General features: G+C 42.6%; 3 protein-coding genes across 5 annotated transcripts in view; 1 reads left to right on the forward strand and 2 right to left on the reverse strand.

The window, feature by feature from the left end:
* Window positions 1-17,356: 17,356 nt before the first annotated feature.
* On the reverse strand, window positions 17,357-28,908 carry MKRN2OS (MKRN2 opposite strand). Its single transcript, XM_089678713.1, has 4 exons — window positions 28,616-28,908; window positions 23,796-23,845; window positions 19,446-19,608; window positions 17,357-17,982 (listed from the first exon to the last, which is right to left on the reverse strand). Exons 1-4 carry the CDS (start codon window positions 28,891-28,893, stop codon window positions 17,763-17,765), a joined length of 711 nt encoding a protein of 236 aa, XP_089534839.1. The 5' UTR covers window positions 28,894-28,908; the 3' UTR covers window positions 17,357-17,762.
* A 3,378-nt stretch (window positions 28,909-32,286) lies between these two features.
* On the forward strand, window positions 32,287-53,644 carry MKRN2 (makorin ring finger protein 2). The gene is made up of 8 exons (XM_089678714.1): window positions 32,287-32,442; window positions 39,638-39,766; window positions 40,359-40,522; window positions 42,812-43,119; window positions 46,566-46,780; window positions 48,157-48,267; window positions 50,979-51,123; window positions 53,398-53,644. The coding sequence occupies exons 1-8, from the start codon at window positions 32,417-32,419 to the stop codon at window positions 53,542-53,544; spliced, it is 1,245 nt and encodes a 414-aa protein (XP_089534840.1). The 5' UTR covers window positions 32,287-32,416; the 3' UTR covers window positions 53,545-53,644.
* Window positions 53,645-70,225: 16,581 nt separating this feature from the next.
* RAF1 (Raf-1 proto-oncogene, serine/threonine kinase) overlaps window positions 70,226-72,089 on the reverse strand; it is a 179,303-nt gene continuing 177,439 nt past the window's right edge. For all 3 annotated transcript variants that reach the window (XM_089678716.1, XM_089678715.1, XM_089678718.1), the window contains one exon: window positions 70,226-71,141. In XM_089678716.1, the coding sequence (XP_089534842.1) occupies window positions 71,001-71,141 (141 nt within the window). In that variant the 3' untranslated portion in view covers window positions 70,226-71,000. The remainder of the gene's footprint in view (window positions 71,142-72,089) is intronic.

Here is a 72,089-nt window from a genome sequence, read left to right on the forward strand (position 1 = left end):
CTCATCCTTCTTCTCATCCTTCTCCTTCTTCTCATCCTTCTTCTCATCCTTCTCCTTCTTCTCATCCTTCTCCTTCTTCTCATCCTTCTCCTTCTTCTCATCCTTCTCCTTCTTCTCATCCTTCTCCTTCTCCTTCTTCTCATCCTTCTCCTTCTCCTTCTTCTCATCCTTCTCCTTCTTCTCATCCTTCTCCTTCTCCTTCTTCTCATCCTTCTCCTTCTTCTCATCCTTCTCCTTCTTCTCATCCTTCTCCTTCTTCTCATCCTTCTTCTCATCCTTCTCCTTCTTCTCATCCTTCTTCTCATCCTTCTTCTCATCCTTCTCCTTCTTCTCATCCTTCTTCTCATCCTTCTCCTTCTTCTCATCCTTCTTCTCATCCTTCTCCTTCTTCTCATCCTTCTTCTCATCCTTCTTCTCATCCTTCTCCTTCTTCTCATCCTTCTCCTTCTTCTCATCCTTCTCCTTCTTCTCATCCTTCTTCTCATCCTTCTCCTTCTTCTCATCCTTCTCCTTCTTCTCATCCTTCTCCTTCTCCTTCTTCTCATCCTTCTCCTTCTTCTCATCCTTCTCCTTCTCCTTCTTCTCATCCTTCTCCTTCTTCTCATCCTTCTCCTTCTCCTTCTTCTCATCCTTCTCCTTCTTCTCATCCTTCTCCTTCTTCTCATCCTTCTCCTTCTTCTCATCCTTCTCCTTCTTCTCATCCTTCTTCTCATCCTTCTCCTTCTTCTCATCCTTCTTCTCATCCTTCTCCTTCTTCTCATCTTTCTTCTCATCCTCATCCTTCTTCTCATCCTTCTCCTTCTTCTCATCCTTCTTCTCATCCTTCTCCTTCTTCTCATCCTTCTTCTCATCCTTCTTCTCATCCTTCTCCTTCTTCTCATCCTTCTCCTTCTTCTCATCCTTCTCCTTCTCCTTCTTCTCATCCTTCTCCTTCTTCTCATCCTTCTCCTTCTCCATCTTCTCATCCTTCTCCTTCTCCTTCTTCTCATCCTTCTCCTTCTTCTCATCCTTCTCCTTCTCCTTCTTCTCATCCTTCTCCTTCTCCTTCTTCTCATCCTTCTCCTTCTCCTTCTTCTCATCCTTCTCCTTCTCCTTCTTCTCATCCTTCTCCATCTTCTCATCCTTCTCCTTCTCCTTCTTCTCATCCTTCTCCTTCTCCTTCTTCTCCTTCTCCTTCTTCTCATCCTTCTCCTTCTTCTCATCCTTCTCCTTCTTCTCATCCTTCTCCTTCTTCTCATCCTTCTCCTTCTTCTCATCCTTCTCCTTCTCCTTCTCCTTCCTCATCTCCAAGGGCATTTAAATTAAAGGTACAGTGTTCTGCACTAATTTAAAGGCTCTCTGAAGCCTAGAAACCCTTTTTATAAGTTAACTTCGTAGCGAATAAATTCGCATCGAATCGAATTTCTTCCTGAAATTCGGCGAATCAGCCGAATCGAATTTTTGAATAATTCGCTCATCTCTAGCAGTTACTTACTAAAGCTGAATTCACACATATTGTGGTGACAGGCATTTTCCTGCATTGTAGAACATCTGTCACAACAATTGTTTCCTATGTGTCATATTCAAACTGCAACACACTGCGCTGCGGAATGCTGCGATAAAATGCAGAACAACTGCGTTTTATTGCAGCACAGCATGCCGAATTGCATAACATCACACAGCACCGCATTCAGCTACTGTACATTGCCATGAATGAAGTGTAAACTTCACATAAAGTTTGTACAAAAAAAGAAAAAAGAGGGAGCCGTGTAATGCACTGAATTGCGCACCACACTGCCCCCTACTGCAGCCAGGAATGGTCAGAAAAGCACCCCGGCAGCTGTTCACTATAGTGTGAATTTGCTGCTATATACTATCGTTCGAAACAACGTTCACTGGTGCTAAAGATACTACCATCATGTAATGAACTATTTTTGAAAGATAAATTGTTCAATGGAATTAAATTAATCGGTTTATTGTTCGATTTGGGCACATCAATTTTTCGGCTCTGAAAAGTTGAACAAGATTATCGTTTTTCACCGACTAACTAGAAAATCTTTTTACATTCAAATTGTTGGAATTTTGACTGATTTTTTTATATAATGTATGGCCAGCATAAATAAGCAATATCTGTGCGTATAGGAATCTGAATTGTGTGGTTTGTATTATGGAACTACTGTGGCCTAAGGCAGTGGTCTCCAAACGTTGTAAACAAAGGGCCAATTTACTGTTCTTTAGCCTTTAATGGGGCCAGGCCATGGCCATGGAGAGTAGAAAATGTCCTGGCATCAGTGGGAGTAAGCAATGCCCCATCTTTGGTGTCAGTGAGAGGAATTGCGCCGCATCAGTGGTGTCATTGGGAGGAACTGTGCCCCAACATTGGTGTCATTGGGCCCCATAGTTGGTATCATTGGGAGGAACTGTGCCCCAACATTGGTGTCATTGGGCCCCATTGTTGGTATCATTGGGAGGAACTGTGCCCCAACATTGGTGTCATTGGGCCCCATTGTTGGTATCATTGGGAGGAACTGTGCCCCAACATTGATGTCATTGGACCCCATTGTTGGTATCATTGGGAGGAACTGTGCCCCAACATTGATGTCATTGGACCCCATTGTTGGTATCATTGGGAGGAACTGTGCCCCAACATTGATGTCATTGGGCCCCATTGTTGGTATCATTGGGCGGAACTGTGCCCTATCATTGGTGTCATTGGTAGGAATTGTATCCCTTCCTTGGTGTTAGTGGATAAAATAGTGCCCCAGGGGCCAGATAAAAGCAAGCAAAGGGCCACATCCGGCCCCGGGAGACCACTGGTCTAAGGGATAACATGAGCGGCAGTCTCTACCACCCTCTGGAAAAAAAAGCGATCCTCAGTGGATCATTTTTCAGAGGGCAGCACCTGCCAGGGATTCAGGAAACTATACTGTTGCCTCTTGAATGTGTGCATTTGGCTCACGGTTGCGGCATAGTCAATGGGCAAATCTGACAGGCTGGGCCACCTGCCAAAATCTGCAAGCTGAATTAAACTTGCCATGCCTGCAAAATAAAGCATTGCAGTAAAGACATGTATACTACACCGTCCAGCTGCGATGTTAGGATTTAGGTGGGTGTTTGGGGGGGCGGCAAACATAAAGATCAGCTGTTTTTGCCGCCTATGTGAAATGGCCCCTAATGGTGATAACACTTTTTTAGAAGAAAGCAGATGATCTAGAAGTCTTCAATCTCTTTTTTCTGACAGCTAGAAGCCTACATAGGACGTCTTACAAATAAGCCGTGGTAAAATTGACCTCGTTTACTTTTTTTAGGCAGTTATTTTTTAATCGAGACAGAAAAAAATGTTTTATTCAGAAATATATCTAATATCACGTAGATAACTCATAAATCATTTCTAATTTAGCAATTTTTGATTCTTTAGAAAATTTGCATATAGTCTGAAGTGGAGAAAATCGCTACATTTAAAGCACATCTCTGGGCTCAGGACTCTCTCTGTATTTGCCTCCACATGCATACACATGCTAATAGAACACGGGAGGTGTTCCCAAGCGACTACTCAACTGTTTCCCAGTGCTGTTTCCACAACTTTTAGCCTACTGCTGCGACTTGTGACTTGCCTCACATAAAGTCGTGTGACAAGTCAAAACACATTCATTTCAATGGGTGCTATCAACGCGACTCGTGTCGCAGCAGCAACAAAGAAAAGGTTCCTGCGCTACTTTTCTGCTACTTTAGTGAAACTTGAGTGCCATAGACTGCAATGATAAATGACAAAAGTTACAAGCAAGTCGCTAGAAAATCGCAAGCAAGTTGCATGACTTTGGGGTCGCAGCAGTGTATTCCTCGTGTCTGTCCAGACTGTATCCAGCTCCTATGTGGCCCCGGTGATCCCCAACATTCCCCAGTGTGTACCTTGTGCCTGTGACCCCGAGTCTTCTGTGATCTTCATGTCCTGCAGCCTGTATCCTGCTCCCGGGACCCCATGCAATCCTGCTCGGATCCAGTCTTCCTTCACTTCTATGTCCCCGAGTCAGCCATCTGCACCAGTGAGTTCCTGCCAGCCTCTCATTAGCAGCACCTGTCCATTCCCAGCCTGTGTTTCCACTCTGTGCGCTGTTATCAAATGGGACGGAGTTACCTACAGCTTAGTGAATCCTATGCACCAGTGCTGCAAAGAACTTTCTCCTGCTCTCATTAGATACCTGCTTAGATGAGTTGGGGTACCACAACCTAAGAATCTCCTGCTGCATAACATCTCCACCTCTAGGAGCTCTGGTGAATACAAGGCAGTTTCTTAAAGTGGTTCAGACATGAACTATGAACAAAGCATATCCCTCTATAGTGTTTACTTGTCTCAATCTTGAGCACTAAGTGTCATTTCTGTCTGCTGCTTTGTTCCTCTGCTGTCTGCACGAGTCATTTCTGAGAAGTTTTCCTGATACCAAGTGAAAAAAGGTGACAGGGGAGGGAGCTCCAGCACACAGCCTGTGATTGACAACTAGGGCTGTGGATAAGGGGGTACCACCAGTCCTCCTGTATGGGGCCCAGATCAGCAGGGGGGCCCAGGCAGCTGGGTGAATCACATGTGGGCAGGGAGAGTGATCAGCACGGAGGGGGTGCAATTACTGGAACTGATCCCCTGTATGGCTCTCTCTGCAGCAGTTGAAAGCCGGCTTCTTCTCCTCTCCCTCCTGCTTGATTTCAGCTGCTACAGAGAGAGCCATACAGGGGATCAGTTCCAGTAATTTCCCCACTGTCGCACCTTATCACCCTCCCTGTAATGGGATCCTTTGGGATGGAGAGTGGGGGGAAAGGTTCAGTGAATACGTCACATTTTACCAGGCCCTTTCTTTCCTGAATGAACACAATGAGTGATCGGTACCGAACACACACTAAGTTCATTCATAGCTGAAGCATAGTAAACATAGTGTTTGCTTTGGTAGGGGCTGTAAGGTTGGCTGCATGGGGCCCTGTGGTTTCTAACAGCAGCCCTGTTGACAACCTCAACCTCATTTCTGTGTGCTGTGTGAAGGGGGGGTGTCTCTTCCTTCCAATCAGCTCCCCTTACTGAGCTCTGCAGTGTAACTTCAGCTCTCCACCCCCTGATTTCTGGAAGCTCAGACAAGAAGTATAAATTCTGCACTTTCAATGGATGCAGAGGAAAGATGGCTGCAGATAAACAGGTCCAACTTATGTAGGAGGATTAGTTTCATCTCTGTGGGTCACCTGAGGCCAGTCACTGCACAAGGTGTATGTAAGAGTTTACAATACATAGGGTCAGGTTTTTTATTTTTTTGATCAACTAGCAGGTTGAGTGAGAAAAACTGACCCAATTCCCCCATCCACACATTCAAGGTGGATGGAGGAATCTTCCCTGCTGTGTCGTTATAGAGAGACTTCCTCACTGTCAGAATACACAGATCAGCCCTGCAGTCTATTACAAGAGATGTTTTCCAGTGGAGAGGTTGAACAGAAATTGATTGGTAGATTGACTTTTGCTCAAACACAGTGACCATCCATGGATCAAAATTTGGCCACTTCCGGACGAACCAGCCAATTTATGATCCATGTATGGCCAGTTTTAGTCTCTGCGTCTTGGTCCTTCTTGGTGGTCTCACTACTAACAACACAGATATCTCTACTGACAGCAGGCATGAGCCAGTTTTTGTCTTCCTGCAAAGCAGGGAGACAAAAACTGTCACATCCTCTAGTAAAAGAGCACATATTGCACACATCACATATAGTTAGGCACACAGTTAACTCTTTGATTGCCCCAATAACCAAGTGTCGTTAGTACAATGTCAGTGCATTTTATTAGCACTGATCACCGTACAGTGGGGATCGAAAGTTTGGGCACCCAAGCTAAAAATTTGTATTAATGTGCATAAAGAAGCCAAGGAAAGATGGAAAAATCTCCAAAAGGCATCAAATTACAGATTAGACATTCTTATAATATGTCAACAAAAGTTAGATTTTATTTCCATCATTTACACTTTCAAAATAACAGAAAACAAAAAAATGGCGTCTGCAAAAGTTTGGGCACCCTGCAGAATTTATAGCATGCACTGCCCCCTTTGCCAAGCTGAGACCTGCCAGTGTCATGGATTGTTCTCAATCATCGTCTGGGAAGACCAGGTAATGTAAATCTCAAAGGTTTTAAATGCCCAGACTCATCTGACCTTGCCCCAACGATCAGCACCATGGGTTCTTCTAAGCAGTTGTCTAGAAAACTGAAACTGAAAATAGTTGATGCTCACAAAGCTGGAGAAGGCTATAAGAAGATAGCAAAGCGTTTTCAGATGTCAATATCCTCTGTTCGGAATGTAATTAAGAAATGGCAGTCATCAGGAACAGTGGAAGTTAAAGCAAGATCTGGAAGACCAAGAAAAATATCAGACAGAACAGCTCGCAGGATTGTGAGAAAAACAATTCAAAACCCACGTTTGACTGCACAATCCCTCCAGAAAGATCTGGCAGACACTGGAGTTGTGGTACACTATTCCACTATAAAGAGATACTTGTACAAATATGGTCTTCATGGAAGAGTCATCAGAAGAAAACCTCTTCTATGTCCTCACCACAAAAATCAACGTTTGAACTTTGCAAATGAACATATAGACAAGCCTGATGCATTTTGGAAACAAGTTCTGTGGACCGATGAGGTTAAAATTGAACTTTTTGGCCAGAATGAGCAAAGGTACGTTTGGAGAAGAAGGGGCACAGAATTTAATGAAAAGAACCTCTGTCCAACTGTTAAGCATGGGGTTGGATCAATCATGCTTTGGGGTTGTGTTGCAGCCAGTGGCACAGGGAACATCTCACGAGTAGAAGGAAAAATGGATTCAATAAAATTTCAGCAAATTTTGGATGGTAACTTGATGCCATCTGTGAAAAAGCTGAAGTTAAAGAGAGGATGGCTTCTACAAATGGATAATGATCCTAAACACATCTGAAATCCACAGGGGATTACATCAAGAGGCGTAAACTGAAGGTTTTGCCATGGCCTTCACAATCTCCTGACCTCAACATAATTGAAAATCTATGGATAGACCTTAAAAGAGCAGTGCGTGACAGACAGCCCAGAAATCTCAAAGAACTGGAAGACGTTTGTAAGGAAGAATGGGCAAAGATACCTCAAACAAGAATTGAAAGACTCTTGGCTGGCTACAAAAAGCGTTTACAAGCTGTGATACTTGCCAAAGGGGGCAGTACAAGATATTAACTCTGCAGGGTGCCCAAACTTTTGCAGACGCCATTTTTTTGTTTTCTGTTATTTTGAAAGTGTAAATGATGGAAATAAAATCTAACTTTTGTTGACATATTATAAGAATGTCTAATCTGTAATTTGATGCTTTTTGGAGATTTTTCCATCTTTCCTTGGCTTCTTTATGCACATTACAAATTTTTAGCTGGGGTGCCCAAACTTTCGATCCCCACTGTATTAGTCTCACTGGTCATGTCAGTCAGCCAGTGTCAGAATGCCCACTATACTATCACAGCTCTCCTATAAGTCTCTGATCTTCCCCATTACTAGTATAAAAAAAATCCAGTATATATACTGTCATATGTAGACGCTATATTTTCATGTAAACCAATCAATGTACACTTATTGTAATTTTACCAAAAACATGTAGCAGACAACATTTTGGCCTACATTTATGAAGAAATTAGATTTTTAAAAAATTTTCTGAGATATGTTTTACAGCAAAAAGTTATATATATATATATATATATACTGTATATATATATATATATAATTTTTTTTATTTTTACATTTTTGGTCTTTTTTCATTTAGAGCTCAAAAAGTATAAAATAAAAACAGTGGTGATCAAATACCACCAAAAAAAGCTGCATTTGTGTCGAAAAATTATATAAATTTAATTTGTGTATACCAGGGGTTTCCAAACTTTTCAACCAATGGGCCAGTTTATTGTCTTATTGTTTAGACTTTAGGGGGGCTGGATTGTGGCCAGCTAGGGTAGAAAAGCTCCTGGACCCAGCATCATTGAGAATACAGATGGCCTCAGGGTTGGTGGTCAGTAGGAGGAAGGGTAATGTTCCATCACTGGTGTCAGTGGGAGAAATAGTACATCACCATTGGTGTCAGTGGGAGGAATAGTGCTCCATTGTTGATGTCAGTGGGAAGAATAGTGTTCCATCATTGGTGTCAGTGGGAGGAATAGTGCTTCATCATTGGTGTCAGTGGGAGGAATAGTGCCCCATCATTGGTGTCAGTGGGAGGAATAGTACCCCATCCTTGGTGTCAGTGGGAGGAATAGTGCCCCATCATTGGTGTCAGTGGGAGGAATAGTGTCCCATCATTGGTGTCAGTGGGAGGAATAGTGCCCCATCATTGGTGTCAGTGGGAGGAATAGTGCCCCATCATTGGTATCAGTGGGAGGAATAGTGTCCCATCATTGATGTCAGTGGGAGGAATAGTACATCATCATTGGTCTCAGTGGAAGAAATAGTGCTCCATTGTTGATGCCAGTGGGAGGAATAGTGCCTCATATCCAGGGGCGGACTGACAACTCATGGGGCCCCTGGGCAATAGGTGATCATGAAAAAAAAAAAGCCTATGAAAAAGCATCAACAAAGCCTATGAAAAAGGTACCAGGCGCATCTCATGGGGCCCCCTACTGACCCCAGGCCCTCGGCCAGTGCTTGAGTTTCCAAATGGTCAGTCCGCCCCTGCTCATATCATTGGGAGCAATAGTGCCCCAAGGGCCGAATACAGGCTAGCAAGGGGCCACATGTGACCCCTGGTATATACTATTGCATGACCGTGCAATTGTCAGTTAAAGTGGTGCAGTGCTTGTATAGCAAAAAATTGCCTGGTCATGAAGGGGGGTATATCTTCCAGAGGGCAAGTGGTTAAGGCTCCATGCCGAAACCCGTAAGCCCAGTAATATTTTGTACCACGCCTGGATTAACAAACATATTTATTGTGGAATATTGAGCTGCCGGATTTCCTTCACCTAGATGGCTGCCCGGGTGTTAGGAGGACACTACAAGCCAATGCACCAACTTCTCACCACCTTGGGGGAATTACAACAGGTGTGTTCTACTATATTTAAGCTATAACACAGTCCTGGTCAGTCAGGTTGGCCCTGGCAGGACCGGATTCCCAATCTGTAACCCCCCCACCTCCATTGGAACACCCCCTGACCCTACTGAAGAAACGTATCCTGGGTCTGGAAGTGTGGTGGCATGTCCTCTTTGTGTTCTTCCCTCATAGATGGGTGGATTCTAAATGTTCCAGAGAGTGGTGCTGCTCTCTGATAGACCCTGCTGTGAATCCGTGGCCATGGGTGGGCCCTTAACACATCCATTTTACATAAATGTAATAAGTACTGACAGAAAGCAGTGTCTTGTCCATCACAGTGGTGAGCCACAGGAAACATGGTGACCAAAACCCTGCTGTTGAAGCTCTCTAAGGCTAGGTTCACAATTATGCAGTTTGTGTTTGATCCGTTTCTGCATTGCGTTTTGCGTTTTTGCACCTGGTTTTTTATGTGTTTTTTTTCTTGTTGCTAGGCAGATTTAAAATGCAGCAAAACCACACTACATGCTTTTCTGCAGCATTTTCATTGAAGTCTATAGAACAAACAAACGCAACTTTTTGAGCTAAAAAAAATCCCTGACCCTCTCCAAATACGCATCAGGTGACAACGTGGAGGCGTAAACCTAGGGTAAGGTCTCATTTATTTCAGGTACTTATATTGTGCCGTCAATTTACGCATCACTTTACATATATATTGTACATTCACATCAGTCCCTAACCCTCAAGGGGTGTACAATCTAAAGTCCCTAACTCACATTCATACATGCACATATTAGGGCCAGTTTAGACAGGAGCCAATTAACCTACCAGCATGTCTTTGGAGTGTGGGAGGAAACCGGAGCACCCGGAGGAAACCCACAGAGTCACAGGGAGAACATGCAAACTCATTTACACAAGTGGCAAGAGGGAAGTAAAATCAAGCAGTTGAGCTGTGCTTTTACCATTTGTCCACCTAAACAAGCTAAACACCTAAACAGGTTGATGCTTTGATGTGTTTTATGGCCATGGCATAAATGAAATGGTATGGTGCATTTGGCAAGTGGTACCACCACCAAACACAAGCCATAGGGTGAGTATTTGTAGGGTTATAACAGGCAGTGCACAGGAGACATATCACCTTCCCACTGCCTGTCAAACACCTCTGAAAAGCAATCAACAGTGGATCACTATTCATAGGGGTGGTATACGCTTGCGCACATATGAACAAGCTCCTGTGCATTGCCTACCTAATGAACTGATAGGATAAACTTTTACTGTGGGAAATGTGGATGTTTTTTTCCCCTCTAACTTGCTGTGTGTCTCTGTCTGTCTCTTGGGGGCTTTGGAAGATTTATATGACAGCCAGGCCTTCATTCTCTGACCTGCAGTTGCTTTGTCCTCTGAGAATAAATCTCATGTGTTCTATAGATGTCTGTTTACAGAAGTAAGAGAATATCAGAGTCTAACATTTAAAAGTATGAAATGACAGGGCCTGGGAAGGTAGCGTTCAGGAAGAGGGGTGACAAATGTAATTACCCCCTTTATGTTTGGATTAGTCTTCTTTATGTATTTATAGCATTCATATAGCGAGTGTGTCATGAGAATAATGTCATGTTGTGTATGCTACGGCTGCTGACCTGATTCTGAAAATGAACATTGCAGTTGTTATGCTGATCCTTTGGCTTTAGAGCCTCTGAATCGCAGACCCACAAAAAGTTGGCAGATGAAGTGTTTGAAGAATGAAGTTGATTCACATCTGATTTCAATTTTCACATTCTCATTACAAGTTAGTTTAAAGGGTAACTCCACTGTCGTAGGAAAAAGAATTAGCAAATAAAAAAAATAAATGCTTTTCACAGTTCGTTTTGCGTTTTTCTACACATGTTTTTGACGCATTTTTGATTCGTTTTTGACAAGATTTTACCACGTTTTGCAATTTGTTTTTTTTTTTTTAAATGGAATTTTTTTTTTTTGCTGGACAGAATCAAAATGTAGCTAAAACGCATCAAAAAAGCACTACCATGCATTTCAGCAGCTTCTCCATTGATCTCTAATGTAGCAAAAATGCTGCTTTTTGCTTTTGAAAAAGTCCCTGACCCTTTCCAAAAACGCAGCAGCTCAAAAAAGCATAAATGTGAACATGTGAATAAATGCAGCTCTTAAACAACGTATAAATATCAACCTAAATGTATGGTAAGAGTGAGATAAATACATGCGCTGTGGAGCGCTAAGGTCATTGACGTGAAAAAACGTCTTAATAATGACATTTAAAGTGATGATATAAAGGTGATATATATAATAAATAGGTTGCAAGTCCAAAATAAATCATTAAGTGAATTCTGTGACTCCAGTGGCTAGGAATGAATATATATTGCACTAACCGGACGGCGCAATATAATGCGCATTTGAGTACATCAGACCATTCCTGGTCATCTGGATCTGGAAAGGAGAAAATCAGGGGATTATCTGGCAAACCATCGCAAGACAAGTAATCAGCATATCATCACTATCCAGGCTCCAGGGATGCACATCCATCCAGCAGGGGGACCACTCACAATGGTAAGTATGGAGTAACAGGAATCCACCTTGGGGGGGGGGGCTCGCAATGAACAAGCCCAAGCAAAAATCTCTGATAGTATAGTTATTTTTATTATAGTATAAGCAGATACACATCAAAGCAAGAGAACTCACATCTGGCTCAATAGACTGAAATAAAGATGGCCGCCGGCCTTCCTCGTGGCCCGTGCGGCGTGATGTCACCAGCCGGACTCCTCTCTAACGTGTTTCGTGCCCGTTTTCAAAAAGCCTATTTATTCATGTTAATATTTATACGTTATTAAGCGCTGCATTTATTCACTGGTTTATGAGAAGGTTTAGAGGTTTTGCCTTTATGCTAGCTGCTCGCTATATATTATACCTAGCGCTCGTATACTCATTTCTATTTATAAATGTGAACATGTTCCATAGGAAACCATGTTAAATGGACTGTAGTGCATTTCTGTAAAAACCACTAAAAACAGCTTTGGTGTGAACGGAGCCTAATACCAAAACCAAAAATGTATTATATTGCAGCTCACCAATCATTAGATGTGGTGGCTGCATTAGTTTTCTTTTCTTTGGCTTTTTTTTCCCTGTTTTCACCTGGTGATCTGCCCAATAACACATCTGTATTAGTGAGACACCACTCTGAATGAATGAGCACTGGAGGCACATCAGACTGCAGCATGGTCACTTTGGGGGGAGCTGGGTGTTAGGTCTGGTTCACAACAGTGCGATTTTCAGTGCTTTTTGCAGAAACATGCTACAGTCCATTTAACATGGTTTCCTATTAGGCACGTTCACATCTATGCTTTTTGAGCCGCTGCATTTTTGGAAAGGATCGGTGACTTTTTAAACACAAAAAGCTGCGTTCTTGCCACAATAGAGTTCAATGGAGATGCTGCTGAAATGCACATTTGTGCATTTTTGCCGCATTTTGTGTTTTTATTCTGTCCAGCAACAAAAACATTTCCCCTTTAACAAAAATTGTAGAAAAAAAAAATCACAAAATGCAGTAAAAACGCGGTAAAAATGTGGCAAGAATGCGTGTGTTAAAACACAAAGCAAAATGCAGAAATCATTGCAAACGCGGATCAACAGCAAATTGTATTGATGTGAACCAGCCCTAAGATAGACTAGCAGATTTAAATACATTACCAAATCAAAGCCAAGCTCCAGCTAACACTTTCTAATCAGTTACAGCAAATAGTTTTTTTTTCCTTTTTGGGATAAAGGTTTTCCATAAATAAAAGCTGATCATTTTAACCCCTGGCAGTGTTAAATGGCTTGTCTCATCCAAACGTAAACATTCTGCTGAAGAGCTTGTGCTTTTGAAAAACAACAGACACTGGCTGGATCACCAGATGAAAAAAGAAGAAAGAATGCCTAAAAAAGAAAACTAATGAAGCCATCAAATCTAAGAATTGATAAGCTGCAATATAACAAATGTTTGCTTTTGGGTTTAATATACCATAGTGAGAACATTTGCAAATGATGGCGGAATCCAAGATGCAAGTGCTGGAGTGTGTGGAAATGGAGAGAAACCCTAGACTTGGAAGTTCCTCCATCTCCAGGACCTGATTGATCCACTACTGTACAGAAAGGTCTCATTCTTATCATATGTAATGCTGACACCTACTGGCAGTCCAGAGAATTGCTTCTATGCACAAAGCACTAGTACATAAAAACTGGACAGAAAGTATAGTAAGCAGCAAACATCTGGACCAGGGGCAGACTGACCATTTGGAAACTCGGGCACTGCCCGAGGGCCCGAGGTCGGTAGGGGGCCCCATGAGATGCCCCTGGTACCTTTTTCATAGGCTTTTTTGAGTTTGGGCAAGGACACAGGGGCCCCATGATCCCCTATTGCCCGGGGGCCCCATGAGTTGTCAGTCTGATTTTTTCAACCTTTACTGAATAAAATGAGAGGTGGAATGTTATTGGCTGCTAATGGCAACAACTCCTGTTACATTTCCTCATTGGCTACTTTCACTGCGCCACTCTCTGTCCTATGCATTGTGTAAAACAATTGCGAGTAATTAATCTCTTAAAAAATTATTTAGGAATGAACAGATCTGCTTGAGGCTAGGTTCACACCTATGCAGGTTGCATTTGAGCCGTTTCTGCATTGTGTTGCTTTTCTGCAGAGTTTCCATTGCAGTCTATAGAACCAAAAACGCAACTTTTTGCGTTCAAAAAAGTCCCTGAGCCTGGGTTCATACTGATGCGGTGCGGCATATCACATGTGATTCGCATAGGAACTGCACCGCATTCTGTGCAGTGCAATTTGAGCCATACATTTTGTATGGCTTAAATCACACTGCATCCGGACCAAAAAGGTGCAGGACCCTTTTTTAGTGTGCACCAGAATCAGATCGCATGGGTATTCACACCCATGCGATCCGATTCTGCACATTGCACCACATTTTGCAAACTGATTTCGGGGTGTCGTTAACTTAAAATACACACCTGCAATGGCTCGTGTGAGCAGGGTGCGGTTATGATGCGGTGCGGAAATCGCACAGAAACCAGTGCAAATTCCGCACCACATCAGTGTGAACCCAGGGTGATCCTTTCCAAAAAACACACCGGGTGAAAACGCACAGATGTGAACATGTCCTATAGGAAATCATGAGAAATGGACTATACTGCGTTTCTGCTTGCTTTGGATCCATTTGTTTTTATTCTATTGAGTGTAGCGTGAATATTCTATTAAGATTCTTTTTGTGTTGTGGTTGAACTTGAGAGACCATTCATTTAATTTGTATGTGCATGGCTCAACAAAGTCAGTTGGGAATGGGAAAATGAATTCAACTTGAAGTGTTACTAAACCCAGGACCCTGCATTCACTATATCTTCTCTTCCACAGTGCACAGAACATGGAAATGCAATTATTTGACTAAATATAAACTATTAAATATCTTTTTTTTTAACTACCCAGCAGTATATAGCAGTCTTGTGACTTCTATCGGTGTCCGGCCGAGAACTGGTTAATCTTGTAGGAGGAGTTTTCATTCTCTTCTTGAAAAAGAGGAGGGTGCCTCTAAGTGCAGTATGGACAATAGAGGGCCAGAGGTCATGTAGCCTCATAGGACAGTCAGAGGAGAATGAAAATGTATATTATATAGGGTGCGCTTGTTAGATCTCAACCTCTGTAGCTGTAAGACAAAGGTGCTAGATGGATATCAGGGTGGATGGATGGGAGCAGTAACCCTGAGGCAGCTCTTCTTAGAGTGGAAGCAAGGCTCTAAGGCAGCAAACATGAAAAAGAGAGGAGGGCGCCTCAAAGTGCATTATAGACAATTCATTAGTAAACAATAGATAAATTGCACTTACAAGATAAATAGTTAAAAAGACTCGTCCTGTGGTGTATTAAGATACAGGTGAGACATCCAGCCATCCAGCAGCAGCTCAGTCTATAGGATCAGGAAGTATGAACTAGGATGTGTCTGTGTATCAAAATGAGGCTTGGAAAGCGGAGTCGGATGTAGGAGGTGAAGGGGGGGCGGTAACACATTTTGGAGCATGCTCAGTAGGCTCCTTCTTTAGACCTCTTATCTCTCAACTCTCCAAGCCTCATTTTGGTGCGTTTGGTGCGTTCAAAAGTTCGGTGCGTTCAAAAAAACGACCTAAACTCAACTGCATGTAAAAGATGATGTGTACATGGACACATAGGAAATATTAGGGAGAGTTCAGGGGCTGCTGAAAAAAACGCAGAAAAGCTCCTGAACGTCAGTTTAGGAGCTGCAGTTTACATGAGCCCTTAGCTCTCACCACCAATGAAGGATCCTGTCTGAAGGCCATTTATGCTCCCAATATAAGAGTCTAATAATCCAAGTACCCGAAGTTCCTAAAGTGGCCCTTTTCCTCTGGATTTGTCACCTGGTAAGATGGATAGATTCTGAGTGCTCCAGTTTAAGTAAAATTTCCCTCATGGTGTGCATCTTATTATACATTCCAACCAGGAGCTATAGAAATATCCATGATATGATCACACAATTCTCATTACCTGGTATTTAAAGCAGAAATAAAGGCAAGAATACTGTAATATGGATGTAGCAGCCTCTAGTGTGCTACCAGAATAGTGTAGTATGTTATAGGCAAAATCATTGCCTATAACTCATGGTAGTTGTGTGAGTCATGTGATTAAGGTTGGGTTATTGCAGGTCAGCTGGACGACTCAACAGGTAGTGGCTCTATTGCCTCCTTCTGACTATAGAGGACTATAAAACCTTCCGGAAGTTGGTAAGAAGGAAGGGGTAGAGGTCTAATCTGCATATTCATGGAGCTCCGGCCAATCCCAGGTTTGGAAGACCTGGTAGAGTGGTGGATTTACCTACAAATATGGGGGAGTCAGGCTGACAGGGAAGTCAGGTGGAAGATGGAGTGCTTAGGAGACTCTCGGTGCCTAGGAGGGGTCTCCTAGGTCTGGTGGGGCCAGCCTTTAGGCTGGGCTCGGGCTGGCTCAGGAGGACACATTTTGAGGAGAGGTTTGAATGGGATCAAGGATTGCAGCAGCAGGGAGCAAGGAGAAAAGTGTGAGTACAGCAGCCCACTTTGGGATCTACAAGGGGAAAGACTGCCAAATGTTGCAAGCTCTCTAAGGACTGCACTGAGCTCAATCCTTGATCCTTGTCCCAGGAGATCTTCCAAGAAGCCAGGAGGACTGGTAGTGCCTGCAGGCTGTGGAGCTGCCCCACATGGAAGAAAAATTAATTTGAAATATATTTTAAAAATATTCCTCCCAAATATATTGCCATAAATTTGAAATGCTAAAACTTTTGCCATATTCAATATATTTCAATAAATATATATATATATATATATATATATATATATATATATGCATGTTGAAATGCGTTTTTATTACAAAATATATGATAAGTATTTTTAAAAATATATTTCAAATATACTGTATGTCTTTAAAAATACAAATCTACATGTTTGGAATGCATTTACAAATATATGTAAAAATATATGTTAAAATTACTTTTTTTATATGTTGAAAAAATCTGAAGAATATATTTTAAAAAAATACATTTTTTAAAGTATATTTTTTTAAATATAATCTTCAGATTTTTTTAACATATCAAAAAGTCATTTTAACATATATTTTACATATATTTGTAAATGCATTCCAAACATGTAGATTTGTATTTTTAAAGACATACAGTATATTTGAAATGTATTTTTAAAAATATTTTTCATATATTTTGTAATAAAAACGCATTTCAACATGCAGCATATATACAGTATATATATTATTGAAATATATTTTGAAATATATTGAATATGGCCAAAATTGTAGCATTTCAAATATATGGCAATATATTTGGGAAGAATATTTTAAAAATATATTTCAAATATTTTTTTCTTCCATATGGTTGGGAGCAACTCTATAAGGGGAGAGAAGACATATCTGCATGTAGCTACCAGAAGTAAAGTGATATTTGAGGGTCTGCTAGTTCCCTGCCCGTAACGGGCAGCTGCTACTGATCTGCAACGACTGACGACTTTCAGGAAAAGAACAGTCCAGAATCTGCTTTTATACATAGGACGGAAGTGACCCAATTTCATTAATTCAAGCCAACTCGGCATCCCATAATCCCTATTTCCCTATCCACGTTGATTTCTACTAATAAAACAACAAAACCAAGTCCATGAACTGGTCATTGTCTTTGGAAGCAGGTCTCTGTGTGAAATACCTGTTGCCTGGCTGTGCAGAGAGAAGCTTAGGGGTACCCACAACACAGTGGCCCTTACGAGGGTAAGAGAGTCTGGGTTCACTAGCCAGCCTCTTGTAAAAGAAAATAGTTTTTATTTGTCTCTCAAAACACACAATCACAAATAGCTTCCTTCAGAAAAAATACAGGCATAGTCCTGGTTTAACTAAAACCACAGAATGGCTCACCACCAGTATCTCTGTCTTACACCTGGGTTTAGGGTTCCCATCTGTTTTGGGGTACAAAACAAGCTGCAGGAGCTCAGTCGCCAGGCATACAATTCTATTTGTACAGCATTTACACATCTATTTGTGTTCTATTTGTATTTGTTCTGGCTTTAATTCTGCAAGCCTGTCCTGATGGAATGTTTATCAATTATTTATATCTCCGTACAATGTAGAGAACATATGTAACAAATCCAAGTATCAGTGCTTGTATAACAGGATAGTTCTGTCATTATTATACCATGTATCCATGGAAATCATCCGAGGATGGAGTTTCTGAACTGATCAGTGATGTAAAAAGCGTTCTTGGTCACCTGGTGACACAGGGTGATGTATTTTGAGGCTCGTCGAGTTCTTGGCAACACAAATTTTTCTGTAAATTCATCTTTGCTGAAAGTTTTCATCCCCTGCAGATGCAGCAGGCTATTGATAAATGTCAGAGCAAAAGTGTAACAGTTGTGGTTTTGTTCATCATATCTATAAGAGAACACAACAACTTTTTAAACCATTCATTATCCAAGACACATGTAACATGACCTTTTATCAGTGACACCAATGGGTCTATGTGTGAAAGGTTGGCTAATCCAATGTGACACACATTCACACAACTCCAATGAAATTTGCCGTATTCTGTATTATATAAGAGGAGTCTCCAAACTTTCTAAACAAAAGCCAGTTTACTGTCTCAGACTAAAGGGGCACTGGACACTCTCAAAATTGATGGTCAGTGGGAGTAATTAAATTACATAACATGTGTGGTAAGTAGGAAGAGGAAAAGTGTCCCATCGTTGGTGTCAGTGGGAAGATTAGTGCCTCACTGTTAGTGGCGGTTGAAAGAATAGTGCCCTGTTGTTGGTGCCAGTGGGAGAAATAGTGCCCCATAATTGGTGTCAGTGGAAGAAATTGCACCCCGTCCTTGGTGTCAGTGGAGGAAATAGAACCCCATTGTTGGTATTAATGGAAGGAATAGTACCCCATCATTGGTGTCAGTGGAATAGTGCCCCATCTTTGGTGTCACTGGGAATAGTACCCCATCTTTGGTGTCACTGGGAGCCATTATGCTCCACTGTTGGTGTCAGTGGAAGGAATGGTGCCTCATCATTGGTGTCAGTGTGAGGAACAGTGCCCCAAGGGCTGGATAAAGGTAAACAAAAGGCAAACCAGCCTGAAGGCTACAGTTTGGGGACCACTGTTAAGGAACTATCTCATATGATCTTAAACGCCATTTAGTGGCCATAAGACAGTATTTGTTTTTAAAATGATTGTAAAGGCTGTGTGCAGCAGCCCTCCAATACTTAACCAAGCCCTTTCTTGATTCAGCGATGTGCATGAGAGCCTTGGCCGTCCTGGGTCTCTCCCTCCTAATTGGCAGTTGGAGCCATTGGCTCCTGCTACTGTCAATCACACCCAGTGAGCCAATTAGGAGAGAGCGGGGGCAGCCTTTACAATCACTTGAAACATCTCAATCAGGAAAAAAGAAATTTTGGCCACTAGATGACGCTTACGATCATACAAGATAGTTATATAACACAGAATACAGCAAATTTCATTGGAGCTCAGCAAACTTTTTATATTTTGACCCCCCCAAGTGATCCGAAAATGTTCCAAACAACTTCCAAGCACTGCATTTTCTTTCTTCTGTATCAAGTAGAATGCTATTCTCCAAAAGGAACATGCACGTAGCCCTGAGAGCAGGGGTGGACTGACAACTCATGGGGTCCCCGGGCTATAGGGATCATGGGGCCCCTGTGTCCTTTCCCAAACTCAAAAAAGCCTATGAAAAAGGTACCAGGGGCATCTCATGGGGCCCCCTACCGACCCCAGGCCCTCGGGCAGTGCCCGAGTTTCCAAATGGTCAGTCCGCCCCAAATGGTCAGTCCGCCCCTGCCTGAGAGTCAAACTGAAAGGGTAAAATATTGAAGAGAGATCTGTGTATTTACCGGTAAGAAAGCCATTTCCCAGCAGATGAGATCTCTTCTAGATAGGAATCCCATTGGTGGATCAGAGCGTACTGATCTGGTGGAACTAGTGGTACACTCACACATTGTTCCCAGCCTGTACTGTCTTTGTGGATTCCTGATTCATTGTAATGATGAACAATTCCTGCGGAATCAACCATGAAATACATGATAAAGTTTTGTAATATTATATATATATAATAATATATGCAGAGATATTCAATGTCTAACTGCAGAGGAAATCCTAACAAGTAATCATGAAATTTGGCCCCTTCTTCTGGATCTTTACAGCATATTTAGCATTGCCTTGAAAGCAAAATATGATTTCCACTTAATCTAGCTAGTGAAGGTACTACCATCAGCTACATTTGATATTTTGGAAAAAAGGGGGAAAAAACCTGCGCTACACCCCAGACAATGCAATGTGTGAATAAATGTGTGGAAAAAAAATGTATTCTGAAACAACAGTGAAACAATTAGTGGACTGCTGCTACTCTTTCTCTGAACGGAGCTTTCTGTGATGTCACCTCGTTCCAGCCAGTGGTCTGACACCACGGGAATTTTAAATGTTTACACTGCCTTTATGTACAGTTGTGTTCAAAATAATAGCAGTGTGTTGAAAAAAGTGAATAAAGCTCAAAATCCTTCTAATAGCTTTTATTTCCATACACACAAATGCATTGGGAACACTACACATTCTATTCCAAATCAAAACATGAAGAAAAATATATCATATTTGTGTTGCTCCTCTAAAAAAATTGAAGAAAAGTGAATATTAGACTGTTCAAAAAAATAGCAGTGTTTGTATTCTTCTTTACAAACTAAAACATTCACTATATAAACTGAGAAATGTTTGAAGATTTTGCTTTCCTTTGAATCACTTAATTAATATTTAGTTGTATAAGCACTGTTTCTGAGAACTGCTGTACATCTGTGTTGCATGGAGTCACCCAACTTCTGGCACCTGTGAACAGGTATTCCAGCCCAGGATGATTGGACTACATTCCACAGTTCTTCTCTATTTCTTGGTTTTGCCTCAGAAACTGCATTTTTGATGTCACCCCACAAGTTTTCTATTGGATTAAGATCCGGGGATTGGGCTGGCCACTCCATAACGTCAATCTTGTTGGACTGGAACCAAGATGTTGCACGTTTACTGGTGTGTTTGGGATCGTTGTCTTGTTGGAACACCCATTTCAAGGGCATTTCCTCTTCAGCATAAGGCAGCATGACCTCTTCAAGTATTCTGATGTATTCAAACTGATCCATGATCCCTGGTATGCGATAAATAGGCCCAACACCGTAGTATGAGAAACATCCCCATATCATGATGCTTGCACCACCATGCTTCACTGTCTTCACAGTGTACTGTGGCTTGAATTCAGTGTTTGGGGGTCGTCTCACAAACTGTCTCCGGCCACTAGACCCAAAAAGAACAATCTTACTTTCATCAGTCCACAAAATGTTGCGCCATTTCTCTTTAGGCCAGTCAATGTGCTCTTTGGCAAATTGTAACCTCTTCAGCACGTCTTTTTTTCAACAGTGGGACTTTGCGGGGGCTTCTTGCAGATAGCTTGGCTTCACATAGGCGTCTTCTAATTGTAACAGTACTCACAGGGAACTTTACACCTTCTTTGATCTTCCTGGAGCTGATTGTTGGCTGAGTCCTTGCCATTTTGGCTATTCTTCTATCCATTTGAATGGTAGTTTTTCTCTTTCTTCCACGTCTTTCAGGTTTTGGTTGCCATTTTAAATCATTTTTGCTCAGCGCAGCCTATCATTTTCTGCACTTCTTTAAATGTTTTCCCCTCTCCAATCAACTTTTTAATCAAGGTACGCTGTAAAAATTTGTATTAATGTGCATAAAGAAGCCAAGGAAAGATGGAAAAATCTCCAAAAGGCATCAAATTACAGATTAGACATTCTTATAATATGTCAACAAAAGTTAGATTTTATTTCCATCATTTACACTTTCAAAATAACAGAAAACAAAAAAATGACGTCTGCAAAAGTTCGGGCACCCTGCAGAGTTAATATCTTGTACTGCCCCCATTGGCAAGTATCACAGCTTGTAAACGCTTTTTGTAGCCAGCCAAGAGTCTTTCAATTCTTGTTTGAGGTATCTTTGCCCATTCTTCCTTACAAAAGTCTTCCAGTTCTTTGAGATTTCTGGGCTGTCTGTCACGCACTGCTCTTTTAAGGTCTATCCATAGATTTTCAATTATGTTGAGGTCAGGAGATTGTGAAGGCCATGGCAAAACCTTCAGTTTACGCCTCTTGATGTAATCCCCCGTGGATTTCGAGGTGTGTTTAGGATCATTATCCATTTGTAGAAGCCATCCTCTCTTTAACTTCAGCTTTTTCACAGATGGCATCAAGTTACCATCCAAAATTTGCTGAAATTTTATTGAATCCATTTTTCCTTCTACTCGTGAGATGTTCCCTGTGCCACTGACTGCAACACAACCCCAAAGCATGATTGATCCAACCCCATGCTTAACAGTTGGACAGAGGTTCTTTTCATTAAATTCTGTGCCCCTTCTTCTCCAAACGTACCTTTGCTCATTCCGGCTAAAAAGTTCAATTTTAACCTCATCGGTCCACAGAACTTATTTCCAAAATGCATCAGGCTTGTCTATATGTTCATTTGCAAAGTTCAAACGATGATTTTTGTGGTGAGGACGTAGAAGAGGTTTTCTTCTGATGACTCTTCCATGACGACCATATTTGTACAAGTATCTCTTTATAGTGGAATAGTGTACCACAACTCCAGTGTCTGCCAGATCTTTCTGGAGGGATCGTGCAGTCAAACATGGGTTTTGAATTGTTTTTCTCACAATCCTGCGAGCTGTTCTGTCTGATATTTTTCTTGGTCTTCCAGATCTTGCTTTAACTTCCACTGTTCCAGATGACTGCCATTTCTTAATTACATTCCGAACAGAGGATATTGACATCTGAAAACGCTTTGCTATCTTCTTATAGCCTTCTCCAGCTTTGTGAGCGTCAACTATTTTCAGTTTCAGTTTTCTAGACAACTGCTTAGAAGAACCCATGGTGCTGATCGTTGGGGCAAGGTCAGATGAGTCTGGGCATTTAAAACCTTTGAGATTGACATCACCTGGTCTTCCCAGACGATGATTGAGAACAATGCATGACACTGGCAGGTCTCAGCTTTGCAAAGGGGGCAGTGCATGCTATAAATTCTGCAGGGTGCCCAAACTTTTGCAGACGCCATTTTTTTGTTTTCTGTTATTTTGAAAGTGTAAATGATGGAAATAAAATCTAACTTTTGTTGACATATAAGAATGTCTAATCTGTAATTTGATGCCTTTTGGAGATTTTTCCATCTTTCCTTGGCTTCTTAATGCACATTAATACAAATTTTTAGCTGGGGTGCCCAAACTTTCGATCCCCACTGTATGTCCGTGACTTACGGAAAGGTCCCGATCTCCCCTTTCGATTGGGACCTTTTCCGATCATGTGACCGCTGTGTGTGTATGTGTGTGTACTATGCACTCTCTGACGAGAATGTACCTGCATAATGGTGTAATTAGCAGTATCACAACAGTGCATTCTATTCTGACCTCTTACGTTACAATTTTGCAAATGTGGAAATAGGGAGGTTTAGTTTTTTGTCATGGTATTCATCAGCCAAGAACAGTGAACGAATGCAATTTTTTATATAAAGCCAGCCATAGATGGCTCAAATCATGTATGGGCAGGCTGAATGTACCCTAAGTTGATCGATCGATCTACTTGGATACAGCCTGCCTGTCGGATTTTACATGCAGTTATTGCTAGCAATGTGTTCTGTGTTCTCCTGGCAGGGACGGCTTCCCCTGACCCCAATTGTTCTGCAGGAGGGATTCTCAATCAACACTGTCTGTGTTGATGGAGGGAATCAGGCAATTTTGGCTGCAGCAAAGAAATTTGCTCTGTCTGAAAACTAGGATACTTGACTAATGTTCCAAGGCCAGTTTGAACCCCATTAATTAGCTGCCAATACAAACTCTAATTTACCATTTTAGACACTTCCTTTCAGGGATGCATTAGGGCTTCTACTATAACCAGTGGTGTATTTAGTTCAGGTACCGCCCTAGCAACCCCCCTGCTGCAGCCACCACAGCCCATCGCTGCAATATTCCCCTTCCCCCAACCCCACTGCATCCACCCGCAGCCAACACTACCAACTAACACACATAACACACACCCCCCCCCCCGACCCCCTTAAAATTGCCATCCTAGGCAAATGCCTTGTTTGCCGTGTGTTAAATACACCTCTGACTATAACATAATTATACAAACATATACACTGTAAATAAATGGCTTTACCTTTAGAACTGGTAATCCCAACATGGAGGTCTGAAAAGCCATCATATTCACTGCAAAAAAACCACAATCTGATCATTTATTGGATTCACATAATGGCTAATGCAGAAATAGATATGATGTTTTATTGTAGAGTCTTGTTCATAAATATGAAGCTTACATAGGAACCTTGGGAGATCTGGCAGCAGCTGAAAAGTGTGAGGATGGGAAATGCCAATTTCTTTTGATCCATATGGCTAAAATCACAATTCTAAAATGCTTTTAATGTGCTTCTACAATGCAAATATATGAATGTAGCCTACAGCCAGAAAAAAATTGTGTTGTTGTGTTTAATATACATATATATTTTGTGACAGTGTGGTGACCTGTCACAGTGTAGAAAGGATATTTAACCCGGGATTCTCAACAAGGCAGGTTGAGGAGCTCCAGGGTACTTGTTTACTGCAGAAGAAACTGGTTTTTCACTTTCCTCATTTGTTTGTAAAGTCCATTTTTGGGACCTGGAGCCTGGAGATTTCAAAGTGATTTGGGAGGGATGAAATCTCCAATCCAGGTTTTGGGAATGGCCAGGAGACTCGCCCTTTAGAGAGCGGCTACAGCGGTGTGACGTCACGCCGACCGGCGCCACGAGGGCCCCGGCGCCATTTGCATATGTATGGTGAGGGGCATTTGACCAGATCTGACCAGACCCATATAAGGATCCTTGATGTCCTGAGATTATCTGCTTTAAATGCGCATTGAGATTGCGTATCTGGTGAGTGCGCAATCCTTATATATCTATCACCTCATCCACGGATCCAGCCATTGGATTTTTTGAAGATCATTTGGGATCTTTTCTGCTCACGCTATAGACTGTATTTGGGTCTAGTGTCCAATCACCTATAGTCACCATTAGGTGACACTCTTACTTGCACCTTAATATTGTTTTATTATGCTGTTTTATTCTATTGTATTTTTGCATAAAGATGTCTATATGTCCTAAACATAACATTTTAGTGCTGCACCTTGCTTTATTTTGATTACTCTGGAGGTTTATATGGTGCCTTTTTGGTGTTCAGCTGCTATTTTCTCCTTCTATTTACCTATCATTTTACTTTAAGCGCTCACTTACCCTGCGATTTACAGTACAGTAAAAAGGTCCACCCTCCTCCTACTGGGATCTGAAGTTCTGCAGATATCTTCCAGAGTGCAGCAGTCTCTCCAATGGACTAAATGTCCCAACGTGCAATGCTGCAGCCCAATGCCCTCCTCTCCTCCTCCTCCTGAGTCTATCTGGATTTGCAGTTCAGAAAGTCAGTTCCTGCATTATACAGATGCAGCTTTGGACCACATCTCCCATAATCCCAAACACTCCGCATGACAGTCTATGATATTGCTTGGCTTGCTCCCTGATATGTCCTTTGCTCTGCTGCCAGAATGGAAGGTGTGAGCTGCGGGGATAAGTCTCACACAGGGCAGCAGCACAGCCAGCATGCGAAGGGGATTTTACATAGGCTGCTCTGCTCCTGGCGTAACAGTGTAGGTGGGTGCTTTTTTTTTCTTAGGCTTTCTGGTGATCTGCCCAGTAACACATCTCCTGTATTAGTGAGACACAACTTTGGAGGCACAACGAGAGCCACAGCGGACAGCAGCATTGTCTTTCTGGGGGGGGGGGGGGGAATAAATTGAAGCCAAACTCCAACTCACACTTTATAATCAGTTTAAAAAAAAAGGCAACCATCCCAACCTATAACCAGCCTTAGCAGCAAGGTGCACATGGAAGGGCAGTGCACATCACAAAACAAACAAAAGATTTCCCAGCAACACTTAGCAGCCAGCTTGTGAAACAACCACTTTGGCCCTGTTTATCGGAATGAGTTAAAAACAGAGGGGTTTGTTTGCACACATTTGCAAATGCATGAGTAAGCCACAGTCCACATCAAGGGTCCTCTATACTGTGCAACTAATTAAAATGTTCAAAGCCTCCATAGTAGGAGCACATGTATAGATGGATAGGTAAAGGGCAGGTGTGCCTGGAGGAGCCCATCCCTCCTTAAAGGTACAGGGACACACGTGACATAGTCAGTTACAGCAACTGTTTTTTTTCCTTTTGGGATAAAGGTTTTACATGAATAAATAAGAGCTGATCTTTTGGGGTTAACACTACCAATCACCCGCCCCCTTAAGCTGCAGTAAGCAGCAAATGGGGATGTTTACATTCCAAGGGTGCAGTGCTTCACATCCACGACAAACTTCACCCGATATGTAGCTTGCTGCCCATTGAACACTACACATTCAAGTGAAACATTAACAATAACATATAAAACCATTTATAACTCAGCCCCAAATTACATCACTGATCTAGTCTTCAAATATCACCCAAACCGTACTCTCTGCTCATCGCACAACCTCCTGCTCTATAGCTCCCTTGTCTCCTCCTTCCATGCTCATCTCTAGGGCTTCTCCAGAGCTTCCCCCATCCTCTGGAACTCTCTACCCCAATTTATCAGACTATTGCCTACTCTGCTCACTTTTAGACGCTCTCTGAAAACCTATCTCTTCAGGGAAGCCTATCCTGTCCTCAGCTAATAATGGAATCTTCTACTCCTTCTACCAGTCCATCCCCCACAGTTACTACCTTTTTGTACCACTAGCCCCTCCCTCCTAGATTGTAAGCTTCAAGGAGCAGAGCCCTCCTATCCAGGGGCGGACTGACAACTCATGGGGCCCCTGGGCAAAAGAGGATCATGGGGCCCCTGTGTCCTTGCCCAAACTTAAAAAAGCCTATAAAAAAGGTACCAGGGGCATCTCATGGGGCCCCCTACTGACCCCGGGCCCTCGGCAGTGCCCGAGTTTCCAAATGGTCAGTCCGCCCCTGCTCCTATCCCTCTTGTATTCAACTGTATTGTTGCTGTATTGTCTTCCGTTATATTGTAAAGCGTTGAGCAAACTGTTGGCGCTATATAAATCGTGTATAATAATAATAAAAATAGGGAAGTGCCGCAAACACGGTGCGATTGTTGGCAAAATGGGGGTAAAACAGGTGGTGAGGAGGCACAGCATCACTTGCTCACCACCTGACAGTACCCTCTGGAGCGCGATCAAGCTTCAGATGAAAGGCAGATATAAACCCTTGTCTACATCTATTGGTAAATGGTCTGTCTCATCCATGTAAACTGATGCATTCTTCTGGAGAGCTTGACCTTCTGAAAAAAAATTACAAACTTGCTAGCTGAGTCACCAGATAAAAATAAAAGAAAGAAAGCCTAAAAAGAAATTGAATGCAGTCATTACATCTAATTCCCCGTACGAAAATCAAACGAAAAATTTAGCTGAACCACTGATTGAACGATTTTCTCTTCGTTGATGAGCAGGATGTTTTAACCGATAACGATATTGTGAACGAAAAAATCCAGTTGAACAACAGTGAAAAATGTTGTCGTTTCACATACGACCGACCGATTTTCTATGCCATGGTATGACGGTCGTACGAAAAAATCTATCAAGCGCTATCACGCATGAGCGGAAACAGAAGATGACTCGGATGTTTATTTCCAAGGAATCTTCGTAAACATGAACGAAAAATCCAAATGTTAAAAGTAGATTGGCCTAATGAGGTAATGAAACCAGAATTCTGCATAATATATTTGTATGTATCACTATTTATGTATATAATGTAATAAACTATATTATACTCATTGCTGGTAATTGTTGTGTACATCGCTGGTTCTGGCCGGAAGGGCGTGGCTACAAAGTCACAGGCACACTGCATCACTTCCACTTGTATGGAAGACGTCAACACTACATATTGCCTGACAAATTATTTTTTTAGATCGGTTAATGTGGGCCACGATTTAGACCAACAAACTAACGCCTCTCGGTCATCGGATGACCGATTGGTTGATTTTCTAATTGTATATTCCCACCTTAACTCCTCATGCACACGGGCATTTTGATAACGCTGGTAACGTTAGCTGTGTAAAGTCAAGTTAAAACTGTGAGTTTTTCAGCTTTTTTAGCGTTTTTGATTAGTGTTTAGCAGCGTTTTGCAGTGATTAGTGGCATTTTCGTTTTTTAGCTTTTTTTAACAAAAAAAAATTTGGGGGGGTAAAAAAAGTCCAAAAAATGCCAGTTTGCTGCGTTTTTCAGCGTTAGAGCGTTTTTACAGCTAAGAAACTCCTCTAGAAACCCACTAGTTCTGGGGGTTTTTTTCCAGCCAAAAAACATTGATTACAGTCTATGTGTGCATGGATACATAGGATAACATGCTGGGAGGTTTACTGGCTGTAGAAAAAAACGTCAAAAGCCAAAAACAGCCGCTGTAAAAACGTCCAGTGTGTATGAGGACTAAGAATTGGTAAACTGCAATATAATAAATGTTTGCTTTTGGGTTTAATATCGCTTTAAAGTGTAATTATGAGCTGATAGGTCGGATTTTTATGACCCTATCGGCCTCTTCTATCATAAACCCTTTTCCATGCTATGATCCACTCAGGGTACATTTACAGCACCGCTCTGTGCCATGATGATGTGACTCCCATGGGACACCATCACAGCCTGGCCAACCAAGCGGCTGAAGAGTCGGAACCTGGTAGGAAGACTGGGAGGTGATGGCAGCACCTGTGACAGAGCAACGCTGGAGGGGATCGCTTGCTAGGTAAGGCGCTCACATACCTAAAAGCTCCCGGGGGCTCAATTAACACTTTTTGGCAGAGGTTCCATTGTGCTGGATCTTTGGTAATGTCTGGTAATAAAAGATCTACGTCCGTAATAGAGGAGCACAGCTGGGACATAATGTCCATTGTATGTGTAGTATAGAATTATGTGGTCAATGATTAGCTTACCCTATAAACCGGCCTTGTGTTGGCTTGAGTACAAAGCAGCATTTCTCACTGTGTGCATTGCTGAAAGGGCAGGGAATGGTGATCGGAGCCTGCTCCACGTCCCAGGAGCTCACTGGATTTCCCCCACAGATAGGACACTTCTGCGGAACAAAACTGCTGTAAATGTCTTTCTCACAATGAGTGAATTTTACCAGACTCGTGGCTAGAGGCACCATTGTCTTCTGCTCCTCATGATCTCTGTACCCTGTCATGGCAGCTGTGCCTGAGTCTGATGTCATATGACACGGGAGGGAACACAACACCTGATCTAGACAGACAACACGGAGAGAGCCGTGTCTGCAGCCCGGGATGAAGGATGAAACACCAAAGAAGATCACACACGTACACAAGGGGTTAACCCTTTCATTGATGGAGAAGTGTTTTGTGTTTTTTGCACCCATGTTTAGAAAATCAGTTTAGACCTGGAGATGCTCAGTTATATAAAGCCGTGTTTCTCAACCTTTTTTCAGTCAAGGCACCCTTTAAAATTATGGACAGTCCTGAGGCACCCTTTAAAATTATGGACAGTCCCGAGACATCCTTTAAAATTATGGACAGTACCGAGGCACCCTTTAAAATTATGGACAGTCCCGAGACATCCTTTAAAATTATGGACAGTACCGAGGCACCCTTTAAAATTATGGACAGTCTCGAGACACCCTTTAAAATTATGGACAGTCACGAGGCACCCTTTAAAATGATGGACAGTCACGAGGCACCCTTTAAAATTATGGACAGTCCCGAGGCACCCTTTAAAATTATGGACAATCACGAGACGTCCTTTAAAATTATGGACAGTCCCGAGGCACCCTTTAAAATTATGGACGGTCCCGAGACACCCTTTAAAATTATGGACAGTCCCGAGGCTCCCTTTAAAATTATGGACAGTCCCGAGGCTCCCTTTAAAATTATGGACAGTCCCGAGACACCCTTTAAAATTATGGACAGTCCCGAGGCTCCCTTTAAAATTATGGACAGTCCCGAGACACCCTTTAAAATTATGGACAGTCCCGAGGCACCCTTTAAAATTATGGACAGTCCCGAGGCGCCCTTTAAAATTATGAGCGGTCCTGAGACGTCCTTTAAAATTATGGACAGTCCCGAGGCGCCCTTTAAAATTATGGACAGTCCCGAGGCGCCCTTTAAAATTATGAGCGGTCCCGAGACGTCCTTTAAAATTATGGACAGTCCCGAGGCGCCCTTTAAAATTATGGACAGTCCTGAGACGCCCTTTAATATTATGGACAGTCACGAGACGTCCTTTAAAATTATGGACAGTCCCAAGACGCCCTTTAATATTATGGACAGTCACGAGACGTCCTTTAAAATTATGGACAGTCACGAGACGTCCTTTAAAATTATGGACAGTCCCGAGGCACCCTTTAAAATTATGGATAGTCTTGAGGCGCCCTTTAAAATTATGGACAGTCCCGAGGCACCCTTTAAAATTATGGATAGTCTTGAGGCATCCCATTTTAACATTTTAAATGGGGTGCTATTCTTTAAAATAGCGTATTAGCTGGCCGCTAAGGTCACTGTCAGTGAGTTCTCTGTGAAAGTTTGTGTATGCAGTTTAGTGCATCAGAGGGGCTGAGGTCTTTGAGGAGGTCGAGGCTAACAAGGGACCCATTTTAACTAGTGGCTCCTTCAGGGGTAGCACTACAGTGGTCACTGGGACAAACAGAGGGGGAATCTCCCGAACAAGTGTGAACCCAGTGTAACGGGGCACAGACAGCAATAACAACCCAACCCAATCTTTTTTTCAGTTTAGTGGGGAGAGGGATCATAATACCTGTTAGGTGTTTACTACTGTCTGTGCCCGTTACGGTAGGTTCACACTTGTGCAACCTGTGTTTTGTAGGTAGGCAGCCCATTCATGTCAATGTGCCGCTCCACCCCCATAAATGCAGGGGAAAAAGTCTCGGGCACTTTCCTTCAAGTCTTGCCACACCTGGGCCGTGGATAAGGGGGTACCACCAGTCCTCTTGTACGGGGCCCAGGCCAGCAGGGGGGCCCAGACAGCTGGGTGAATCAAATGTGGGCAGGAAGGGTGATCAGCATGACGGGGGGGGGCAATTACTGCACCCAACCCCCTGTATGGCTCTCTCTGCAACAGCTGAAAGCTGGCTTCTTCTCCCTCCCACTGACTTTCAGCTGCTGCAGAGAGCCATACAGGGGATCAGTTCCAGTAATTGCCCCCTCGCTGCACCCATCACCCTCCCTGTGCACCTTACATTTCCTCCTGCTGTCCAGGCCCCCCCTATGTGCCCCCACCCCCGCAGTGCTTCCGGCTTCCCTCCTCTCCTTCAGGATGGAGATTAGAGGAAGGGTCTGGTAAAATATGTCACATTTACCAGCCCCTTCCTTTCCTGAATGAACACAGTTAATGATCGGTACATATCACTCACTGTGTTCATTCATAACTGAAGCATAGTAAACTGTACTTTTTTTTTTCTTTGGGTGGGGGCTGTCAGGTTGGCTGAATGGGGCCCCGTGGTTTCTAACAGCAGCCCTGGCTGTGGCACCATGCTATTTGGTGATTGTGAAAATGCCCTGCATTTTCCAATGTATGAGGGTGCCGTTAAAAATGAATAGCACCCCTTGCATGTCTGCTAAAGAGCAGTGTCTTGCCTGCAGTTCAAGAACACACGTGATTATGTGAGCATCCCCGACCCACAGAAGTGTGAACCTAGACTTATGGAGATTTCTATTTGTCCCAGGGACCAAACTTGAAAGAAAACCCCAATTTTTGAGCAGTCGTTACAACAGAAGAGCTTGTTCACACTAGCAGTTGAGTCGTGTTTTTACTGCCTTCCAACCAGTCACCAGAGGCAGCAGGGGGGGGGGGGGGGGAATTGTACACATGCAGCAGCAGGAATCGTACCCACTGTCAATTTTGTTGCAGGTTGCCCACTGAGTGCAACCCATTGAAGTGATAGGGGCCACGCTACAACACCCCTCTCCCCGGCAACCACATGCAATGCTTTCTATTACAGCATGCTAGTGCGGGGTTCAATGGGTTAAAGCAGGCGGTGAGGAGATGATACACAGGCCCTCACCGCAAGCCAAATGCTCTCTAAAGAGGAATGAAAGCATGCGTGAAGGAGTCAGAAGAGAGGAGAAACCAGTTCTGGTGACACCCCAGGATTCTCACTTCCTGTTTTGGCTATGGGACAGGAAGTGAAGGGAAATCTCCCTCAATGGGACACATGGCAAAAAAAAAACTGGCAAGGGTCATCACCCTCCCTCACTCTATCCAAAATCTAGTATAGAATGTTACATTTACTTCGTGAAATATCAAACCATTGTGGACCACAGCCGGAATGTAACGGAACACAGATATAATTTTATTTATTTCTAAAAAAAAAAAAAAGCAAAACAAGGATTAGAACACCCCTTTTGCTCTAAAATTTGAAAAAGATCGTTTTGCCCTCAATTATACTTTAAGGGCCATGCTTCTCATAGACGGCCATCATCAACGTGTATTTCCTTGCAGGGACGAGCAGGAGAGCCCACTGGCCGCCTTTGTGTCCATAGACCTCTGGGTTCCCCTTCCCCACTATAACCACACGAGGCCCACATGGTGGAACTAAAGTTCCCGGTTCTTGTTGCCGGCCGGAGCGGGGCCGCGCTGCACATTTAATGATGTCATGTACTGCCGCCGGCCGGGGGCGTGTCATGGAGGGATAGGGGGAGGGACCCCGGGAGAGGAGCAGGCAATAACAACATAACCAGCGTGACGTGGGGACACCGGCTCCAGCCATGAACACCAAACACGTGACGTGCAGGTGGGAGCGGGACTCGGTCGGAGTGCGGTGGGAGGGGAGGCTTTGTTCTACCGGCAGGGAGGAGGGGGGCGCTCCACGTTGTGGGTGAAGTTGTGTGATGAGTGCAGAGTTCAGGGGTATGGGGGGTGAGAGCTCATTGTTCTCTCCTCCTCTGTGGAGATGGATATAGAGAGGGCTGTGTGATGGGAGGGAGCACTGCAACCAGCCACAATAATGAGGGCCAAGTTCAAACACCCCCCCACCCGAGACATGTGAAGGGGCCCCATTCACCTTCCGAGAGCCATGCTAAGGGCCCTTGTGCACCCCCCCCCCTTCCCTAAGCCGTGTGAGTGCCCTAATCACCCCCCAGGACCATGCAAGAGTCCCAGTTTACCCCCCCACCAAGACGTGAAGGGGCCCTGTTCACCTCCCAAGAGCCATGCAAGGGGCCCTGTTTACCCCCCATCCTTCCCTAAGCCATGTGAGGGCCCCCAGGACCCTGCAAGTGCCCCTGTTTTCCCCCCCCAACAGAGACATGTGAAGGGGCCCCGTTCACCTCCCGAGAGCCATGCAAGGGGCCCTGTTCACCCCCCCTCCCCAGAGCCATGTGATGGCCCATTCGCCCCCCAGGACTGTGTAAGGCTCCCTGTTCACCCCCCTGTGCAAGGGTCCCTGTTTACCCCCCCCCCTTCCCCAGAGCCATGTGAAAGCCCAATCCCCCCCTAGGACCGTGCAAGAGTTCCTGTTTACCCCCCCTTCCCCAGAGCCGTGTGAAGGCCCAATCACCCCCCCAGGCCATGCAAGGGTCCCTGTTCACACGCCCCCCTTCCCCAGAGTCATGTGAAGTAGTGGTGCACGGAAATTAAAATTCAAAATGCACTTGGATGAAAAAGGTTAGCAGTGTAAAGTTACAGAGGAGGTCTAGTGCTAGAATTATTGCTCTGAGGTTCATGGGCATACCTCATGTATGTGGTTTGAACATCATTTACATATGTGGGCGTGACCTACATGTGCGGTCACCACTACGTGTGAGGACGGGGGCACTTTAAACTTTTTTTTTTTTTTGTAATTATTTCATTTTTTTTGTTGCACTGTCCCTTTTTAAAAAAAATGTTATCACTTATTCTTATCACAAGAAATGCATGTATCCCTTGTGATAGAAATAATTAGTGACAGGTCCTCTTTATGGAGAGATCTGGGGTCAATAAAACCCCACATCTCTTCTACAATGTAAAGCATTATACCAAAAAAATTGATCTGGTGCTATAAAAAATGGCCAGAACGGGAAGTGACATTGCTCCGGTCCTCCAAGGGCATAGAGATGAGTGGCAGCCATCTTTCCTTCACTCAGCTCTATGCCCAGCGCCAGGATCGATGGTTTCTCAGGTAAGGCCGAGAACTACCGAGCGGCGACTGGTGGTGGCAGCAAGGGGCGGGGTTTTTCAGCACCTGTGTCGGTACTTTTTAATTTCGGCCGACTGGGTGCATCCCTAGTGTGATGACCCAATCACCCCCCAGGACTGTGCAAGGGTCCCTATTTACCCCCCCTTCCCTAGAGCCGTGTGAAGGCCCAATCACCCCCCAGGACTGTGCATGGGTCCCTATTTACCCCCCCCCCCTTTCCCCAGAGCCGTGTGAAGGCCCAGTCACCCCCCAGGACTGTGCAAGGGTCCCTGTTTACCCCCCTTCCCCAGAGCCGTGTGAAGGCCCAAACACCCCCCAGGACTGTGCAACGGTCCCTGTTTACCCCCCCCCCCCCCCCTTCCCTAGAGCCATGTGAAGGCCCAATCACCCCCCAGGACTGTGCAAGGGTCCCTGTTTACCCCCCTTCCCTAGAGCCATGTGAAGACCCAATCACCCCCAAGGACTGTGCAAGGGTCCCTGTTTACCCCCCCTTCACTAGAGCCATGTGAAGGCCCAATCACCCCCCATGCCCTGAGGCGTGTGAGGGCCCCATTTACATGAGAGCTGAACATCTGTGGTCATTTGTGGCTCTTCTGTGTACAGGTGTATTTTGCATTTGTTTAAGTCTTAAAGTGACTCCGAGGGCGTTCACACTACAGTTATGAGTTGAGGGGCAGTACAACCCTTTTACCATCCCCCAACGGCATCCACTTTAGCTGCAGAGGCAGTGGTGGGGGGGGGTGTACGCATGCTGAGATAGTTTTCTTAGTAGCTGTGGCAGGAATTATTCCCCTTTGCTTTAGAAGGGAGTAGTGCCCGCCAAGTGACCTGTGACCAGGGCCACTGCCTGCCCCTTCCAGCTGAGTGAGATGCACACAATTGTAGTGCGGGGTTAAAGGATAAGTTCACCTTTTTAGAAAAAAAATAACATGCTCATTTTTTTTGCGGGTAAAAAAATTGCATTTATTATTTTTGTCTGCAGGAGCCTGGAAAGCATTGCACCAACAATCAACAGATGACTGGTGCCATGCAGGTCTCCTGCAGATCTGTCAGTATATCTGCTTGCCGTACGGGATGTATGAACAAGCAGATATACTGACAGGAAGAATGAATGAACTGCCATGGCGCTCCACAGCACACAAGCGTCATAATTCACTGAAATGTACTCTGGAACTTGTAGCGCCTGTCTGTAAGGGGCCACAATACTGGTAATGAAGACTTTTACTAGCCTGTACTCCTCTATATGCCTTCAAAACTTTACTCACCTATACTCAACATTACTCCTTTGCACACAGTTTTTGGCTCCTAGCATGCGAGTGTCACATGTTCCTGAGGAAATATCAGTAAATTATGATGGCAGTGTGCAAGGGGCTCTACATGATTAAGCATTTTTGGGCTTGCATTTTAGCCGATGCAAAGCTGGTGCTGGTTGGAGGAGACTTATGTTATAAAATGGTGTGGAAAACGAGTAAGGCCTCCTTCACACATGGTGTAGATAAAGTGTGCTCCGGTCTTCTCTGAAAAAAAATTAACTGCTGACTTTGAAAAACAAATCCACGATCCAGTGGTATCCTCACCTCAGCCAGGTTCACTGGCCATTCTCTGTCCCCGGCACCAGGATCTTAAATGTGGGCACCCAGCTTTGACAACTTGCGGCTTCACGGCCGGGTGTCCACTGCGCATGCGCGAGTAGCGCTGCGCCCTGTGAATGGTTGAGCAGTCTTCTGGGACCTGTTATGTGTCCCTGAAGACTGCGGAGGGAAGAAAACTCCCGCTTCCAATAGCCTAGGCGGTCGGAGCGGGTGCCTGTCAAAATCTGGTACCAGCACCCGAAAGGTGTCAACTTGTCACAGGGAGCTGGGGACCAGTGCTCAAAGCGGAACTTCCCCTTTTGGGTGGAGCTCCACTTTAAGTATACGCCCGTGGAGGGCAGTGTTTACCCACACTGGGGTGTCTCATGCATCCTCATACAGACAGTCCTATTGATCACAACTGGGTTGCAGTAGCTGTAGTTTGACATATGTTCAGAGAAATACGGCCTCCACAGACATACACCTTACATAAGGCCTTACACATGGGTTTTCAGGTGATTCCAAAGAAGTTTGCAGCAGTCAAAAACACAGTCACACCCCAAGGAACCTCCTGTATTTTTCCTGAGCGCTGGGAGACATCTCATCACACAGACAGAAACGGGCACCACAAAATTAGAGGGAAAGCTGATGTTGGGGAGTGAAGAGAATGAAGAGATCACACACATTTGGTTTGGGCTCTGGAGAGCGATCTGAACACAGAGCATTCGATGGGCAGTGAGGAGGACTTGTATCCCCACCACCTGCTTTAAAAGTGGAAGTTAACCCTATTTTTTATGTTTTATCTACAGGCAAGTCTTTAGTAAGGCTTACCTGTAGGTACTGGAAATATCTCCTAAACGTGAACTGCCATGATGTCACTGGCGCATGCGGGGGAGTGACGTCATTGTAGATCGGCCAAATGGCTGCAGCCTGGGAAACCAGAAGGAAGACTGGGTGAAGATGGAAGCCTTGGGGGAGCTGTGACAGCGCATCGCTGGAGGGGTTCACTTTTCGGCAAGTCCTTCATAATGTGCGATGTATACTAGTACATTATGCTCTTAACTTACATGGAAAAGGTTTTCTACTTTTCACTTTTTTGCAATTTACTATCTCTTTAAATGATGAGTTTACCTTTCGTAACACAATATACCTATATTCAGGATGTAACATGCAACGATCAGACCAGCCGACCACTGTAACAGCTAGCGGGGACGGGATCTAAATGCGTAAACATTAGTGGTGCACCGAAATAAAAATTCTGGTGCTGAAACCAAAAATTCAGGATGCACTTGGCCTAAAACCGAAATCAAAATGGGACAGTTTTTAAAAATTAAATAATTTTTTGGAAAAAAATACACTGATTAAAAAAAAACACAATATATACCCCAATTGTTTTGCAAATTATTAAAGATGATGTTACGCGGAGTAAAAAGATACCAAACATGTCATGCTTTAAATTACACACGCTTGTGGAATGGTGTTAAACTACAGTACTTAATCTCCATGTGTGACACGTTAAACATTTCTACTGGTTACCAGTGTAATGTTAGAGGAGGTCTAGTGCTAGAATTATCACTCTTGATCTGATGTTTGTGCCGATACCTCACGTGTGGTTTGAACACAGTTTACATATGTGGGTGTGGCCTACATATGCGTTTACCACTATGTGCGAGCATGGGGGGACAGGGGGCACTTTAAACTTTTTTTTTTTTTTTTTTTCCAACTGTCCCTTTAAAAAAAAAAATTGTAATCCCTTTTATTCCTATCACAAGGAATGCATGCATACCTTGTGTACCTCTCCTTTGAAATGTAAAGCATTAATTAGATCAAAAAAAGCATTGGTCTGCTGCTTTAAAAGAAAATGGCCTTGTTTACTAGGCGCCAGAACCGGAAGTGACATCACTCTGGTCCTCCAAGGGCATAGAGATGAGTGGAGGCCACCTTTCCTTCACTTATATCTATGCCCAGCGCTGGGATTGTTCTGTGGTTTCTCAGGTAAGGCTGAGAACTACCGAGTGGTGGCCAGTGACGGCAGCGGCGAGGTTATTTTCTGCACCTATATTGGTGCCTATTTTCCTGTTGGCCAACAGTTGATAGGGGTGTTTTCAGCCAAAATGTTTCGACCACTGAAATTTTGGTGCATCCCTAGTAAACATGCAAGTAACTTACTGCATGCAAATGTAAAATTTGCACACAATACTCAGCGCTGTATAACTGATCTTTACTCGACTGTGTGCAATGTCCCATAGACAACAATACATCTCATTTCAGATCAGTAAAAACAAATCTGCATTTTTTACTCCTGTGTGCAACAGGCCTTACAATGAGTCCATGCTTACAGGAAGGTGGGAGCTCTGTGGTCTGTCCTCCTATACAGCCTTGCATATGGTGATAAGGGATGTGTAGTGTACCATAGGGATATAGTGCAGTGAGGAGTGCTCTGTATTGAGGGCTTTATTCTGTACAGGAAGGTGAGAGCTCCGTGTTCTATCCTATATGGGGATATATAGAGCTCTGTAATGTAGGTAAGTAGAGCTGTTTACAATCATCTATGAACAGTACAGCTGCTGTCAAGGAACTTCTGCCTTGCAGCACTAGGTTCCTCCGTTTGAATGTCAGCCAGAACATTATCTGCTTGTGCAGGTTTCCTTTCTCACTCCTTGCTAGTAAGTTTTTTGGCTTCTTTTTAAATTAGCCTTGGCATGTAAGTAGTAGTAGTTGTAGTTTTACAAAGAACCAAGCAATTAAAAAGAGACAAACTACAATGTATCGTAGCCTTACGTCATACATTCCTATAGCAAAGGGCTTGAAATTTCCGCTCGCCAATGGTGAGTGGAAATTATGGTGGGGGCGAGTGTGTCCCCCAGTACCGTCTTGCTGAGCAGGCTCGGAGCTCAGGCCAGATCTGTCATTGGCACTGGGAGCCATCAGACTGCTCAAAAGCTGAGCGCAGTGAAAGCAAAGGAAGGAGTGTGTGCTGTGCTCTCTGCCTCCCTCTAGAGTACAGTACCCAGCTCTGTGAGTGAACAACGAAGTACTGCAACTTTTAGTGGGTGGTGTGTGTACATGTGTGTGTGTTTGTGTATGCATGTACGTGTGTGTATCTGTACATGTCTGTGTGTGTGTACGTGTGTATCTGTACGTGTGTGTGTGTACATGTCTGTGTGTGTGTGTACAGGTGTCTCTGTTTGTGCATGTTTGTTGGTGGCGAGTAACTCTTAAGGCCTGGCTAGTAGCTCAGGACTTGAAATTTTAAGCTCTGCTATAGCATACATACATGGAGTAGCAATCCCTGTATAAAAACCCATGGTTAGCAAAATAACTGGTTTGCTATCACATTCTGCTTGCCGGTCCCAAGCTGAGTCATTGGACAGGATTGAGAAAAGCTCTGGCAACCTACCTTGTTTAAAAAAAAAAAAAAAAAAAAAAACTTGCCAAAAGTTGGATAGGACGTAACAGAGAACACACACAGTGATCCGTAATATAATTGGTGATGCTTTATCATAGGGATCAGCATTGTACTCTGCTACAGAGTGGTGAGTAGTATTCAGTAATTGGAATCTCATGCTTTGCAGTGGGGTAAGGATTGAATGTTATACTCTTGTCTTTGACAATGTGTAATGTTTTGTCCTATTGTCACCTATGGATGTGTACTGTACATGAACATATAGGGTTCATGGTTATAAACTATTGTAGACCAGTGAGCAGTAATATCACGTAGGGTCTGTGTACTGAGAATTTAAAGCCGAAGTCCAGCTTTCCTGTTACTCTAAATAGTTTTGTTCGGGCCAAGCTGGCCCAAACCCTCATCACTTAAGGAACTAAATATGTAAAGTCTGGAGGAAAGAAGGGAAAGAGGAGACATGATTGAAACCTTTAGAGTTAGAGCTGGATGTTCTATCCTCCTATATTGTGATATATAGAACACGGCTGTTAAGTTGGTGATATGGGCAATGTACAGTCCTTTCATGGGCTGGGGTTGGTTCCAGACAGCCTGGGCTCAGAAAGTGGGATGAATGAGGCAAGCCATTAGAATGAGGGCTAGTAGCAAAAAAGCACTGTGAGGGAAATCTCAGGTTTTAGGAAGAGTATTGCAGAAAATTCTGGTTTTGTTATTTTATCTTTATTGGGCTGTTTGTTTTTTTTACTTTTGGCAGGAGTTCTGCCTGAACACTGCAAACTTTCTTGCGCTGTTTTTGTGTTCTGGAAGGCAAACGTATAACCTTTTCTCTTATTTTCAGATATTTCATACATGGCGTGTGTCGAGAAGGAAATCGCTGTTTATTTTCACATGACTTGGCCACGAGTAAACCATCCACTGTTTGTCGCTTTTATCAAAAAGGACAGTGTGCGTATGGGTCTCGTTGTAGGTATGGATCCTGCAAATTATATCTAGATTTGGTAGTTGGCAATACCAAGGTACCCTGCTGTTAAGATCTTGCAGCCACCCATTTCTTTTGATACTTCCTTTTTGCATGGGCCTTTTCTTTGAGGATTAGCATTACTAGATGTATGTCTCTTATTGGACCTTAAAAACTGGGGATCCTGCATACAAGCTATTCACTCCTAACCTTCTTGTTCTTTTCAGTGTCAGAAATAATAAGTATATTCTTAGCTTCTTACACATCCTTTTAATGGATACATATATTCTATTTGATTAAGTAGATTATCATTCTGACCGGAATCTCCTTCAGAGTGCCCCCCATTAGCCCCTAGACCTGAGCACACTGTATGCAAATCCTGACTTTGAGCTTCAAGTCAGAGTTCTGGCACCCCCCCCCCCGTCTTACAAATCTTGAAAAAAGTAGCTTGAAGAGCAGAATAATGTAATATAGACTGGACACCCAAACTCTATGATAAAGATCTGTTATGTAAATTCCATACAGTCAACAATTAATGGTAGGATGAGATCATTTGTTTTTACAGATGCTTGGAGAATATTGAAGTCTTCTTTCTTGACAGGTATGATCATGTAAAACCGTCAGGTCCTCCCGCAGTTCACACTCCTCAAAGTATCCCACCTGCTAATCAAGAAACACCTTCACCTTCCTCAGAAGTCCCACCAGTTGTCACAAAAAGTGCCCATCAAAGGCGTGAGAAGAAGAGTCTTGTACTCCGAGATCGTGGTATGTGGATATAAGGTTAACGTGAGCCTGTATCAAACTCCCGTTATACAGAGTATTTTGGTATCACACCTAAAACGGATTTAAAAACACACCACGCAGATGTCAACGGTCTCTAAGGGCTTGTTTTAACCACTTCAAGTCCGGACACTTTCACCCCCTTCCAGTCCAGGCCAATTTTCAGCTTTCACTGCTGTCACATTTTGACAATTGCGCAGTCATGCAACTCTGTACCCATATGAATTTTTTAGCATTCTTTTGAGACAGATGAAACTTTATTTTGAAGGTATTTATTCACCACTGGGATTTTTTTTTTTTTTTTTTTTTTTTGCTATATAAATGAAAAAGTCCAAAAAGTATTCATCTTTTTAGTTAAAAAAAAAAACCCAAATTAGTTTATAACCAAAAATTATAATTTTTAAAAACATTTTTTAAATTTTATTTTTTTATATTTTTTTTAAGATACTGTCACCCTAGTAGTACAGTGTCACCATAGGGAGGGGTGATGATTTTTTTTTTCTTTTTCACACTGATTGCTTTTACACCCATAAATTCCTACAGCCATTGAGAAATACTGTGGGAGCTGTGATTGGTCACAGCTTGTCACATGGAACAAGGCTGTTGTGAACAGCCTTGTACCATGTGCCCTCTGTGATCATTCACAGATTTCACAAGTAGTAAGCAATTATGTCAGGAAGTGACATCTTGTTTACTACTGTTCTTGTAGTTCATGTACTGTTCATGTGATCACTGATTGGCCAATCAGTGATCACATGAATCGGGACCTCACACGGAGGTCCCTTACAGCGATCTGTGTTTAGAAACGTCCACCCGCAGCGGCAGGTTAAAGGATAAGCATCAATGAACTACCTAGAGCACTCATCAGCGCCCTGGTAGTTCATTGAGAACTACAATCCATCAGCTGTAATGGCTGACTGTAGTTGTAGTTCTGTGTGAATGAGTGATGCAGCCAAGTGGGCAGAGCTCTGCACAGCCGCCTTTTTTTAAAAATTGTGACTGTGGGTACGGAGAGAAGATTCCTGGCCTGCTGTCACAATGGGGGATTGGGTGGTGCAAGTCTGCTGTAACAGTAACCTGTTGCATGTTACACCCTGAATAAGGGTGTAACATGTAAGGAAAGGTAAACCTATCCTTCAAAAAGCTTCTTCTGGTTGTGAGAATATGCAAAAAATGTAGTGTGCATGATCTGTGCACAGGTTCACTGTTGGGTGTATCTAAACCCAAAAGCGTAATATGTTGTAGCTTACCAGTGTTCAGAAGTGGTTGTGTTTTAGTTTTCCTTTTTCAGGCTTTTTTTGGTTAGACTTACTTCCTTCAGAAGTCATGGTTGTAACCCTGAAGGACCCATTGTTTGGGCTACAAGCATGTCTTCCTCTCCATCTCTATTATATTCCAGTGCGGAAATTTTGTAATTTACAGAGAATAGCATGGAAGGAAAAAAATTACATGAAGTTACACGAACATAGCATTTCTAACAAGGAATGGATATTTTTTGTACTTGCTGAAAATGTTCTTAGCAGGGGTGGGCTGACAACTCATGGGGCCCCCGGGCAATAGGGGATCATGGGGCCCCTGTGTCCTTGCCCAAACTCAAAAAAGCCTTTGAAAAAAAGGTACCAGGGGCATCTCATGGGGCCCCCTACTGACCCCGGGCCCTTGGGCAGTGCCCGAGTTTCCAAATGGTCAGTCCGCCCCTGGTTCTTAGCCTGAGAAATGAAAACTAATGCAGCCTCCACATCCAAGTACAGGTAAGCTAGGATATATATTTTCCAGAACTGATCCTGTTTTATGATAGAATTTGTACTTGACGGTTAAAGTGTGTTTCTACCATTGCAGTCAAATTAGGATTACACCAACCTACATGTTACAATTCATGTAACTTTAAACAAAAATCTTTAAAAATGGCTTCTTATCTTTTTGTTGCACTTTTCTGATTTTCCTTCTATGAAGTTTCCTACTTCTACATAATGTTAAAAAGGGGACTGGGGAGTTGTATATTAACTAACCCTGTCCGGACTGTGTTTGCAGACCATACAATCAGTGGTAAACTAGATGTGCACACAGTCTCCTAACAAAGATCTTAAGGTGGTTCTCAAATTTGGCTGGAAAAGTGGAAACCCACTTTAAGCATGTTGCTAAATTTTTAGCACATTGTTAAATTAAGAAACGGTATGGACTATACTTGCGCATTAGAGATTAGTGGCTGTGTGATTCTTAAAATTTCACATGAACTCAAGGCTATCAGTTGTCTTTTTCTAATGCCATTATTAGATTTATCGGGACTGGCAGAAGATAAACGATCGAATCCTGCTTTTAACCAAAACTACAGCAGTGATACTCAAGTGACTGATCAAGTGTTAAAACCGCACTCTTACCTGGAAGCCATCTGTACAGGACTGGAAGAAGTCGAGGCAGCCTCGCCTTTTCCTGGGGACCCCCAGCAGCTTTGCCCCTATGCAGCTGCAGGGGCATGTCACTATGGAGAAAGCTGTGGCTATATCCATGGAGATGTGTGTGAGATCTGCAACCTACAAGTGCTTCACCCCTATGACCAAGAACAGAGGAAGTCACATGAAAAGGTGAAATTGGCCAGACATCCCTTGTGTGTCTGCATGGTGGTTAGGACTGCATTCGTGAACATTTCTGCTGTAGTCTACAGTAGTAACAGCAGATCTGAACCAGACTGTGTGCTAAAAATCCACTATGAGGCCTCAAATATAATACAAATTAATACATTTCCTAAAGATGTAAATTTTCTTAGGTTTTTTTGTTTATCAAGTCAGCAGATACAAAAACTTTAGCTGCTGACTTTTAATAAACACTCATCTGTCCCAGGGTCCAGCAATGTGCTCACCCGTGCTGTCCCTTCTCTCCCCCTTCTCTCCCCGGTGCTGGAATCTCTGCTGTGGGCACCAGGCTGTGACAACTTGCGGCTTCACAGCTGGATGCCCACTGCAAATGCATGGGTCGTGCTGTGCATCTTGATTGTCCAGCAGTCTTCTGGGACAAGGAGGGGGGCTGAACCTGCCGTGGCAAAGTGACCTGGAAGTAGGAGCAGGTACCTGGTAGAACCAGATATATGCTACCCCCCCCCTCCAAAAATTGCCAAATATGGCAGTGAAGGGGGGGGGGGGGGAGGCAAACAACCAGAGCTTCCACTTTTGGGTGGAACTCCACTTTATCATATAAATGGCTTGTATGTTGACCGACTAATACTCTGAGCCATTGACCTGGAGCAAGCCTGCAAGTCAGGGACGGGGTGCTGGGGACCCAGGAGTGCTTATCTTATTTTGTTCTAGGTCAACAATTCAAAGTTTTGACATAAAGAGGGTCACTACGATAGCCAGGCAGATAGCATTCTTAGGAAAACACAACAATGGTAGCTTTCTTACTTTTCATAAAGGGTTTACCATAACCTCTTGACCTTTGGAAGATTTGCCCCCCTTCATGACCAGGCCAATTTTTGCTATATGGCGCTGCGTTACTTTGACAGTTGTGTGGTCATGCAACGCTGTACATAAATTTTGTCTTTTTTTTTTTTTTTCCCCACAAAGCGAGCTTTCTTGTGGTGGTATTTGATCATTTTACTGTTTTTTGTTTTTGTTTTGTTTTTTTGCTTTCTAAATAAAAAAAAAAAAAAAATTTTGAAAACAATATTTTTTTAAATTTGCTATAAAACCTATCCAATAAAAAAAAGTTTAAATCTAATTTCTTCATAAATTTAGGCCAGTATGTATTCTGCTACATATGTTTGGTAAAAAAAAAATCCCAATAAGCGTATATAGATTGGTTTTGCGCAAAAAAGTTATAGCTTTATTTTATACTAGTATTGGCAGCGATCAGCAACTTCTAGTGGGACTGTGATATTGTGGCGGACAATCTGACACTTTGTGAGAACCAGTGACACTAATACAGTGATCAGTGCTACAAATATGCACTGACACTGGCTGGGAAGGGGTTAAACATCTAGGGCATAACTGTGCCTAACAAGTGTGTTGGTGTTTACTGTGTGGTGTTTTTACTAGGTAATGTGCTGGATTTTATTCTTTGCTTTGCAGGGAAACAAGTCCAGCACGTCGGCGCTGACAGGGCACAGCTCTGCCTTGTTTACATAGGCAGAGCTGTGTTCTCTCCCCTCAACGATCAGCTTGCGGCGGCGGCATCCATTTGCGAGCACACACTGATTGGCTTCTGCTGTGACTAATCACAGCAGAATCAGCGTGCCCGGAGTGTGCACCCCCTCAACCAACAAGTGCCAAATCACATGATTTTTGCAAAGATCGGCCATCCTGTAGCAGTACATCTGCTATAGGGTGGTCGTTAACTGGTTAAGGAAATTGAATCACAAGTTCCATCATCATCATCCACTTATTTTTTTGGTTTCTATTGAGTGGGCAAGAATTAGAAACTCCTGAGCTTTAATTCTCATTGAACCATTTTTAGATTGTTGGTTAGGCCTGTATCAGACTAACACATAAGCTAGACATTCTTACAGAATACAGTATCTGCTGTGTCACTTTTTTACTTCAGATAAGTAGGCAATTGCTGGTGTATGAATAATATCTAATCGTCCCTTAGATATGTTCCACCTTCTAGTACATAAACTGATCTTCCCAAATGGACAGTAACCACTAGTATCGAGGAGGCATTGGTAACTCTGTATTTTTCTTAGTACAAGTTTCTTTTTAAGAGTGTAAGTTGGCATTCATAAATTCAGCCAAAAACACTTGTCATATAAATTGTATTACTTAATGGATAAGTTCACCTTTTTATAAAAAAAAAAAAAAATTAATGCAAATTTTTTTTTTTTTACCTGCAAAATGATAAGCATTGCACCCATGATCAGCAGATTGTCGGTGCAATGCCAGGATCCTGCAGACTCTTAGCTGTCTGCCCGTACCTCCTGTACGGGCAGGCAGTTATTGAACTGCAGGAGGAATCCATGATATTGGTGGAAAAAACAAAAATTCAGGATGCACTTGGCCAAAAACCTAAAATGAAAGATTATTTTTTAATTAATGTGGCTGGCAATTTTACATTTGAAGTCGCTAGGAGCGTTTTTGAATTAGTCAATAGGGACATGACTTTACATGAAAGCTGTGAGACATAGTTTTGCATTAAAGTCACTAAGGGTCTTTTTGCATGAAAGTCTATGAGACGTGACTTTGCATGTATCGGCACCTTTTTCCAATTGGCAAATTGAGAACACTTGCCAGTCCTGTCATGGTTCATTGAGAACTACAAGCTGTCTGCTTCTGTGGCTAAAAGGACTTGTAGTTCATTCATTCACAGAACTCTGTGAATGAATGATGCAGCCCTCTGAGCAGAGCCCCACACGGCCATGCTGTTTTTAAATGGTGACAGCAGGAGTAGGGAGAAGATCCCCAGCCAACTGTCCGGGGAAGGACCTGGCAGTGGGGACAGGTGCTGTCTTTTAAAATTTTACATTTGGCACCGTAAATATGGCTGTAACACGTTACAAAGGTGAACGTAGCCTTTATGAATAAAAAAGGTATTGCTGGGGAAAAAAAAGGGTCTACCAAAAGTTAAAGCGGGCTTCCAAATGAATGAATATATTTTATTAAGTTGTATTTGAAGGATTCAATAATGTTAAATTTTTTGGCTGCCTAAATACATTACAATTTGAATAACTCCAAATTCTACAGTATTTTTAGAAGTGTATTTTATAAACGTGTTTTATATATTGGAGCTACGGTTCATGTCCAATCTTCTTGTTGACAGTCCAGGGGTTTAGAGCTGTTTAAGATACTGCTCTCATAAGCACAGAGTAGGAAAGTATGAGAAATGTCAGAGTTCCTAATCTGCATACTTTTGAGCCAGTGACTTGAAAAGCCATTAAATCTGCATTACATCGAGTAATTGGTATTTACAGAAGATTTTCAAATTTCATTCTTTAATTTCTTATTACTGGTTTCCTGCATGTTAGGCTTCTATCTGCCTTTGCATAGCTAGCACTCAAATATTGCTGGAGCTGAAGTGTATAATTTTTTGTTTCTTGTTCTAGCTGTGTATGGAGGCATTTGAAATGGAGATGGAAAAGGCCTTTGCCTTCCAGGCCAGCCAAGACAAGGTGTGTAGTATCTGCATGGAAATTGTATATGAAAAGTCTTCACCATCAGAGCGGAGATTTGGTATCCTGTCCAACTGCAACCACACGTATTGCCTCTCCTGTATCAGACAGTGGAGATGTGCCAGACAGTTTGAGAATCCAGTAATAAAGTAAGTGCTTGGATTTAGAAACTTAAACCCTACTTTACATAGCATGTGTTGTTATTTCCATTGCCTTTTTTTTTTCCTGAATTATAGCGTTTAGATCTAAAAACACCCCCTTTTTTTAATCAAAATATGTATTCGTTAAAAAGTGGAAGAAAAGCCTAACTATAATTCTTAAAAAGGTTCCCCCATCACCCTCCTAACTATCCTGCCTAAAAAAAAAAAAGTGTATCTGTCTGTTGGTAAACTGCTCCAGTCATGTGATCCCACAGCTCCAGCTCCCTTGTCTGTAAATGGCTGCTGCAGGGGAGTGGGGAGAGAGCGCCAACAACTAGGCCTTGGAAGCCTATGGATGATGTTGTGGCTCCTGAAATTCACAGCTCTTGAGTGCTTCCTTAATCCAAGCTGCAGGTTCACGTAACTGGAACGGATTGAACATTGGTAAGTATACAGGGTAAGTAGGAGGAGGAGGGTTTTACAGTTTGGGTGTTTTCCACTTGCAATTTTTGTGTAGATAGTACAAAGACATACTGAGGAACTATCTCCTTGTTATCCTCTTCACATTGACATTCAGACTGGGGAAAAAAATAATTAAAGCTAATTAAACTTTAATGAATTGCACAATACTATGGGGTTTATTTACTAAAGCTGGAGAGTCCAAAATCAGACTCCCTTCTACATAGAAACCAATCAGCTTCTAACCTCAGCTTGTTCAATGAAGCTTTGGCAATGAAACCTGGAAGCTGATTGGTTTCTATGCAGAAGGGAGTCTGATTTTGGACTCTCCAGCTTTAGTAAATAAACCCCTATGAGTCTAAGGGACTGCATTGTAGAGTCATTCACTCTACCATGCAGTATGGGAAAGCTTTGTTCCTGTGCGGCTTCCTATACTGCATTCTTATTGCACTGCTCTTGAAATCTGCTGTGGGTGTCTGTGCGAAGGTAACACCCCAAATGTAGTGCGTTTGCCCACACTGGATCACATGGTACAAAAGTACCATGTGATCTGGTTGCAGTGCGTGCACTAGTTTTGGTGCGGTGCAGTTTCAGCCCATTTAAAATGAATGGGGTTGAAATCGCACTGCACAAAACTGCATGTTGATCGCACAGGAACCACACAGTGTTCTGTGAGATTCACATGCAGCTCCTAGTGTGAATGGGCCCCAATAAATAGAGCTTGCTAGTTTCGGATGAGAGCATAAGAGTCCTTATTGGTAAGCCGCCATTCCTTCATTATCAAATCACACCCTTGACCAAACTGCATTGCATTGAATACAAAGTACTGTTTGGTCAGGTTATCTGAGAACTAGCTGAACAAAATTACACATTCAGGTAAAAGCAGTCACAGCAGCTTTTGTCGTTTTTTCTTTTCTTCTGATTAGAGCGTGTCCAGAATGCCGTGTGATATCCGAGTTTGTAATTCCCAGTGCTTACTGGGTGGAAGATCAGAGCAAGAAGAATGAACTGATTGATGCATTTAAGCAAGGAATGGGGTGAGTTTGACTTTCAGTGTAAAACAAAGATTTGTAAACTGGGCCCCCCCAACTATAGAGTCCTTGGATGTACAAGTTTATAATGGCCACGTTGAGTAACACATCATCAGGGGTATTGGAGGACTAGGGTTTATCAAATTAAGTTTCCTGACTTGCAGACATTTGAAAGTACCTGCACATAATGTTTTGATGTTGAGCCGTAATGCCTTTAAATATGAAAATAGAGACTTTGATTCTTGCAGTTATATTTGGTCATCCTTCTTTCATCCTCCTGCACCTAACTAATGGTCCGTGAAGATGTTTATTGTAGCAGTACACTTTGCATGTAGCTCAGGATGGTGCAGAGCCAACTTATTAAGGAATTCTATTGCTGTTTTTTCATATTGGTGTTTGCAGGGGTTACAAACGTCACATAGTCCAAAAAACGATTGAACTAGTGCTGCACCCCCAACTTCCCATAGCAATCAGCAGGATGAGATAGACTTGTGCCTGGATTCACACAGTGCTATAGCATTAATAAGTCCATATGAAAGTGAAAACTCCGGCACCAAGATATCTCATGAATAAAAGATTAATCGCTTTATTTCATCCATTGAATTAAAAGGCATCAATACCTGTATATATTGATGCTGTTCAGCCTCCGTCACATGCCTTCAGCATAATCCTATTATAAACATCTTTATGATTAAGGCTTATGTAGGAGGCTGAAACGCGTCAATATATACAGGTATTGATTCATTTTTATTCGATGGATGAAATAAAGCTATTAATCTTTTATTCATGAGATGTCTTGGTGCTTGAGTTTTCACTTTTTTACAGGATTCACATAAGTGACCATTTTTTTGTGTAGATGCTTCAGGTGCTTTACTTCACGTGTGTGCCTCCAAGTTTAGGAAACCTAAAGGGCACAGATACTTTTTTCCTTTTTGAGTTCCAATGGTCCAAGACCCACACAGTCCCTTGGCTGTGCTGGCTTCTGCTCCTCAGGTTGGTCTGGGTGCTGGTCTTCGGCCGTTTTGATTGCCCGGCACAAGATGATTGCCCTCCAGCATGTACAAGTGGTGTTTTTTGGGGTTTTTTTTGTTTTTTTTTACCATTTTAATGGGTTGCCATATTGCGATATGCATTAATGAAATGCTCCAGGACTGCAAAGTGTGAATGGGCCCTTATGGATACTATTAAAAAATGGTTGGCTTTTACATGAACACTTAACTCCAGTCACAATACTTGCATTCATACATCTTTCCCAGCACCACAAATTACATACAGCTGTGTTCAAACGTTTGCATAATAATAAAAATAATACCCTTGGAGAACTGGTAATATACAGTATGTACCGTTTTTTGTGTTTTTTTAAAGAGAACATGAATGAGTAGGCAAAACACATTTATTTCTTGTGGGATTCATATTTAACTGTAGGTCATAGCAGAATAAAACAAAATATGGCAACAAGTTAACAAATTAAATGACCCCCTGTTCAAAAGTCTGCATACCCTTAGTTCATAATACTGTGTATTGTCCCCTTTAGCATCAATCACAGAGGGGCAGTCTTTTGTAATATCTTGGTCTACCTGGGCTTGGCTTGGTATCAAGAGATCCCTGAATTTTCCACTTCTTAATAAATTATTAAACTGTACTGACTGGCATAGTCAAGGCTTTGGATAGCTTTTTATATCTGTTTTCATTGCCTCATTACGCAGGTCTTTTGACAGTTCTTTTCTGTTCCCCATGGCTCAAATCTAGCCTCAGTGCATCCATATATGAGCTTAAAAAAAAAAACACTCCTTGTCTATTTATATACACACCCTAATTGCAATTTAAAAGGCTACAGATGTGGGAAATTATCCTTTAAATGCCATTTTAACGTGTGTGTGTCAGTGTCACCTTGTGTGTCTGTACCAAGGCCAAACATTCCAGGATATGTAAACTTTTGATCATGGCCATTTGGGTGATTTTCTGTTATTTTTTAAAATGGAGCCAAACAACTGTGATAATAAATGGCTTATTTTTTTTTTTGGTATCATCAGTCATATTTTCAATATCAATGCCAAAATGTCATGATTTCTGCCAGAGTATGCAAACCTTTGAGTACAGCTGTAAATCCAATTTGCAAACCCAGTTAATACCCATCATCACTGTGCTGTACATAGCCTGTGCAGAGAACAGAGATGTGAGGGGGACAAGGCAGGCCCACCCACTACAGACTGCCTGCAGAGAACTACAGGAGGCAGATACAAGACCAGTCACCCTGCACAAGCAGGGAGAGCAGCAGTGACCAATCTTAATTACTAAAACTCCTGGACAAAAGGAAAGTATAGGACTTTTTATGGTGGATTATTGCATGATCTGGAAGAAGTACACAGATCATCAAGATTCAGGTAAGATTATACAAGGGCCTTTCAGCTTTATCTACAGAGGACTATGGTCATCTCTTTTCAAGTGATTAGCCTGGATACCCTCCCCTTCATATCTGGATTACAGGGGTACCCAGAAATGGAAAATATTGACAGAATAGTGCTTGACTGGCAAAAGATGTGGACACACAGCTTTATAGAACAAAATGTGGATAACGTTTTATCTGTAACTGTTACGTTATAATATATGCCTAGATAATCGTGAAGGCTTTCTGTAAAATGTTACATTTTTCCAAGTAAACATTTACTAGGAAATATCCTGCAGTGGATGACCAGTTGCCTTTCTTTATGTTTCAGTAAGAAGGCTTGTAAATACTTTGATCAGGGACGTGGCACCTGCCCTTTTGGTGGAAAGTGTCTTTACCTGCATGCTTTCCCAGACGGAACCAGAGCAGACCCAGAGAAACCCCGGAAACAGCTTGGATCCGAAGGCACAGTACGGGTAAGAGTCCTCCTTTTACCTCTTCTGTAAGGGTCTACAGATTGACAAGGGTCTACACTGACACTCAGTCCCAAAATGAGAAATGCAAAATGGCGTATATCAAAATGCTGCTTTTTTTTTTTTTTTTTAAATAGCAACATTTAGGCCTCATTCTCACATTGGGCTGTTTTTTTGCATGCATGTTGCGTGTATCCCTGTGCCAGCAGTCCCATTTGCTTTCAGTTGGGACACCAGGGAAGACAAAGGGTTGGACACCCCTGCTTCAAAGTGGTGTTTTACATACATTTTATTTTAGAGTTTTTTCTTCCTTATTCTCTTAGTTGAATAATAACTGTATAGCATTTTCAACACCACCTTCTTCTGTTAAATTTTTTCCACTTATCAATTATATAGTTGTACAATTTGTGGCAGACTGAACTACAAATATAGGGAAGTATTTAGATAAAGTGTTCACCTTTTACATAAAAATGTACTATGCATTCCAGCATCTTTAGTATATTTAAAGTCGAACTATAGGCAGACCTTTTTTTATTTCATTTTGGATCGCGTGCGGGAGGGTTATAACCCCTGTAAGGTTTATTCTTGTCATCTGTGTCCCATTGGGGAGATTTGCCTTCACTTCCTGTCTTGTAGCCAAAACAAAGTGAGATGAAATCCTGCATATTAATGGAATTTCATGGGGCCCCCCAGGTCACCGGAGCTCGTGTCCCCCACAGAAATCCCAAAATTTGGGATTTTCTTTTACTATCACCTTCAGAGATGATAATGGTACACAGGACAAATTGAGAGCGTGAATCTCCCTAACGGGGAAACCGACAGCAATGAAAACTGACGGGGTCTACACCATCAGCCTGCTACGCAAACCTAGAAAAAAGTTTTAACACTGACACGCTAGCTGGCAACCTAGTGTACTCCAAAGTTCTTTATTAGCTACAAATAGAATACACCATATTCTATGTGTATTCTGTATGTAGCTAACAAAGACTTAAAGCGGAGTTCCACCCAAAAGGGTAAGTTCTGCTTTAAGGACTGCTCCCCCACTCCCCATTAAGGATTGGCACCTTTGCAGGGGGGGGGGGGTCCAAATTTGACAGGTACCCGCTTCCACTTCTGGTGCAATTGCCTAGGCAATCGGAAATAGGTGTCCTCCCTGTAGTCTTTTGGGACACGTGACAGGTCCCAGAAGACTACAGGACCATTCATGAAGTGAGTACTCGACTGTGGCGCCGCAAGCTGTCACAGTCGGGTGCCCACACTGAAGATGCCGGCCTCCTGGGATACAGGACAGCCGGTGAAACGAGCTGCGGTGGACACACCGCGGGACTAAGGGACAGGTGTCTGTTTTTTTAAAAGTCAGCAGATACAGCTTTTGTAGCTGCTGACTTTTATTTTTTGATAGGTCGAGTGGTACTCCGCTTTAAACTTTGGTGTATGAGTTTCTGGCTAACATTTGTCAGTGTTCAAGTGTTGAGGGATTGCACATCTCACCCAGGCGCACCAGTCTTCAGCTGAAGACGAGCCGATGAAGCAGTAAAGCTTGGGTATCGTATCTAGTGACCTAAAAAAAATGTTTTGCCTTTTAGTTATAGTGTAAAAGAAGTCACTAAGTTTTAAAAATGATGCTTAATTTTCAAGAGATCCATGTAGGCCGTGCGTGGCCTCTCTAGCCTGTATTCAAAACTCCTAGAGTGGGTGACCCCACCGCAGCCTCCATATATAGTTTTGTGGACAGGCTGGGGATAGGCCATGCACTGCCTACAGGTATGTCTTGGGAAAACAAGCAATTTTTTAACCTGAGGACTGCTTTTTAGTATACTAGAGTACTTCTGTAACTGCCCATTCGCACCTTTGTGGTGCATTAAGGCAGTTCATCCAAATGATTGGGCTGTCAACACACCACAACGTCCCAAAAAAACAGAAGTGCACCATTTTTTGTCAATACTGTTTGTGTTGCACTGCAACGTTTGTGCATTGGAGTTATTGCCTTAGTATAGTAATGTGCGTTATCACACACCACTTCAGTACGAATGGGTCCTACCTGTGTGGGGGTTTTTTTTTGTGTTTTTGTTTTTTTGTGTTTTTGTGTTTGCGTTTTTTTGTGTGTTTTTGTGTTTGTGTTTTTTTGTTTGTTTTTTTGTGTTTTGTTTTTTTGTGTTTTGTTTTTTTGTGTTTGCTTTTTTTGTGTTTTTGTTTTTTTGTGTTTTTTTTGTGTTTTTGTTTTTTTGTGTTTTTTTTGTTTTGTTTTTTTAAAACTTGTTCTTGATTTCTGTGCAGTTCTTTAATGCGGTTAGACTGTGGGATTTCATTGAAGATCGAGAGCACAGAAGTATTCCTGCCACTGATGACGATGTAGCCGAACTTGGAGACCTCTTCATGCACTTGTCTGGAGCAGATCAACCAGCATCCCCCCCTTCCAACTGAATATTTATTAGAAATTGTAGTGTAGAAACTGCATGTATGGGTTATTGAGACGGCAGAACCAAGTGTCCTTTCCACTAACAAATAAAAACACTATTGACTACTTCTGTGTGCTGGTGCACTCTCTGTTCTGTTCTCTCCAGCTCAGACTACTAAAGTTACATTGGGGAAAGAAAAGGGCCTCAAGCCTGTTCTCAGTAGTGTACTGTTGGCATCCTGCAGCCCATACAACTGGTTTGTATATTTCATCTATTCTGGACAAATTATTGCATGATATGCAGCCCTCCTGTCATTGCTAAGTCCATTCACAACTGATCAGTTTTCTGTAACTTTGGGAATGGAGAGGTCCGCATATGTGATCCCATATGTGATCCCAGCTTGCTCTGTCCTGCTGCAGCCATTTATTCATCTTGTAGTTGGACTCTGCATTTATAAATATGTTTTATTTTAGAGAGTGCAGCAAAAAGAGTGAGGCTTTCTCTGAACTGGCAACATTGAAGAGGACAAAGCTGTATATCCTAGTATGGAGGGTTGGCCAGCTGAACTTCCCAGGAGAAATAGAAAGTCAGTAAGAAAATTCAACTCCTTAAAATACTACCACAATAGAAAAAAAAAAAAACCTGATCTAGAACAATGGAGGCTGCAACTGCTGATCTTTTCTGAAGATGCTACTTGTCTGCTGTAACAATGGCTTTTGTATCAGGTCACTGTCCTGGAATAAGTATGCAGTTCTGATTTTCCTTATCTGCATTCTTGCTCTGGGTCCGTGAATCACCGTAATAGAGAGGAGAAATGTGACAGCCAATATACAGTGGGGAAAATAATTTGATCCCCTGCAGATTTTGTAAGTTTGCCCACTTACAAAGAAATGAAGGGTCTGTAAGGAAATGAAGGAAAAAGAAATGAAGGGTCTTGTCTTATATGTGTATTTTAAATGATAGAGACAGAATGTCAACCAAAATTCCAGAAAAAACACTATACAAATGTTATAAATTGAGTTGCAGTTCAGTGAGTCAAATAAGTATTTGATTCCCAAGCAAAACATGATTTGAGTACTTGGTGGAGAAACCCTTGTTGGCAAGCACAGAGGTAAGACATTTCTTGTAGTTGGTTACCAGGTTTACACACATCTCAGGAGGGATTTTGGGCCACTCTTCTTTACAGATCTTCTCTAAATCCTTAATGTTAGTTGGCTGTCACTTGGCAACTCGAAGCTTCAGCTCCCTCCCAAATATGTTCTATAGGATTAAGGTCTGGAGACTGGCTAGGCCATTCCATGACCTTAATGTGCTTCCTTAGCCACTCCTTTGTTGCCTTGGCAGTATGTTTTGGGTCATTGTCAGGCTAGAACACCCATCTTCAGTGTTCTGGCTGAGGGAAGAAGGTTCTCATTCAAGATTTTACAATACTTGGCCCCTCAATGTGTCAAAGTCGTTCTGCACCTTTAGCAAAGAATCTTCCCCAAAGCACAATTTTTCCACCTCTGTGCTTGACTGTAGGGATGGTGTTTTTAGGGTCATAGTCAGCATTTTTCTTCCTTCTAGCACGGCGAGTCAAGTTAATGCCAATTAGCTCAAATTTGGTCTCATCTGACCCCAGCACTTTCTCCCAATCCTCTGATTTAAATGTTTGTTGGCAAACGTCAGATGGGCCTGTACATGTGCCTTCTTGAGGGGATCTTTGCGTGTGCTGCAGGATATCAATCCATGGTGGCATATTGTGTTACCAATGGTTTGTTGATGACTGTGGTTCCAACTGACTTCAGTTGTCTCCTTCTCACCAAGCTTCTTGCTGGTGGTCTTGTAGCCAATTCCAGCCTTATGCAGGTCAACAGTCTTATCCCTGACATCCTTTGACTGCTCTTTGGTCTTGCCCATGGTGGTGTCCAGAGATTCTGTGGACAGGTGTCTTTTATACACAATGAGTTGCCGTTAGGAGCGCCTTCTTAAATTGACAGGACTAATCTGTGTACCACATGAGCACATAGCCAGTCTGTGGAAGCCAAAATTATTGTTGGTTGGTAGGGGATCAAATACTTATTTTAGTCACTGAACTGAAACTCGATTTATAACATTTGTATCATGGGTTTTTTGTTTGTTTTTTTTTTGGGTTGATATTTTGTCTCTATCATTTTAATACACCTATGATAAAAATGATAGAGCCTTCATTTATTTGTAAGTGTGCAAACCTACAAAATTTGCAGGGGATCATATAATTATTTTCCCCACTGTAGTTCTAAGTCGCACCAAAGTAGTGCAGGCACCTTTTCAAAGTTGCTATGACCTTTAAGTCACACCGATTTGAAGGGGTACCATTGAAAAGAATGGGATGTGACTTGTCATCCAACTTTGATGTCCAAAGTTGCTCAAGTGTGATTGGAGCCTAAAAAGGAGTTTGACTTTGTCCATTAATTAAAGTCTATTTTAAACTACAAGTCAGTCCTGTCTATAGTGAAATCCCACAGCAGCAATGTAACCCTAGGGACAGGATAGTCTTGAACAGTGCTGTCACCCTGTTATAGGAAGAAGACAGACCGTGTGTTACCTGGGTTAACATCATTTCCGGACCAGTGGCACCACCCAACCAAAGCTAAAAAGAAATCTAAGACTTGCATTTAAATAAAAGTAGTAGATAGCCGTTGGCATCATTAATATAGAAAGAACCAAAGGCACATCACTAAGCCTGGGTTCACATATATGTGCGGCTGGTTTGCAGCACGATTTCAAGCCCCATCTGGTGTGACCTCATTCAGCAGTTCGTGTGCAAATTTCTTAAAAGTGTAAGACATTGAAAATCGCACTGCATTCGGCCTGCACATATGTGAACTGGCTCCAGAGAAAAGCCTTTTGGTTCCCATCATGTAAATCGGATGTAGTTAAAAAACGCATCCAATATGTGTGAACCAGGACTAACTGCCTTACCATAGCAGACATACAAATACATTATACTTCTAGGGTAAACCCCGCTGTCCTGGAAGATTCTGGGAAAGGAAGTTGCCAGGTAATTTAGTTTTCCTTAATCATCTTCCAGGACAGCAGGGAAAAGGTGTGAAATCAAACCTTTTCGGTTTGGGCGGCACAGCTTGCAGGACTTTTCTACCAAATACTTGGTCTTGGCTGGAGATTAAATCCACTCTGTAGTGTTTTTGATTTGAGCTGAAGCTCATCCAAGTGGCTGCTTTGTCCGCCAAGGAGGAGGCTAGGGATCTTACAGAGTGGCCACAAACTGACTAGCGCATCTTTAGAAATTTCCAGTTAAGCCAGGATAGCTTTTACGTCTAGGCAGTAAAAAATTGCTCTTCATTTGCTGGGTTTTTATAGAAGGAGACAATGGCTACATTGTGACTTATGAAAGGGAGTGGCTACCATGGGATGGAACCCCAGCTTTACTCAAAGAATGATTACTTCTGGAAAAACAGAAGAAAGGAGCAGTAATGGACAAAGCCAACTCTCCTGGCTGAGGCTAGGGCCTCCAAGAGAACTGTTTTTAGAGCAATCTTCCTGCATGAATGTTAAATCGGCTCAAAAGGAGGACACTGAAGTGCTTCAGGATCCTATTTGGAATGTATTTTTACTACAGGAGGTTGGCTTCTGGCAATAGAATTTGAAAACCTTTTTGTTAACAGATCTTCAGCTGGTATAAAATGAAGGTGCAAAGGGTCTATACTCTGACTTTTTACTTTCACACATCTGCATTTTGTTTTCTTACTGTAGAAAATCTAGGATGGAGGATAGCTTTCTACATAGTTTTCCTATATTTTTTCTTATAACATTTGTGACCCTTTTCTCAGGGGCCCATATAGTGTCAGGCACTTTTTTTAAACAGTTTGTTGGGTACAAAGCTGTTGACCAAACCTCTTGCACTTTAGGGTGTAGTACCAGACCTTGGTGAATTAGATCTGGAATATTTGGCAGGATCCAAAGGGGGGTTATTCAAACCAGGCTCTCTGTGGCCAGAAAGGGGTGATCAAAATTCACTCAGTCTGTCCAGATCTTCTGTATCACTTTAGGTAGCAAAGGCTAGTGGGAAGGGAACACATTGCCTAACTAGAATGTCCTTGTTTGAGAAAATGCACCTATAACATGTTTGCCACCTTTCTCTCCTTATGAATAGAATATCTCTAGCTGCAACTTTGTCTTGGATGCAAACAGGTCTATGTTCAGTCTCTGACCATTATAGTGTTTGGTGGTCACTTACAGGAAGCTACCTCTGATGCCCTACTGGTCAGTGGGAGTACAAAATGACTCAGTCATATGGATTATTAAACATGCCCCTTCATGGGTGATCAATAAGAACCCTGCACAAAGGCTTTCCCAATGAGTGAGGTGCAAGCAGTCTCCAGAAAAGAATGGCAAGGCCTGAAATGTGACTTTTTATGGTACAAGAATTCAATTTCCTAGCTTTTAGAAACATAGGGATGACTAAGTTTGATAGACTACAGTCCTGTAGGACTTTGGCTGCAATAGCCAATCCATTAAATCCAGTGACAGAGAAGCAGAATAGTACACTGACCCCTATGACAGAAGGCCAAGGAGAGTTTGCAAGGAAATTGATGTGGTCCAAGTACCATGGTTTCCTGGGCTTTGCAGGATCAAGAAGAGGATGTTCTAGTGATCCTCCTTTTATCAAAGTAGACAAGTCTGGAAGGTGCTTTAGCAGGCCAAGGTCAAGCTGAACCGATCCCAGGAGTTATCGGGGCATCTACCTCAGCTCCTGGCAGCAAACCTGTCCAGCTTCTTGTTGAACCTGGATGCTAAAAGATCCACATCTGATATTCCCCACTTGTGAAAAGGTATTGAAACACCTGGGTGAAGAGACTATTGCCCTGGACCCACATGCTGATGATTAAGAAAGTCTACACGCCAATTTTACATGCCTGGAGATGTAAACTATGGACAAGTACTTCCAAAATGATTTTTTCAATTGTCTAGCACATCAATAAATAATTCCGTGCCGCAGTTCATTTAATCAATCAAAGGTGCCTAGTGTCCTCCTATTACATTAAGCTTGCTGTCTAGTTTTGTACAAAGGTGCTCCACAACACTCCACTGCTGGTGTTCCCAGGTACACCTAATCATATATGGCTGCCAGCTCTACTATTTCTCTGTGTGGGATGACATCAGCAGCTGTTAGCTCCACCCCTGCATGGTTCATCATACGTCTTCAGGGAGTGCTCCCTGAGGACAGTGTATGATGAAATGTGTAGAGGCGGACATAACAGGCGATGACATCATCCTACACAAAGGGGCAGTGCTCACATGAATAATGAATAGCACAGCCGGCAGCCATATGTGGTTCAGCACACCGATCCAAGTGCTGGGAGATGGCACATATTAAAGTGCAATATGTTTTATGTGAGTTTTTAATAACAGGATTTTATTCTATGTGAGGGTTTTTGTCTTTCCCTGAAGCCAGTTTTTAATGTGATTATTGGGAGCATACCGACCAGTGTTGGAAGACTTTAAAGGAGCCAATCTGTCTTACAAAAAAAGCACAGTCTGATCCACTCTTTTGACAAAAAGAGGTCAAATGCTCTGCTGAGTTTGCGCTGGTGTACAGGTGATTGGAACACTGCTGGGGAAGAGGAATGGACTGTTGTGAAGCACCTTTTTACAAAATTGATAATTGGCTTAATGCAATTGGAGGACACTTTTGATTAAATGAACTGCAGCACAATGATTTATTGGTGCACTGGGCCCTTTTTTTGAGAAAATTCTATTTGGAGGCGCTTTGTTATATAGTAATGAGCACTTTTTATATACATTGATTAAAAAGTGTTCCTTTAATTTTTTTGAGCAGAGTATAGCGTTAAGTCAATTAAACTCCTGGAATATTGATCGGGTCAGTTAAGTAGCAGAGGGAGTTGCTAATCACTTTCAGCTGCTTTGGTGTTAATGAAATTAACAACAGGTGCACTAAATGGGCAACAATGAGATGACCCCCAAAACAGGAATGGTTTTACAGGTGGAGACCACTGACTTTTTTTTTTCTCCCTACTTATCTTTTTTGACTGTTTTCACTAGTTTTGCATTTGGCTAGGGTCAATGTCACTACTGGTAGCATGAGGCGATACCTGGACCCTGCAGAGGTTGCACAGGCAGTCCAACTGCTCCAGGTTGGCACATCAATACGCGCCATTGTCAGAAGGTTCGCTGTGTCTCCCAGCACAGTCTCGAGCATGGAGAAGATTCCAGGAGACAAGGCAATTACTCTAGGAGAGCTGGACAGGGCCATAGAAGTTCCTTAACCCATCAGCAGAACCGGTATCTGCTCCTTTGTGCAAGGAGGAACAGGATGAGCACTGCCAGAGCCCTACAAAATGACCTCCAGCAGGCCACTGGTGTGAATGTCTCTGACCAAACAATCAGAAACAGAGTTCATGAGGGTGGCCTGAGGGCCCGATGTCCTCTAGTGGGCTCTGTGCTCACGGCCTGGCACTATAGAGCTTGACTGGCATTTGCCATTGAACACCAAAACTGGCAGGTCCACTACTGGCGTCCTGTGCTTTTCACAGGTGAGAGTGGGTTCACCCTGAGCATGCGACAGTGTCTGGAGAAGCCGCAGAGAACATTGTGCTGCTTGTAACATCATTCAGCATGACCGTTTTGGTGGGGGGTCAGTGATGGTCTGGGGAGGTATATCCATGGAGGGACACACAGACCTCTACAGGCTAGACCAGTGGTGGGCAACCTTTTTTTTCAACTGAGCCAAATCTCGCCAAAACGATTAAAATTTATTTTGAGTGCCACATTTTAAAAACTGAAAATACATCCCCCACATAGTAATTAATCCCCCACATAGTAATTAATCCCCCACATAGTAATTCATCCCCCATATAGTAATTCATTCCCCATATTGTGTCAATTCACTTACCTTTGCTCCGCGCGGTCCTCTCGCCGTGTTCCCGTGCCGTTCCGGTCTTCAGGGCGGACTGTGAGAGGAGAGGAGTTCGTCACGCTGCCCCGCCTACATCCTGACAGCCAATGTTTGCCACGCTCCGCGGGCCGGATTAAATGGTCCGCCGGGCCGTAGTTTGCCCATTGCTGGGCTAGCTGCAGAGTCCTGACTTTTGGGGCGGCCGCCTGAGAGGAGGGAGGGGAGCGGGCGCCCGGCACACAGAAGAGCCGCTTAAAAATGTGTAAAGAGCCGCGGCTTGCCGACCACTGAGCTACGGCAACCCTATTGCCTGTCACCTGGTGGGCAGTGTGCTCCGGAGCCACAGCAAAGGTGAAAAAGCCGCATGTGGCTCTGGAGCCTTGGGTTGCCGACACCCGGGCTAGACAATGGCACCCTGACTGCCATTAGGTATTGGGATGAAATCCTTGGACCCATTGTCAGACAGTACGCTGGTGCAGTGTCCTGGTGCACGACAATGCCCGGCCTCATGTGATGAGATTATGCAGGCAGTTCCTGGAGGATGAAGGAATTGATACCATTGAATGGCCTCTCTTGCTTGACCTAATCCAATAGAACACCTCTGAGATATCATGTTTCGGTCAATCCGACGCCTCCAGGTTGCACCTCAGACTGTCCAGGAGCTCAGTGACACCCTGGTCCAGATCTGGGAGGAAATACCCCAAGACACCATCCGTTGTCTCATTAGGTGCATGCCCCGACATTGTCAGGCATGCATACAAGCACGTGGGGGCCATACAAACTACTGAGTACCATTTTGAGTTGCTGCAATGAAATTTCAGTAAAATGGACTAGCCTGCGGCATCATTTTTTCACTTTTATTTTCCGGGGGTCTTTTGAATTCAGTCCTCTGTAGGTTGATAATTTTCATTTCCATCAAACGATGGGGCATCCTTATGTTCCTAACACATTACCCTGTCCATATCAGTATAGATATTCAGCATTTTTTTCCCCATTGAGATCTGTGTTTTCAAAGTGTTCCTTTCATTTTCTTTGTAGCAGTGTATATTTAGGGTGTAATATGCTACCAAAGAGGACCTGCCTACCTACACCCCTGCTGTGACAGAAGGCAGAGGATCATATCCCTGCACCTGTTGTCACAATTTAAAAAGAGTGCAGCCATGCAGGGCTCTGCCCACACAGCCAGATCATTCATTCGCATCCTTCGAGCTGTGAATGAATAAGCCACAACTACCATCTGCTGCTACAGCAGACAACTTGTAGTTCCCAACAAACTGTGGGGTGCTGATGAGTGGTAGCTCAGTGATCTTCCTGTTTTTCAATAACTGTCTCTATGAGAGAGTACGGACAGACAGCTACAGTACTGTGCAAAAGTGTTAGGCAGATATGAAAAAAATGCTGTAAATTAAGAATGCTTATAGAAATGGAGAAATCTAAATCAGTATTTGGTGTGACCACCCTTTGTCTTCATAATGACAATTTCTTCTAGGTATACTTGCACACAGTTTTTGAAGAACTTGGCCGGTAATTTGTTCCAAACATCTTGGCAAACTAACCACAGTTCTTCTGAGGGTGTAGGCTGCCTCAAATCCTTCTGGCTCTTCATGTAATCCCAGATAGACTGTTCATTTACTTTCTACTTTAATAAAAAATAAACTATTAACACTTCTATTTTTAAAAAGCATTTGGCATTTACAGTCATTTTTTCACACCTGCCTAACACCTTTGCACAGTACTGTATCAATATCATGTTTGGTCTCTAATTAATTGCAATTTTATTCTGCTAAATAGTTTAGTTGTTGGATTGTGAAACCTTTTCAGCAAAATATGGATGTATTTAGAACAGGTAGCATTAGAAGTATGTCTGCTGAGCAGATTGGCCAAGTAGAGGGTGTCACAGATCTAATGAAGTCAGAGATGCTGTTGTATCTGGCAATTGCAGCTTCCATTTGGCTTGGAAACTAACTTTTTTTGTTGCACATTTCTGTTTTGCAGTAGCTTTTCTTCAAGTTTTTTCTTCACCATCTTTCTTTTCTTAGAACATTCAGGCTTACAGCTTAATGATTTTTAAATATTGTATTAATTAGAAATTAAAAAACTGGGAAAGAAAACATTGTAAACTCTGTTACATTCCTGGAATACAGGGAAAATCCAGACTCTGCATGCCAACAATCCACTTTATTAATTATAAATATGAAAACCAAAATGACAGATGGAACAAGTGCAGTGGAGGAAAAGCAGCTAGGTAATGATTGAGCACTAACTTCAGCAGTCTACCTTCTTTTTCTCCACTGTACTTCCATCTGTCATTTGGTTTTTGTGTTTCACAAAATAAATTGGATTGTGCAGCTGTCCTTGATTTTCCATGTCTTCCATTGTGCAGCACGTGAGCTGGGCTGGCTCCTGACTTGAGTTGTGAAGGGATCATTAGGGACTATTCACCTGGGGCATCGATATACAGTGTTGATGTTTCTGATACATTCCAGTCTGGGCATAGCAGCAAGTGATGCAGACTTTTCTTTTAAAAAGGAAAGAATTGCTACATCAGATGCTGTGAATTATACAGGTTTCCATTAGAACACATGGTGGTGGCTACAGTATGTAAAGGGTTGACTATGTAGTTAACCTGTCCCAGAAATGATCACTCTGTCTGCTGGTTCTTAGATTGTTGTCTAGGAGCAGGTATTTCCTGCACAGGGGGAGGCTGAGCGTGTAATACACCACATTTTGGTCTCCATAAATGGGATCTGAGGGAATAATCACAGGCAGAGTTCTGGCCTCTCACAAACTGGTCTAGACAAGCGTTAATATGCTAAATAAAAAAGGGACCAATGCCTTGGTGTAGGAATGCACTGCAAAGTAAAGAGTGTCTCTACTTTCTTTAATCATTAAAGAGGTAAAGTGCTTCTTTTGTCAAAAATATTTTTAAGAACTGAAAAGAGGCTCTGACTTTCTCTATATAAATCCAGCCCTTCTCTATGGCCCTTTTCCCAAGACTCTGATGTCTGTAAAATATACATAAAAACAGAATACAACGATTTGCAAATCTCATAAATATCACAATAGAAAATACATCAAATGTTTAAACTAAGAAAATCTTAAGAGAAAAATAAGGTAAAATTTTAAATTGATGGCAGCAACATATCTCAAAAAAGTTGGAACAGGGCCATGTTTACCACAGTGTAGCATCTCCACCTCTTTTAACAACACTGTAAACATCTGGGAACGGAGGAGACCATTTGCTGTTTTGGAAGGGGAATGTTGTCCCATTCTTGCCTGATATAGGATTCTAACTGCTCAACAGTCCTGGGTGTTCTTTGTCATATATTTTGTTCCAAAATGTGCCAAATATTTTCAATTGGTGAAAGATCAGGACTGCAGGCAGGCCAGTTAAGCACCCGGACTCTTCTACTACAAAGCCATGCTGTTGTCATAGATGCAGTATAGCATTGTCCTGCTGAAGTACACAAGGGCTTCCCAGAAAAAGACGTCATGTGGATGGGAGCATACGCTGCTCTAAAACCTGGATATATCTTTCTGCATTGATGGGGCTTTTTCAGATGTGCAAGCTGCCCATTCTGTACACACTGATGCCCCCCCCCCCCCCCAAATACCATCATAGATGCAGGCTTTTCAGCGCTGATAAAAAGCCAGAAGGCCCTTCTCCCTTTAGTCTGGAGGACACAGAGCCCATGGTTGCCAAAGAAAGAATGTCAAATTTCAATTCGTCTGACCACATAACAGCTTTCCACTTTGCAACAGATCATTTTAAATGAGCTTTAGCCAAGAGAAAACAAGGCGTTTCTGGATCATGTTGTTCTTTGCATGACAGAGCTTTACCTTGCATTTCTTGGATGGCACAGCGAACTGTGCTCACAGACTGTGATTTTTGGAAGTATTCCTAAGCCCATGCAGTGATGTCCATCATGGAATCATGCCTATTTTTAATACAGTTGCCACACCTACCTTAGTGTTGGTGGTCAGGAACTATAGCTGGCTTCAGCCCCCTTTCCCATAAGGCAAGCAGGCCTACCGATACTTGGTTGCCTCCAGGTCTTATACACAATGCTATATTGCCTGGCCACTACATTGGGGCAGGTGCGAACTAAGCACAGCAAACAGGTACTTGCGGTTGGTAGGTAGGCAGGCAGAGTGAACGCTGCCTACCCTGAACCCGGACCAAAAAGTAGTCAAGATCAAATCCATGGTCAAAAGGCTATGGAGTTCTGAGTGCAGTCAAAATCAGATCCAAAGTTTTTACGAAGGGAATCCAAACTACCTGGGCAGGGCTCTGGTGAAGACGAAGTTCAAGGAATGGCAACACGGCAGGAAAAGAAGGTAGCTTGAAGCACATTCTGCAAACACTATCACAAGCATGACACTAAGGGCTTGGCAGGCGTAAACCAAGTTTGAACACCATGGTATTGACACAATTCCAGATGATCCACATTGGCTCACAATTGATATGAAGTATTTCGACAGAATAAAGGTGAATAAAGTACCTGGACCAGATGGCATACACCCACGGGTCCTTAACCACTTGCCTACGGGGCACTTATACCCCCTTCCTACACAGGCCATTTTCCAGCTTTCAGTGCTGTCGCACTTTGAATGACAATTGCTCGGTCATGCAACACTGTACCCATATCAAATTATCATTTTTTTTGAGACAGATAGTGCTTTCTTTTGGTGGTATTTTATCACCTCTGGGTTTTTTATTTTTTGCTAAACAAACCAAAAACTGAAAATTTTGAAAAAAATTTTTTTCTTAGTTTTTGTTATAAAATTTTGTAAATAAGTAATTTTTCTCCTTCACTGATGTGCGCTGAGGCTGCAGTGATGGGCACTGATAGGTGGCACTGATGGGCACTGAAAGGCAGCACTCATTAGGCACTAATAGGTGGCACTGACGGGCACTGATATGTGGCATTGATGGGCACTGACAGGTGGCACTGCTGGGGCTACACTGATCATCAGGGCACACTGATTATCTTGTACATGTCCCATCCAAGGAATGCCAATTACCTTCTCTCCTCTCCAGCTGTCAGCGTGACAGCTTGTGAGGAGAGAAATGCCAATAACCGACATTTCCCTATTTACATGTGATCAGCTGTGATTGGACACAGCTGATCACATGACCGAGCCGACATCTTCGGCTCTTTCCGTTGATCGGTGATCCGCTGTGTCCGAGGGACACAGCGCACCACCGATCGCCGCGCTGTGACCTCCCGGAGCCGCGCACGCGCAATTAAAGTGGGAGGACGTCATATATCCTCTCAGAATGAGAGAACCGCCTTGCGCCCGTCATTACCTTATATGGCGGGCGGGAAGCGTTTGAAATGACAGAGCTCAATTCTTTAAAGCCATTGTTTCTAATTTTTAGGGACTCTAATGACTGACATAGTACCACTTGATTGGCGTAAGGCCAATGTGGTGCCGTATTTAAAAAAGGTGTCAAAATCTTTACCAAGTACTTATAGACCTGTTAGTATAACTTCTATAGTTGGGAAGATACTGGAGAGTTTAATAATAGATCACATAGATGAGTTCTTGCTGGAAAAAAATATTTTAAGCAACAGACAGCATGGATTCATGAAAGACAGAAGTTGCCAAACAAATCTGATTTTTTTTTTATGAGGTTTGCAAAACCTTGGACAGAGGGGTGGCGGTGGACGTGGTATACTTGGACAGGGGGGTGGCGGTGGACGTGGTATACTTGGACAGGGGGGTGGCGGTGGACGTGGTATACTTGGACAGAGGGGTGGCGGTGGACATGGTATACTTGGACAGAGGGGTGGCGGTGGCCGTGGTATACTTGGACAGAGGGGTGGCGGTGGACGTGGCATACTTTGACAGAGGGGTGGCGGTGGACGTGGCATACTTGGACAGAGGGGTGGCGGTGGACGTGGCATACTTGGACAGAGGGGTGGCGGTGGACGTGGTATACTTGGACAGAGGGGTGGCGGTGGACGTGGTATACTTGGACAGAGGGGTGGCGGTGGACGTGGTATACTTGGACAGAGGGGTGGCGGTGGCCGTGGTATACTTGGACAGAGGGGTGGCGGTGGCCGTGGTATAATTGGACAGAGGGGTGGCGGTGGACGTGGTATACTTGGACAGAGGGGTGGCGGTGGACGTGGTATACTTGGACAGAGGGGTGGCGGTGGACGTGGTATACTTGGACAGAGGGGTGGCGGTAGACGTGGTATACTTGGACAGAGGGGTGGTGGTTGAGCTGGTATACTTGGACAGAGGAGTGGCGGTGGAGGTGGTATACTTGGACAGAGGGGTGGCGGTGGACGTGGTATACTTGGATTTTGCAAAAGCGTTTGACACAGTTCCCCACACACGGCTAATGTGTAAGGTAAAGTCTACGGGCTTGGAAAAATCTGTATGTAAATGGATAGAAAACTGGCTAAAAGATCATATTCAGAGAGTAGTGGTTAATGATTCATACTCTGAATGGTCCAGAGTTGTCAGTAGTGTACCCCAAGGTTCAGTGTTGGGACCCTTACTTTTTAATATATTTATAAATGATATAGGGTCTGAGATTAAAAATGTGGCAAATGAGGTTTAATGTTGATAAATGTAAGGTTCTGCACTTGGGGGCTAAGAATATGCATGCATCATACATACTGGGGGGGGGGGGTACAACTGGGGGAATCAATGGTGGAGAAGGATCTGGGAGTTCTGGTAGATCACAAGCTTAATAATGGCATGCAATGCCAAGCTGCGGGTTCTAAAGCGAGCAAAATCCTCTCTTGTATTAAAAGAGGTATAGACTCCAGAGAGAGAGATACCATATTACCCCGGTACAAATCATTAGTAAGACCTCATCTGAAATATGCAGTTCAGTTTTGGGCACCAATTCACAAAAAGAACATTGGGGAACTGGAGAAAGTACAGAGAAGAGCAACTAGACTGATCAGAGGCATGGAGGAGCTCAGCTATGAGGAAAGATTAGAGGAACTGAATTTATTTTCTCTTGAGAAGAGGAGATTAAGGGGGATATGATCTCCATGTATAAATACATCAGTGGTTCATATACTGAACTCGGTGTGGAGTTATTCACCCTGAGGTCATCACAGAGGACAAGGGGGCACTCTTTACATCTGGAGGAAAAGAAATTTAATCTCCAAACACGGAAAGGTTTCTTCAGAGTGAGAGCTGTGAAAATGTGGAATAGACTCCCTCAAGAGTTGGTTTTGGCCAGCTCAGTGGATTGCTTTAAAAAAGTCCTGGATTCTTTCTTAGATACACAGAATATAACTGGATACTAACAATTTATAGGTAAAGTTGATCCAGGGAATATCCAATTGCTCCTGCAGGGGAAAAAAATTCCTTCCTGATCCCCCGAGAGGCAAATTGGATAATGCTTTGCTGGGTTTTTTGCCTTCCTCTGAATCAACTGTGAGTGAAGGGTTATAACTTTTTGTTTTTTTTATGGTTGATCTGGATGGACTTGTCTTTTTTCAGCCAGACTAACTATGTAAATATATGTAACCACCCTGAGGCTGTGTCTACGTTTACCATGCAGGTGGACAGCCAGACAGGGAGAGTGCAGCTCAGCCAAGACCAGAATGCTGGAATGAGGCCAGCCGCTGTCATAGGTCAGGAGCATTACAGGCTCCTGACAGTAGTGCCGTCTGAGGGCTCAAAGGTAACAGGCATCCAGTATTGCGTTCTTCTAGATTCTCAGAATCTTTTGATCATATTTTATATTGTAGATGATATATTTAAAATCTTTGCAAATTTTTTGTTGAGGAACATTATCCAAAATTGTTTTACATTCTTTAGATGCAGCTTTTCCCAGATTGGTGAACCTTTGCCCATCTTTATTTCTGAGACACTGGGTATAAAAAGATCATCTTAGAGAGTCAGTCATGTTACTTACCTGTAGCCAATTAACCTAATTAGTTGCAAAATGTTCTTTCAGATATTCCTTGTTAGTACCATTTACTTTGTCATCTTTTTGTTGCCGTCTCAACTTTTTTTGAGATGTGTAGCTGCAATCCATTTCAAAATTACCTTTTTTTTTTCCTTAAAATGGTCCATTTTCTTAGTTCAACCTTTGACAAGTTTTCTATTTTATATTGTGAATAAAATATGGGGTTCTGAGATTTGCAAATCATTGCATTCTGTTTTTATGTAGATTTTACACAGCGTCCCAACTTTTTTGGAATTGGGTCTGTAACTGGCTGACTTGTAGCACACCCCATTTGCCAGAGACAACATGTGCATTGAGGGCTGTCATTTTGTTGATTTGGTTATAAACTGAACTGCACAGCAGCTGAGCAAAAAGGGTCTGCTGATGTGGTGGAAAAGGGTTTTTCCGTATATAATGGGAGTGAAATCATTCCCAGTGGTAAGGAGTGCTCAACTGTAGTGCATGGTTTGTTTTTTTAAGCATTTCCAACAAATAATCACAAATATTTTGCAATTAGAAGTCCAGTCACAGGCTCTGCCTTCTACCACATGTTCAGGTTTTACCCACAGCAAAAAGATTCTGTAATATGTCCAGTGCAGGTTAGAAAAATGTCAGGATGTTGCTTAATTACTTCAAGTCCGGACACTTTCACCCCCTTCCTGTCCAGGCCAATTTTCAGCGTTATCACACTTTGAATGACAATTGTGCGGTCATGCAACACTGTACCCATATGAATTTTTTTAGCATTTTTTGAGACAGATAAAAATCCTAGTGGTGAATAAATACCACCAAAATAAAGTTTTTTTTTCAAAAGAATTTTGAATTTTTCATTTATATAGCAAAAAAATAAAAGTGTTTTTTCTTATAAAATTTTGCAAATAATCTTTCTTTATAAATCTTGGCCAAAATGTATTCAATTATCTTTTTAGTAAAAAATAATAACCCAAATTAGTTTATAACCAAAATTATAATGTTTCTAAATTTTATTTTACATTTTTATATATATATATATATATATATATATATATATATATATATATATATATATATATATTTTTTTTTTTTTTTTTTTTTAACATTCTGTCACCCTAGCAGTACAGTGTTACCATAGTGACACTGTACTACTTGTTGGGGGGGGTGATGATTTTTTTTTTACACTGATTGCTTTTACACCCATAAAGGCTGTAAAAGCAATAATTTCTCCTTCTCTCTGGCTGCATTCTTGCAGCCATTGAGAACTACTGTGTGAGCTGTGATTGGTCACAGCTTGTCACATAGTACAAGGCTGTTGTGCATAGCCTTTTACCATGTGATCTCTGATCATTCACAGATTTCACACGCACCGGGCGCGGTGCTGCTCCAAGGGAGAGCGCAAAAGCAGAGAGGACGTTTATAAACGGCCACCCACCCCTGCACTGCTCCTATCCGGCCTTTTATATAATTGGGCCGGGCGGGAAGTGGTTAACCCTTTGAGGACCATAAGATTTTGGAACGCCAAAAGAATCAATTTTTTTGTTTTTAAAGTTTGTACACTTCAGTTGCTGTAACTAAGCCATTTCATGAAATAATTGGCAAAAAGCTAGATCCATTTGTTGTTTGTTGATAAGAACTAATATTTTGACTCAAACCAAAAAAAAAAAAGAAAAAAAAAAAAAAAAAAGTTTTAAGTTCTTAATCAGATGATACACGCAATTACAAACATGGGACAAATACGCCCCTTGGTCCTCAAAGGGTTAAGAAGCAGAGCCTTCATTTAATCTGTTGTGACATAAGGATCTATGGTTTCAGAGAAAGTGACCATTTATTTTGTAGCCCATCAATAATAACATTCTGCCTATTTTTCTAAGATCCTACACATGGAAATTTGCAAAAGAAGCCCCATTAAAATGTGAAACACATTTAATTTATTAAAACCGGGTAATCAGGACAGCTGTAGTTTACAATAAATGCAACAGAAGGACATAAACAAATTAAAACCCAAATCAAAAAATAGACTGTATACACACCGATTCCCCTTCTAGTGCATGTATCAATGTGTGCAGAAATGTGCACACAGGCCGTATACATATGTATAAACGCAGACGGGGTGCTCTGCAGGCACACCCTCGGCTGATAAAGCTGTCCTAGTGCAGGGCAATCACTACATTACCAGAGTACCAGAGAGAAGCGGATTGTGCTGTGCCAGGGTAGAAACAGTCCACTCACAGGAAAGTTCAAACGATTCACTCTCCTATGTCCATAATTGTGCAAAATAGTTCTTTAGGGTATCTTCTATTCAAGGTGATTCTACTTCTTTGTTCAGCTTGCTAGGATTGATATAAGTCTTTCCACTTGACCGTTTCCAGGCTCAATAACAACCCGTTGGCACCAATGTAACACGTCACAATGCACTGTAACAATTCAATAAAGAGGCCAGACACATGTAAGCTTGTGGCTCAAGAGGTGCAGTTTATGAAACGCGGAACAATTCGCTCTTCTCCATTTCATTTGTGATGGTGGCTTCGGAAATGCAATGGTAGCAGCATTTTTCTTAAGAACAATATGAAAGTGAACGAGACTCGTTCTACATGGAGACAAAGCACTTTCAGCTTATTTCCGAAGTCGTATCTTCTTCAGAAGACTCATGAGCAAGGAAGCATGGCAGGTGACAGTCTCTTCAAAAAACTGGCAATCTTGTGGACGTCAACGTGCATGAATTGATGTCTTCTGTGTGGGCGGCGCGGTGAAGGGAGGGCTCTGAAGCACTTCGGTTGATTTTGGGAAGTGAGTGTTGTAACAGCTCTATGGAGGAGAGGATCTAAAAAGAGCATGTAAATACAGTCAGCTTTAAGAAAGGTGTAAAAACAGAAAAAAACAAAAACCTGATGATTTCCCAGTATTTCCTGTGTCTCTTCCCAGCCACCTTGGAGTTAGTTTTCCCACCCCTCCTGCTACAGCCTTCATAATATAACAATTTCCTTCCCCCATTGGAGTCTATTAGGTGGTAGAGCTCTCCAGTAATCCACCAAACACCTAAAAAACAGCTTTCTGTTGGTCTTAAGCAGAGCATAGATTGTACAGTTTTATTTCCTTCCACCACGGGTGAAAAGATTGAAAATTGTTCAAATTCCCCCATCAACACAGTCAATGTTGATGGGGAACTCCCTCCCACAGCGCTATCGTCTTCTGCCAGAGGAGAGCCTTTCCTACAGGCAGAACACAGTGATTAGTGCTGCCGGCACTAATCATTTGAGAAAAACCTGGTAGGCTGGTTGTACACAAGTCAAATCGATAGATTGCTGCTGAAATGGATGAATTTCGATCCACGTATGTCTGGCCTTACTGTTTAAAAGTGGATAGTTTCTGGAGTACAATGTCATAAATCCAGTATCCTGCCTCTAATACTAAAGCAGGGGTATCTAAACATTTTAATCTGAAAACCCAAATCAGAAAAATAATAACTGTACTGGGATCTAATTAGACAACTATTAGCAAAATGTCAGCAAAGCCACACATTGACAAGAAAACAAAAGTTGTATAATATGAACACACACAAGCCGTACACACATTTGTTTCCATTCAAGTATAGTTCTCAATGATTTCTTCTTTGTAAAGCAAAGATGTGGAAAGCTAGCAAATTAAAGCATACTTAGAATTTAAAAAGAGAAGAGATCTCTGAGGCTGCATTCAAAGATGAGTGCAGCGTCTTTGGTCATTTTGCAGGCTTTTTTAGCATTTGTACATGTTTTTATGGATGTTGGAGACT

This window comes from Staurois parvus, unplaced genomic scaffold (assembly GCF_062004578.1).
Source record: "Staurois parvus isolate SC_StPar_1 unplaced genomic scaffold, SC_StPar_1.0 ptg000209l, whole genome shotgun sequence".
Lineage (NCBI taxonomy): Eukaryota > Metazoa > Chordata > Amphibia > Anura > Ranidae > Staurois > Staurois parvus.

Bases quoted from the DNA above. Each gene is read 5' to 3' on its own strand.
- MKRN2OS (XM_089678713.1), bottom strand. From the start codon at position 28,893: ATGACATCAGACTCAGGCACAGCTGCCATGACAGGGTACAGAGATCAT. The intron at 19,609-23,795 runs GTAAAGCCATTT...TTGATTCCGCAG, and splicing joins TGGGATTACCAGTTCTAAAG to GAATTGTTCATCATTACAAT. The intron at 17,983-19,445 runs GTAAATACACAG...GTTCTCTTATAG, and splicing joins GGGAAATGGCTTTCTTACCG to ATATGATGAACAAAACCACA.
- MKRN2 (XM_089678714.1), top strand. From the start codon at position 32,417: ATGAACACCAAACACGTGACGTGCAG. The intron at 32,443-39,637 runs GTGGGAGCGGGA...TCTTATTTTCAG, and splicing joins ACCAAACACGTGACGTGCAG to ATATTTCATACATGGCGTGT. The intron at 51,124-53,397 runs GTAAGAGTCCTC...ATTTCTGTGCAG, and splicing joins GATCCGAAGGCACAGTACGG to TTCTTTAATGCGGTTAGACT.